This window comes from Bradysia coprophila (genome assembly GCF_014529535.1).
Source record: "Bradysia coprophila strain Holo2 chromosome X unlocalized genomic scaffold, BU_Bcop_v1 contig_182, whole genome shotgun sequence".
Classification (NCBI taxonomy): Eukaryota; Metazoa; Arthropoda; class Insecta; order Diptera; family Sciaridae; genus Bradysia; species Bradysia coprophila.
In genome coordinates, this window is record NW_023503304.1 from 34942 (window position 1) to 107030 (window position 72089).

General features: G+C 34.7%; 3 protein-coding genes across 6 annotated transcripts in view; 2 read left to right on the forward strand and 1 right to left on the reverse strand.

Annotated features, from left to right (window-relative positions):
• Window positions 1-1190: 1190 nt before the first annotated feature.
• Window positions 1191-58255, reverse strand: LOC119068404 (sca1 complex protein phr). 2 transcript variants are annotated; one of them, XM_037171967.1, is made up of 13 exons: window positions 57696-58255; window positions 29716-29855; window positions 29499-29643; window positions 22027-22304; window positions 21476-21615; window positions 17333-17471; window positions 11933-12054; window positions 11753-11827; window positions 10518-10590; window positions 10363-10456; window positions 10205-10296; window positions 8762-8954; window positions 1191-5109 (listed from the first exon to the last, which is right to left on the reverse strand). In XM_037171967.1, exons 2-13 carry the CDS (start codon window positions 29833-29835, stop codon window positions 4448-4450), a joined length of 2133 nt encoding a protein of 710 aa, XP_037027862.1. In that variant the 5' UTR covers window positions 29836-29855; window positions 57696-58255; the 3' UTR covers window positions 1191-4447. The 2 variants fall into 2 exon arrangements, with proteins under 2 accessions (XP_037027862.1, XP_037027861.1); XM_037171966.1 differs by having other exon boundaries at window positions 29331-29643.
• Window positions 58256-65659: 7404 nt separating this feature from the next.
• Window positions 65660-72089, forward strand: part of LOC119068402 (inhibitor of growth protein 3) — a 9007-nt gene continuing 2577 nt past the window's right edge. Inside the window, exon 1 of one of the 2 annotated variants that reach the window (XM_037171962.1) lies at window positions 65660-65672. The gene's annotated coding sequence lies outside the window, so the exon portion shown is untranslated. Of the gene's footprint in view, window positions 65673-72041 lie in introns of those variants that run through there. The other variant, XM_037171961.1, reaches the window with a different exon arrangement.
• LOC119068403 lies at window positions 67086-68250 on the forward strand. 2 transcript variants are annotated; one of them, XM_037171965.1, is made up of 2 exons: window positions 67086-68181; window positions 68214-68250. In XM_037171965.1, the coding sequence occupies exon 1, from the start codon at window positions 67187-67189 to the stop codon at window positions 68162-68164; it is 978 nt and encodes a 325-aa protein (XP_037027860.1). In that variant the 5' UTR covers window positions 67086-67186; the 3' UTR covers window positions 68165-68181; window positions 68214-68250. The 2 variants fall into 2 exon arrangements, with proteins under 2 accessions (XP_037027860.1, XP_037027859.1); XM_037171964.1 differs by having other exon boundaries at window positions 67086-68184; window positions 68217-68249.

Sequence of the window (72089 nt, forward strand, 5' to 3'; positions counted from 1 at the left end):
CAGTTTTTAAACATCAGCAAGCACTGAGTAGACAATAGTACATTACTATACCAGTGAAGTAATTTGATGTCTCGTATCCAGGCTGAAGCCCTCGGATACTTTTACTCATCGTGATACGAGATATAAAATTATTTCACGTGTAAAGTATGGCGTTTTACTTTACGAGCGAGGGAAAGGATTTTGACTTTCACTAGTGATAGAATGGTCACATTATCTCACTAGTAAAGTAAAGGTTTTTGATGGAACAGTGGGACTAGTTACGGTAATTGTAAAATTTGTTCTAGTAAAAATGTGAAGGCCCTTCACTGAAGGGTGCGAAGAAGACGCAATGATTGTAATTAGATCCAATGTCTCTTACACAAATTTCTTATTATTCCGTTCCACCATGGCAATGTTCCTAGCATTAACATAGAAAATATTTGAGGCAATTAAATGAGGCTGTTTCGTTGAAACAGGAGACATGTTTTGTGGTGTGAGTTAGAACACACAACACAATTGTGCACGCATTGCACGTATCACAATTTGGAGGTTTTTGAAGTCATGAAAAACGAGCGTTTATGTTAGGAGCAGTGTTTCCACACAAATTTGTCAAATTAGATATTCAATAAGTGATACAATTGTGACGTAAGAATTAAATTGAAGTGTACGTGCACAGAACAATACAAAGCGAAACACACCAAACCCTACAAAATACACAGTTTTCTTTAAAAAAAAATACCTCCCAAGTTGGCGATCGATATGCAATTAATGATTGTGACTCATTTTCTTGAAGAACAAGACGTTGTCTGGAAGATAAATGGAACGTAATAAAAACCACTTTTTTGTTGTTACTCTCACAGTTTTTCAAAAAGAAATATTTATTGTGTTTCTCGTTTGTAAATAAATTGGATCCATTGTTTTTGCTTACATGATGTAATTAATTAACCTTATCATCAAACTAAGTTTATTATACATCATGATGGTAGTTGTCTGTCTATACATTAATTCATCATTCAAATCGAGATAATAATCGTCATGTCCGAAAAATAGGTCAGGAAAATGTTATGTACATAAAGTTAAGTCTTCACACATTCAAGAAATTTTCTTTTTAATTAAACGTTGAATATAATACACAATGCTATTACTAGTACGTAAAGAGAAATTTCAAATTTTGATTCTTAAATATTGACTTTTTGGTTTGCTTTTTTTAGTTGTTTCTTTACACCACAGCTTTAGTTCAAATTTTAAATTAATTTTGAATTTTGCTTAGAATCTAGTTTACATTGTTAAAGTTACAGTAGTTGGTATTATCAGATGGGTATATGCAGGTTAGGAAACAGTACATTACATTATCCAAAACGAGGGCAAAAATTATATGGAGAGAGAGCTTCTTGTGTGCAATTTGTTGATCCGAGCCGAAGATGATAATCAATAATCACACAAGAAGCATTGTCCATCATTCGTCCCAGAGAATTTACATGTTTCGGCATGACTTTCTTTTGTCTAGCGCAACAATAAATTACAAAATGTCCAAACAAGTAATGTAATGTACTTTCACTCAAAAACGAAAGGCAAAGTTCTTCTAGATATGAAGTCAATTTACTTCGCATTATGAGTCACTTGCACTCCACGCAAATTAGTCATTACTCGCTAGCGTTAAAGTTCAGCACGGCAGAGTTAAATAAACCAGGCAAGAGTGGACGATTTGACGAGAGGCCTGAATTATCTATTAGCCTTTTATTTTGCGAATAAAATCAATTCAGTTTATGCCAGTGTTCATTTGCATACAGTCTATTAGGTCTCTTATTTGACATTCGAAAAACGAAGTGCTCCTGCCTGGTTTTTTACTATGTAGTGAATTGTATCCCACACGTCCTAGGATGATAATAAATTGAATTATTTAAAAAAAAATCAGTAATTTATCGAGATTAAGCGAAACTACGTAAATCCTTCTAAACTTTTACTTCGACTTGTATATGATAATACCATTTGCAGTCGGCTCGAGTTACAAACTTTGCACTTGCACTCGTTTAATTTAGAAAGATGCACGTAATTTACAATATTGCATCGTGTACATAAATAAACTTTCAACCGATAGCAGCACAATTAGATTGTCGGGTCATCATCATATTAAATGTCTCACTGGAATCCACAGAAATTATATAACTAAAGGGAAGAATGTGTATTGATGAACGGTTCAGTCGTAGGTAGATCGACATGTGTATTCGCCAGTTAACAACCAACGAGACAAGTGTAAAATGTATATGTGTGGTTTTTCCTAGTACATAATTTCTATGGTAGAATCCCACGGGAATGACGTCGTTTAGTATGCGGAGTTGATAATATACGACATTGCTGTGATGGCGATTTCGATACTCTGTAGACGGCTCAAGATGGATTACTCTGTATTATTGCTCTTAAATACACACATCAGGCATATTGTAGGGGAATGGGATTCGACAAAGACGAAGAAGAAGCGAAGGGAGTGTTTACAATAAGTATAAAGGCATTTATATTGGAATAAAGTATGCAAACTACAAAAAATGTGTTTTTTTATGGAAAAATATCTCGGATCTGCTTATTTTACGTTGTTATTGAAATCGGGGTTGGATGTTTATGTTTATTCTTTTATGATTTTTAAAGTAAACTGCAACTTTGTCAACGTTTGGAATATGTATGACATAGCATAGAACATACAAAGGAAATGGGAGAATGTCTGTAAAATTCACCAACTTTTGCAGGAATAGTGCAGCAGATATTTCTCTCAAGGTGAAGTATCAATATAAAACGTTGACAAAACTTACGGATGTACGTAAAAACTGTTATTTTATGCTCCGTTCGAAAGTAGTCAATTCACTCGTGCGTTTTTCAGCAACTTGCTTCGGTAACTGAAAAGAGTAAAAGAAAGTTACCGAAGCGTGTTGCTGATACACACTCGCTCCATTTTCAGTAATTGTAGACATATTCATTTCCAGGAATAGCTACCATACCGATTATCATTCCAATATCGATATTAATTTTCAATAGCGAACAAATACCCTGAATTACGAAAAATAAAACAAATTTCTAGTATAGATACCAATGAACCAAATTCAATTTCTGGCATAACTTTTTCTGCTTAAATTTTCGAAACGTAACTCACATAAAATCATGAAAAGTTAACTTAACGCTGTCTCACCATCCCATGCGATTAATTTTTATGCAAAACAATTTCCCCAAAAAAAAAAAACGATTTCATTGAAATACCCAATAGGCTCTCACTCACCCGTCTATTTTTTTTTCGCTTCCTCATCTTTTCCGAATTAATCGCCTTTCATAAAGTAAACTCGTTTCTACGTGATTTGCAAACGATTTGTTGAGCATTAATTTCTCGTATACTTACATTGGGAAAAAAAACTTTCATCAAAATTGCCGAAAATTGTTATACACAAACGGAGGTTTTTCCGAACGGATATAACGGTAAAAGCAATACTTATAAGGTTTAGCATAATAACAATGACAATTTCAAATTGAGCTTATTTTTGGAGTTTTTTTTTACCTTCTCTCACCTCAATTTTCTGTTCGAATGTAACAATTCTAAGATGAAAATCAAACAAACGAATTTGCAAACAAACGATGTATGCACCTACATACAACATTCCTTTTCATTAAGGTTTGTGTGACCAATGTATTTTAATGGACAGGACAAGAGGAAGGTGAGAGAAATTGGAGAAGACTTAATGTGTGCCTTCTATACACGCACGACAAGAATGTCTGTTTTAGTCAATTGCGGGAGACACAAAATTAGACTTTAGATGCTGTTGATGGTCGATCGTAACTATACGATTTAAATGAGGTGACATTCTAATAGACTGTGTTTGGATTCTCTGCGGCTGCTTTTGTGACAGAATTTGTTTTATCTTTGGGTTTTTGGATATCTCTATTTCAACTTTGACTTCTTACTGGACTTTCAAACGAAACATGATGAAAAATTTAAGTCAATCAAGTTTGGCGGTAATTTGCATACTCTCATTCATGATTTCATTGTAGTTCCTACAAGACGAGTGTATAAGTAAGTGACTTATGACAATATGAGTTTGGGTGTTTGGCAAGAATGTACACGTATCCGAGTGTTCGTGGAACGAATGGAGAGAAGTTGAGAGACTGGATTAATTTTTAAAGGAAGTCCGCGGTTTTTACGTGTTATTTAATTAGTCCTACCTCTGCAACATTGTGCCATTGGCAAACCTTCATTGACGGTTCATCATTGTTTAATAAAAATCTAATACTTCACATCGACGTCACGAAACCAATAAGAGTTTTTCGAGAGAAAAACATGTACCTCCATCGCCATTCCCGCGAAATTCCTTAAATTATTTCATTCAAAAATTCCTTCCATTTCTCCAAAATCTTAATCATATGTTTCTTATTGTTCACCTTCTTCTGCCTCTCTTCACTTTCAATTCATATACCGTGAGATCGACTACACTTAGATAACGAATAAATCGCTACAACTGTTTGAATGTCGTCTTTTTACTCGTAAGCTTCGCTTAAATTTTAAAATCGAAGTTAAAAAATATTTGGTTCGAAGGGATATTTTCGATACCGGTTTATCTGACTCTAAGCTGTTTTTCTTCGGTGATTGCGTTGGGCTGACATAAGACTTTTGTGTTTTTGTTGTTGTCGAACAACTTGGACCTTCTGATTTTGCTTCGAATTTATCGTAAAAACAATCGTTATTTTCATCGTCATCATCATCACCATCACTTTTATCAAACTTTTTCTCGCCATCATCATTGTCGTCTTCGCTATCGTTGTCATCAAAAACGCCGCAGCAGGAGTCCTTTTCGTTGCTCAGTTTGTCCAATTGTGTGCCAGCAGCATTCCCAGCACTATTTGGTCCCGAAACTTTTCGCGTGGTAATGTTGGGGTTCGGTTTACACACTTTCACAAACGGCCTATCGCTAGTTCGATGCTTTTGTATGTTGGTACTATAGCTTAGCCTCTGTCTCGCTGTGAGATTGCTTAAACGTTTCGGATTTAGTTTTACTTGAGCCACAATGCCAACTAGTAGTTCGTTTACATTATGATCTAGGCCGCTCGATGTTTCGATGAATTTACAGGCGACTTCTTTAGCAAGGCGGCGACCAGCTAGATGGTTCAGAAAAAAAATTAAATGAATCATTTGTTAGAGCAGGTGGTACTCTACTTTACTTATATCATGGCCCTATCCCATGCAAAATCTTATGTTTACAGTAAGAGTTAGAAAGAAAATATAGCAGTGTAACATGACCGCGATGACTAAATTTGTACATTTATATCAAAGTCCTGAAGATAATCTCATCCCCAGAATTTTATTTTATCAGGATGAGGGTGTATTGACACCATTGAACAGGCCTAGAAAATAAATAATGGTGGAAAATACAATCAGCGAACACATCGTCTTATCACCGGTCGATTAAAAATAGTTTGCCAAACGTGCCGTGGAATAAGTGGATAAAAACGAGATGTAAATTGCGTGTTGTGTTTATAGTTTTATCTATATGGAGCATACATAGATAGTAGGTAATCGTGTAGATTACAAGGTGAAAGCATTCAAACGTGGTGGTAACATTTCCTTTCAAATATCATTGAATGGAACAACATTAACCACAAATTGAAAATGTTTACATTGTTTTCACATTTCATATGTCATAACTAACATGTCTCTCGAAGGCAGGAATAGAATGAAAGTGTAAGTTTGCAAGGTACTAAGTTTTACACTTTGTCTCTATGTCAGATATCTCGAGCTGTGAGTTAGTTGCGAACACTCCCTAACTTTTTTAAATTTTATTGAGAGAAAATCAATCGATAAAAACATCCCAAAGTTCGAGAAAATCGAGCAAGAAAATCAGGAAAATTTTGAAAATTTGAGAAAACCTAGCATAACATAGGACGTTCGACCACTGTTTCGATCTGAGAGAAATTTAAATACGTCTTTCGACGTTTTGCATTAATATACAGTTCAAAAATACCATTCCTCATCAGTCCATGGCGATAGTGGTACTCGAGACAGTGCTCTAAGAACACTATACCGATTGGCACACGAACAAGTCTAGCGAATCATAGTCGAAATGAAATTTCAACTCATCACCAAATTTGCTAACTAGTGGCCAGTCCGTTCAGAACTTTCATTTGTTCACATTCAAACATATGTGCAAACTTTAGTTAGAAAACCTAGAAAATTTTAAAGTTTTTCTCTTTAGACTTATCATAACTAGACTTAGAGTAAAATAAATACGTAAAATTTGTGGTCCCGACATGAAATACGTAATATTTGTAGTGTAAGTTGGTATCGAGTAATCTGACACAAGATGCCAAAAGAACTCACTTTTAAACTACGTAAAAGGTGAACTCGCACACGCATGTTTATTGCTGCAAATGTTTTTTAGCCATGTCATCGACCTAATAACTCCTTTTACAAAATTTTGGTATCGAAAAATTGTGTGCGAGTTCACCTTTTACGTAGTTGAAAAATGCGCTATTTTAGCACCAAATTACCCCACGTACGTAAGTTTTTCCCTACTAAGGTGGGCAAATTAGGCCAAAAAAATTCAATGTAGCCACTAGAATGATCAAAATGTTCAACGCCTACATGTGTTAGTGAAAAACTCTTCGTCAAATTAAGGGAAACGTGTATCTTATACAAACTGGTGTCCGGACGAAATGTGTATCTTATACAAACTGGTGTCAGGACCACATTTTATCGTACGAAATACCAGACTATGTAATGATCAATCTAAAATTTTATCAAATTTTCTTGATTTCGAGAAATTAGCGTACAGTGAACGACATCTCAAATTTTTCTGAGAATTTTATTGTGTCATTGCAAATTCACAATGACATTCTCTGAAAAAATGACAGTGAGACATTTGAGATGTCGTTCACTGTAAGTAGAAAATATGAAGGAAATTTCGAGAAAATTAAAGATCGGCGGTGCAGAAGATAATTATACGGCACACGCCTTCGTATCGGAACCGTAAACACTTGTGCTTGAGAGCTCTAGAACCCGTCCCACTTGTAAGCAAAATTCATCATTTTTGTGAACAATTTGAATACAGTGTCACATCATGCCTTATTATACTTTCAATTCAGTTGTGGTCGTTCAACTCAATTTCGGAGTAGAATAAAACACAACCACCTCGGTCATGTATACTTTCAATATATAAATGTTCAAAGGCATCTGTTTTACACACCACAACTTGATAATGGTGTTAATGGACTGCACCTAAATTAATTACGCTACAACACAGCATTTAATGTGAAATCAAACGACCGGGAACGAGTATTTAAAAGTTGCTGAGGAGCTTTCTATTTCACTTTATTCGTAATATTAGCTGAGTCATGCAGAGAGCCAAAAGGAAGAAGTTCGTAAATTATAGAACAAAATAAACTCTACGTGTTTCACGTGAGTATGATTTCCGATGATTCTAAGCGGACGGAAGGCAATGAATTGAGCTTACTTTATTTAAAAGTTACAATTTTTGTCGACAACATGCATCATCTAATTAACTGATTTATGCATGTTTGGTCTATTTAAAGTATAAATGCATGACGAATGTAATTTAAATATGAATCAACGTAACTTCAAGCTTTAATGTTATTTGTAGGCGGTAGCCACGGGTTTTAAGAACGACACAAACTGGCAATAGGTTTAGTAGGGGGACTTCAGGTAAAAAAAAATCCATGGGTCAGCATCTGGTGCGATTTTACTGACTGATTAGAGATCCCATAGAGTCCAAACTCACTTTTTGGGTACATTTTTTGTTTTGTCCGTGTAGCCGACTCGATTTATGATACACGACCATTTGATGACACACGTGGTACTTTTGCATTTAGGTATCAGGTCGGTGTTAAGGAATCTCGCGCCGCGTCATTCACAATAATTCACAAAGTGACATCTTCCTTATACAAAATATGTCAAAATGTGAATTATTGTGAATGACGCGGCGCGAGATTCCCAGAGCAACCATCAGGTCTATTATGCTCATAATAATAATTCAGTAAAAGCAAACGTGTAAGATTCGATAAGACCTGTACCAATGTTTATAAAATTTGATTTGAACGAGCATGAAATAAATAATTGCGTAGAGCTAATCATGTCCCGTCTAGAATGTTGCTTGCATGACGCACTGTAAAATACATTAAATCGTAATGCAAATTGGAAATTAATGTCGCCACAATGAAATCTAAAAATGAAAACAAATCTCCAACAGTAACAGCGATTATACCGTTAGATTAGGTGAACTAAAAAAAATATATTTTAAAATAACAGAAATTCGATAACATATCGCATGCGTCCCATCCTACGCAAACATAACACATTCGTTTTAACAGGTGGTATGTAAACGAATGCCGATTGACACCCCCCATAGTGAAATGTACTGGGAAAAATAGCCCGTAATTTATGAACTCAAGCAATTATAGTATGGGTTTGCTTAGCTAGCAACGCAACGTCGCGGGTGAGTATTACTTCGTTGTAAAATTTATATTTTCCATCAAACTGCATTATGTGACATGTTCTCAGAAAAAGCATTAACTTTTAAATGAAATTTTATGTTTATGATGACATTTTTATGGTTTGTCAATAAAAGCGAATGGAGTGCTCGCTTACTGGGTATAATCTATGAACGCAAGGAAATGATCTAGATTTTCCATCATATGTGTAGTCTAACGCAAGAATTCCTGTCTGAGACGAGGATTTAAAACTTAAAAATGAAATTGCACTTCAATAATGCACATTAATAATATGTTTTTCGTTTACCTTGCCGTGGAACCTGACGCTGACGTTCCAAGTCTGTTTTATTTCCAACCAATATAGCGCCTCTTGTAAAAAGCATCTCACTATCGCGTAAATAGTGCAGAACTTTCTCAGCCGTTTTAAACGATTTTCTATCTACAACAGAATATACGACGACGAATATGTCAATGTTGTAAGTAGAGCAAAATGCTTCAGTCTGAAATTTAATGAGAAACAAGACGTTCTTTATATCCATTTACGTTATTTTTTTTAAATAAGAATATATAAAATGGTAAAACAGAGACAAGAAGCAGGGAATTTGTTACGGGTGTGTTGAGGTGTGCTCAGCACACCCTAGGAAAGTTTACGCTCCGACAAAAAAAATTATATTGAAGTCGTATACATCGTGTCGTTCGGTTTTATGTTTTAATTTATTTTATTTTTTCCGCAATTAATGGTTGGTTTCCTTAAAATCGAGATTTTAATGTTGTGAATTTTGAGAAGAAAATTTTATGGTACACTTAGGAAATGCTGAGGTTTAATTGGTTGAAATGATCTAAAAATTTTAAGATTGACATGGGTACAGTAGAGATGAGCAGGCAATATACAGTCCGGTCTGAAGCGTCAAAATTAATTACAAGAATTTCTCTGACACATAATTTTTTAATGATGTCCGATGCCTAAAATTTAATTCACGTCGACGACGAGTACATTACGATATTGCTGTGGTATTTGTTGTTGAGACGTCAAGGAAGTTTGTAGTTCGAGCAGAAGACGAGGACCATATCTAACACGTCTAATCAACAAATCTCCTGACGACAGTTTTTTGTTTGGCTGCAGCTAGAAAATCCGAAAATCCGGATTTGCACGAGACGGTAATGACGTATTTTCGGCCGCAGGCGAAGAGAATTTCTTTTCTTGTAACCAAATTCGTCATTACCATGGAAACAAAAACCAGTTTTTCGCATTTTCTGGACGCAGGACAACAAAGCATTTTTTTGTTTCGACGATTGGGCTTATTTAATTGGATTTTTTTAAATATAAATTTAAGAATTTTTTATAATTAATTCTAAAAAATTCTTGAATATCTCAAAAATTCCTTAATATTCTTAATTTATAAATATAAAAGAGTTATAAAATGAAAGCAAAATTGTCAAAAACCAGACTCGATCATTTTATTTTGCTGTTACCTTATGAATTTCAAGAATTTGAAGGATTTAAGAGTCTTAAAAAATTCTCCAAATTATTTTGAAGAAATTGAAAAAATTCCAAATAATAAGCACTCCCCTGAATCGACTGCATCTTTTAATATAATTAGTCACAAGCTGTGAAGTAGTTAAATTCTCTAAATGTCTGAACAATAGAAAAGCAACAGCTATAGCTGGAACAAATCTAAACTCCAAATTTTCCTCGGCTGAAGAGGGGGATTTATTACAAGATTCAAATAGCTTTTAAACTGTCACTTACCGACATTTCGCAGGCCGGATGATCCACTATTTCTAAATCAGTCTCCTTACCATCCAACAGCACTGAAACCGTTTTTTGTCCGTAATCATCATCTAGAAACCAATCACAAACATTATCAGACGATCACACAATGTTCATAATGCATCATGGTCTTATACCTAAACTTAAATCGTAGGCACAAATGTAATCGGAAGTTGTAAACTGATGCGTAAGCGTTGTTTTGCCCACACCCGTGTCACCAAGCATGGCCACCTAAACGAAATTGTATTAAAATATGAAAATCATTAATTATTATTATAGCTTCAAATTGCACCTTGTAAGATAAGATCACGGAGGTGTTATCTGTACATCCATCAACTTCATTAGCTGATATCTGAGACGCATTACTGCAAGAGAAACAATTAATTAAATTTCATTCGTTATACTTGTTATAGAGAGAGGAATCCAATTTACATGTAAAAATGCGTCGTGTAATAACCACACCACTGGTTATTAACCAGGAATTTATGCCTAATTATTACGGCTAGAGAATAATTCTTATCTTAAATATTAAGGAGTCTACCAGACCAGCACAAAATGTAACGAAATATGTACGAAGAAATTGTAAGACACTTAGCGACGACGGTGTTATATACTATTCTGTGAACGATGAAGTTGAATTTCCACGTCTAGTGTACCGAAATTCAATTTTTCTCTCACATATTTGAATTTAATCTCTGGCAATTTGAAGGAATTCATGGACAAGCACAAGAAGTTCTGATTGTTACAATTTTTTCTTCTTCTTGTAACTCGAAACTTAAAAGTCATTTGCTATAGATGAATAGTTGAATATTCGGGTGAATTTAATTTTCTTGGGAGGACGAGGTCAATAAACACATGAAGACGTGGCTTGCCATCTTGTTTTTTCAAACACGCTACTTAATATCAGGGGGACTAGATAGCAATTTTCTTCATAATTATTTAATACGTTGTCAAATGATGATGTATTCTTTTGAGCTACTAATATTCTGGTAGCCGGAACGTATGATACTTGGTAATATTCGACTTCAGAGTGTGTCCGTACAAACTTTTCTGCATTTTTAGTATTTTATTTCCGGCTACTAGTTGTTTGGAGAATTTTATGGGCTCGGTGAACTTTAAGTAGTACTTGGAAAACTTAGGTAAAGTACACAAAGTACAGACCATTCGTATCATCAAAGAAAAAGATCTATTGGGGCTGTTCATAAAATACCTCCTGCGTTTTAATCTGATTTTTTACCTCTTGTTCGTATGTGTCCAGAATTTTCTCACACCTTCAACATATGTTATCGGATTTTGCCAATCCAATGTCGGACGTCTTCTATGAACAGCCCCTTTGCTTCTATATTTAATAGAATATTTATGTAATTCCGGAGCACACAATTACGACAATTTATTCAAATCAGACAGTGATCTATTTTTTACGTTCTTATAAGCCGATTTCAAACAAAAATGTGAATTGGGTCTTTTAACAAGTAATCACACGAGTAAATTTTATTAAATTATCTTTGCCACACTAGCGACAATTACCTATTGTTTCTATCCTTCCCGCTATTCGAAGTACCAGTAGAAGTCACTGAATTAATCGAGCGAGACCTCCTACTCCTGTAAGCAAAATATATTTGTCAATAATCAGGCATTCATTTCGTCTTCATCGGTTTTTCTGGACCAAAAACAATAAAAGCCACAAAATACAATTTCAGATCTAACCTCATCGAATCACCCAAATTGCAAACGCCATGCGATGTTATGCTAAAACTTCGCAGACGATAATATTCCAAATCCATGTCGGCACAATGAATTGCTGCTCTACGAGTATCAGCTAATCTAGGCTAAAATAAAAGGAAAATCACATTTCTCATACAAATGAAAAGCAAGAGAAAAAAAAAATCTCATTAAAGTCTAAGATTTGAATCTTTAAATTTTCTCCTTTATTTTCGCATAAAGCGTGTGTGTTGTAATGTATTTTGTCAGCAGTGATTTGGTATGAGTAATTGAACATTAGATACATTCCAAGTGAAATAAAAACGAAGAAGTTCATCGAGGCATCAGCATGACTAATGTCGCAATAAATATTAACTTTTTTTGTAAACAATTTGGTATAAAATTAATAAAATTAAAAATGGAAAAGTCTACATATTGCTCCGTTGCTTGTATTGCGAAGCTGTTTCATGTAAATATTTACGAAGCCAATTTTGCAAATTCCATACAATCTCATTTTATGTTGAAGAATTTTAGGGTGTCAAAAAGGTAGAACCAACCGTACTCGTGTTCAAAAGAAGCGTTGGTTTATAAAATTTTCGACTAATCATGACTATAGTTTCAGTTATCATTTCATAATTTTACTAACACAATTTACACTTTCTACCCTCACGTGTACCCGTATCAGATATATAATTCATCCGTGGTTCACTCAAGGATTAACTTATACTCGGTCTACACTAAACTCGCGCAAGCTACGGTGCGTGGTACGAATTGGCTAATTTGTCCATTCATAGACATTTTATGGTCTTTGGGAAAATTTTCTTTAGCCATCGCTAAAACAAACAAAACCATATTTAGATAATCAAATTAGTAAATCTGTTAAGAGGGGGTTCTTTTGAAAAACAGCCTACCGAAATCGGACGCATTTTCCAGTGGACTTTTTTATATGTGCCTAGAAAGGTATTCGACCCTAGAAGCCAAAACCACTTTCAAAAAAATTCTGCGAAGTTTGTGTGGCTAATGAAAGGTGATCAAAAACCGAAAACTTGCACTTTTCTTACAAAAATTTCTCCAGTTACGCGAGCCGTACAGAGTCGTGTGGGGCGTCATTAGAAACGTAATCACATGTACTATTGAGCCGAATAGGGACTGATTGGGTTTAAAATTCATTGACACTGAAATATGTGCAGTTGAAGTTTACAACAGAAGACTTTTTGTTCTTACTGAAATTTCTCGAGGTACACAAAACGTACATGGTCGTGTGGGGTATCATTTGAAAGGTAATTTAATGTGCTTTTGGGCTAAATAGGGTCTTATGAAGTTTGGACGCATCTATGATGAAATATGTACACCTAAACATTTCAACTTCTATTTCATCGCATATGCATGCAAACTCCTTCAAGACGAAGTCGAGCGAGTGAAAGTTCACTTGCTCTATCTTAACGTGGACTTTACAGTAGAGATTTCTCTATATGAAGGTTTAATAATATTTTTCCGTTAAAATTTATTTCTACCATAAAATTTGAACAATTAAGATGTTAAAATAAGCAACATATGCAACATGATAGAAATATAAAATTTGATGAAACAATGGAAATTCTCCTTTATCGTATTTATAACAGAGAAAGTGGAACACAAATTCATACATTTTTTGCTGTAGATAATATTTTGGTTTTTAAATTCGCTGTAAGCAGCTCACTCGACCTTAATGTTCGATTTAAAATCCAACCGATTAGCATTTAGTATGTGCTAGGCGATTTCTTCTATGTTTGTTTTTATAGAAATAAGAAATCACAGAAAAGTCAACTGAAAAATCCATACTTTAAAACTTGGTACACCCAATCCCAATCCTATCCTCGTTAAACATTTTGACAGATATACAGGATGAGAACATGTGTGTCACATAAATACTATTCATTTTTTAAATTACATATAAATTCGCTTTAATGCTTTAGAAATGCGCCCTTTTCTGAAGAAACTTCGCCCTTTTATTCAAAACCCCTTGTCAATAGAAAAACCTTGCATTTGGCATTGGCACAGAACCCAGAAAGATAGAAATCCTGATAGAAATTCAAGTGAAAACACTAGTGATGTTGGTATTTTTCAACAACAATTAACTTGAAATTAGCTTGAAACCCAATAGTAGATTACATTGGATGCGGCAGAAGTGATTCATTACACTCGGTATCGATTTCGTTGGCTGTGAGTTGAACTCACAAGAGTGATTTGAGCACAAACTTTGGCAAGACGTGTCACGTCATCCATTTCTTTTTTAATTAAACACATGAGTGACAACCACCAACATACTAAAAAAGCGCCAAAATTTCCAAGTCGCCATATATGGCCAGTCCGGGCCTGCTTGTTACGCACGAGTTACAAAATAAGAAATACCTTACATCTCTAGGGTCGTAATATAAGATTATATTACACTTTTTTATCTGCCGAGAACATTATACACCGAGATAAACAAAAATGCTCTACAGTGATAAGTGGAAAATTATTGTTCTAGGCAGATAAAATAGTGTACATTATACATTACGCATCTATGAGAAATTACATGTGGGTCTGCTCAAATTTACTATTGCATGCTAGCGGGCGGTAAAATACACTTTAAGCGCGAACTTTGCGTCACTGTTTGTGACTGTGAAAATTCACTTACCACTAGCATGTAATAGTTATTTATACTACAAGAACTGTAAATGGTATTTTATACATAAAATACCCATACAGTTCTTGTAGAATAAAAAATGTTATATATTGAGCGCTTAAACGCACTTTATTTGACATACATTCTGTGTGTATATAAACGCGTCATATATGTACATACCTTTACAGTTCAACTATAAAACTTATATACGCGACTACTTTATACGCGAATCGCAAAGCCTAAAGTCAGATAAAGTGCGTTTTTTAAGCGAGAAATATATAAAATGTGTTTTTTTATAATTAAATTTATTATCATCCCTTAACCTATGGCACAGTGTTACGCCACTGTGTGTTAATACTTGTTTTGGCTCGTGTGATTACGTAACATACTATTGTCTATCTGCTAGACGCCAACTGCTTTGAGGAAATGCATCATGCATTCATCGTCATCAACTTAATTATTTCTCTTTGCAAATGAAAAAAAAACTGCGCAATTTTTTCCCCTTGAAATTAGTCATTCAATTCAATTTACTTCTGTTGAAAATCTGATGTGTAAATAGTCCAACCGTAATTAATAAATTCTGAATAAAATAACAAAATAGTGAAAAAAAAAAACGAAATGCAATCAATGCACAAAGAGTTGTGGGTCAAGGATTATGATCGTAGATCCGTGCTTGAAGAATGCAAAAGGAGTGCCTAACACCGAATGGAATTACAAATTAGTTCGCTAAACTGAAAGTACATGTAGAACATATACCAAGTGTTCGTTCAATACATTTTTTCTACTAATAAAATTTATTCGGTACGGGAACACAGGGACTCTTTCAGTGGATCTACCCTGTCAGTGACCGAAGTTATATCAGTAACTTTGAGAGCTTCTGAAAGTCTTGCCTGGGTACTAGGCCTGTTCATTTTTGACAAATAGTCTCAAATTCATCTGGCATGGTGTCTATCTGGTCCGGAAGGCTAAAATATTTGACCCGTATTTTTTTTTAGAATTTTAAAAAATAGTTTAGATCTGGGGAGCGAAGCATTTGTTCAAATGTACGAAAGCGTTGGTTAGAAGAGAGGAGAATGATGGTGTATATCTTTTTTACTCTTCTAACCAACGCATTCGTACATATGAACAAATGCTTCGCTCCCCAGATCTAAACTATTTTTTAAAATTCTAAAAAAAAATACGGGTCCAATATTTTAGCCTTCCGGACCAGATAGACACCATGCCAGATGAATTTGAAACTATTTGTCAAAAATGAACAGGCCTAGATCAGACAAATAAAGGCATTTTATCAAATGATATTCCGGGGGCCCGTATATTAATAATAGTTGAAATAAAATTTACTGCCCCTAATGGGTACCAGTGTATATACCCTGTATACAACATGGTATAACTCAAATTAAAAAGTAGAAAATGAATGGTGATGGTGATACTACCATTCAGGGAAAAAAGTTCATCAACTCCTATCTTTATCCAATTTAAATGCAATTTATTCCACATGTGTTGTCAATGCTAACATACGCACGAATCGGAATAAAGCGGTAGAAGTTATTCGGCTGAATGGTAAACGATTTTCAACAATTTTTTTTATTTTGTTTTACATTTGAATTGGGAGAGCGTAAAGCGATAATTTTTGTGTGAAAGCGTAGCAGGTGGGAACGAAAATATGAAAGCGTTTATGAATTAATGTCTAACGGGAATCTTAACAAACACGGTAAAACATTAATGTAAATATGAAAGCGTTATTTGGTATCGACAGCTGCGACACAAGTAACATGTAATAACTGGCTTTCGATATCTTACATAAGCAAAATGTATGATAAAACAAGTTAAGTAAGAGATTATCTATCAATCTGTTGAAATTACTGAGTTCAAAAGACGAAATGCACACGCCATACTTATGAAATGCTTTCCGTCTGTGGATGGTATCAGTTTAGGTATTCAACTTAAGAGCAATGTACAGTTTGCAGATTTGTAGCCTACATTTAAGTGTCCATTCCACTCAACAAAAAGTACTCCGTGAGAGAGTCGTAAGAGAGCAAACTGTCAAATAAACAAAGAAAAAATTGAAAAAATTCAATTTTGTCTCTCACACAGAGTACTTTTTTGGTAAGAGGAAACTAAGCATTAGGCGGAAAAATATTCGTTTTTTGATGATTTCTCTCAACCAAAATCTGTTAAATTAAAGCACGCAAAAACGTGAAGTTCAAGGAAAAATTGTCTTAATACATTAAGCTTAAATGTCAAATTATAAAAAGATATAGTTTCCTGGTAAATAATGGTAGATAGTTGTCACCGAAGCTAAATTTAATTTTTATTTCAAGTTCCATTTGAGGGGTTCAGTTGTTGCTCGTTTTGTTTACCTACCGCTAACAGATAAAATAAAGTAACTGAATACGAATTGTTGTTCTGCCTTGACTTATTCAATCGTAAATCTTGCCCCAGCTATAGCGAGCTTCCGATTCATCGAAACAAAAATGTAGCATTTACGTACAATTAACCATTTTCAGACAAAACGCTTCTCAAAGAAATTGCTTTTGAAAATATTTCTAAACAAGCTTTCACTTTGCCCCATGCTGCATAACTGTTACGTAATTTATATAATACCCTGTTCTTGAACAGAGCGTACTATAAATTGACTAAGGCATATAAAGAGACAATTCAAACCGTACAACAATGATAGAATTTAAATTACATGTAAAATGACTTTCAAGAAATCATTTATTTGATGCTTAAACTATTAAAGTTTATAAACGACGTACCTTTCTGTTCTCTCCCGGCATACTTGAAGTTCTTTGTCTTTGTTTTTGTTTTACTGGCATATTCACCGTATTATTGCTTCCGACATCCTCCACCGTTTTATTGTACGCCGTAGATGCTGGTGATTTCGAATGCAAAAATCTGCAAACGTTATAGAATATAAGAAAAATAATCATTATTCGTATATGCATAATGAAGGCAGAAAACTCGTTAAATATTTTAATTACAAAGTACTTTATCCTGCAATTAGTGAATGGTATTTATAGTAGGAGTAGGCTTAAAAACTATTTCCGAATTTAAACTGTAACTGTGACGGTCAAATTTCAAAATGAAAGAGAGAGAGAGAGATAGAGAGAAGAAAGACAAACAACGCAGCGTCAAAGCCGAATGGATTTAATTTTTTGCAGAGCTTGCGCAAATTCATCAGAGTTTCGACTATTTGGGAGAAACTTTGATTTTTTATGAATCAAAGAGGACATCCATATGTCCGAAGTGTTTTTGTACGACGACCTTACTGTTAAGGAAACTTCTGCCAACAGATGGAAAAAGTAACGTAATTACGAAGATATGACCAAAAAACTGTTTTTTTCCCACTACAAGAAAATACAATAGTTCAAGAAAATTGGAACACATTCTGAGTTTTCTTGTAGTAGGCTACATCACCACAAACATTAATCATTGTCACTCAACGCTAACACTTCTTGACACAATGGTCCCACTTTTTCTAGGAAGGACGCGGATACGAAGTTATCATCGAAAATATATTATTTTTTCGCAGAAATTGAGGCTACAATTTAGTGTTGTGTTAATTCGACTTACCGAAAATTGCTTCTACCGCCCAAATGTAAACTATATTTGATCAAAGCAGAAAGGAACGTTCGTCCTTGGGGGAACGAGTGTTGATGGAAGTGTGAGTGAGATAATTTCTTATAAACGATTTTGATCATTTCTTTTCACCTTATGCCGAAAATTCATAGCGTGGCGACCTCTATGCAGTACCTCTAATGTTATATGAAAGAATGTTCTTTGTGACTTTTTGTGAAAAAATAATCTGGGCTAGTGTCTTTGAGTCTGTGGCATACATACGAAATATTTCCACACAATACCATCAGTTATCTCATCTGTAATCCCGAATAGTAAATCTGTTATAGCTCTAATTAATCAACATGGATTTCTCCCTTTTGTTTGTGACCCACTAAAATTGCTAACTACAACTAAACTAAAATGAAATTGATGTAAGTGTCTTCTATGCGATGTGATACAAACATACATTTTAATGGAATATCAACGGATCTTTAAACCCAAATTTACATAAAACATAACACATCACAATCATATCAGGTACATACATTGCATATGACAACCATTTCAATTTAATCCCAATTTTAACTTAGGAAAGCCACTAAGGTTCCACAAGTTTGTAAAAAAAATAAATTACACAACGAAACAAGTGGCGGATGATACATTGAAAGGCCGGAAAATTAATTTAAAAAGCCGAAAATAAACAAAGTTAACGATCCCTCATCAGGGTGTTAAGACAAGTTCAATTATACTCGTAATATCCATCAGAAAAGTTGCTAAATTTTTGTTCTACTTTAAATTGAACCGACGTATAGTCCTTTTTCTTAGGGGGCTCGTTGAAATGGTGTCTGGCAAAACCGTAAAGGTTGTAGATGTATAGACCGGTAGATATTGTCGTCAAAACAAGACAGGAATTCAGTTAATATTTGTACAAAAGAGTATGAGGTAATCACATAGCCGTCGGGTTTCTGTCATTTATTGTAAAAATGACCAATATATTTTGTGCAGTGTGCAGTTGATAGTAGTATTCGGCACTCACGAGATGATTTAGATTTTAGAAACTACGTACACAAAAGCTACATATAATTATAACCTCTTCTTTGTTTTATACGGGGAACAATTGTATTGCTACGAAACCATCGATATAATATACTGTAGATAATGAGACACGCAGAATGGAATTTCGGAAATATAGCACACATACAAGTGCAAAAAATACGAATCACAACACAAAACGAAGAGAAATAGTTATTTATCTACCAAGGTAGGTATGAAGGTATTTTTTCGAGGCGAAGCCGAGGTCGACAAGACGTCGTGTGCGAAAAAATACCGGCATACCTACCGTGGTAGATACAACGTTTTTCGCAATTTCGGGCCATAATCACCTTTCCAATGCAAAACATCGCCTACATTTTGTTCCAAAATTCTTGTGTATACAGAAATTCATTTGAACGATCAAGAAGGCTGCATTATAATACACATTTCAATGTGATGTAAAGAGACGCGTTGAATGAAATCGAGTAGTCAATGCTTAGTATATACACTTCAACAATACGTTCAGTATAATTGTGTGACTCTATAGGAGAATGAAGTTTAGAAACTAAGGGTAAAATCTATTACAATTTAGTACTTTTCTTCATCAAAAGTCTGCTGTCACTGAATTATTTTTTCATGAACAAACTTCACTGCAATGACATTTCATGGGAATGAACGACTGTGATGTTGTTACACAAAAAAATAGTACAGTGAGATTGAAGTACTATAAAAAAATGTGGCGCCTCTACAGGCCAACCGACTAGGCGAATAGCCGAATGGCTATAGTCGCTGCTTTGTGTTCAAAAACGTTTTGGTGTCGGCGGTTCGATTTCTGGTCAATGCAAGATTTTTATTTATAAAAATTTAGCCTTCGTTGAAGGTAATAGGTTCTTTAGCGTGCGAAAAAAAAGTTGATATCGCACTGTGTCCAGAAATACAGTGAAATAAATACCTTCAAAACGACATTAAATGGATGCATGGAAAGGTGATGATTATGGACCGGAATTGCGAAAAAGGAAATTGAGAAATGCTGAGCTTCAATTATTTTCAAATATTTGTATGACATTATTTCGCGCGCTTTCTCAAAACATAAGTTACTTTACATATACATCAATGTAATCTTTCTGCATAAAGTTGCTTTGACATTACTTATCTACACTTTATATTATATTTTTTTTTTTTTTTTTTTTTTTTTTTTTTTATTATATCGATGTACGAAACCAATCGCAATGGTCAATTAACTAAGGAATGATTCGCGGATCCAGCATTTCTTCGCTCATCGGGCGATGCTCTCGGTTTAATTTGATTTCGCATTTTGGCGCAATTCTCAACTAGAAAACATTAATCCCATTCTGACACATATATCATGTCGTACCAGTATTCGTGTAATGTATGACAAATTTAAATTTGTGGAACTTCGAAGTAATTAAAAACTTATGGACAAAAGTATTGAATTTATCGAAGTGACGTAAAAAGTCTAAGAGTTTCAAAGCTCGAAATAGTCATACACTGGGCAGGGCTTAGTACTGGCAATTTTAATTCTGTAAGAATTTTTCGGAACTTTTTCAGAACTAAAATTGCCAATTGTCCTGCAACCAGGTCAACCTGAATCTTAGGTCAATTTACAAAAAAAGAACCAGGCCTGACTTGAACCTGCTTTCATCCAAACCACTCATATTTAACCTGATTCATTGGATTGCGTGACCAAAACCAATTATAAACTCAATGCCTAGAGTTCGGTATGAACATTGCACTGAGCTTATGCATAACTTATGAGATAGCAATGAAGGCTATAAATCAAAAATGTGGTTGAAGTGATGTCACTTTTTTCCGTCCCACTTCATTTTGTCATTTTTCTTTCTATCATAAATATATCTCCAGCAATTCGCTAGTAGCTAAGTAAACACGGAACTTTCAAGAAAGTAAAAATTGCCATATGGATTTCGTCCGTATTTGTCCGTATTTGTATTGTGTGTTGATATATCTTTGTGAAATGAACTTGATTTCAATAATGTAAAGTAACTTTAAATAGAAGATACCGAACAAATGACGAGATTATTGAAGAAAAAACGTTTAATCACAGAACAAGGGAACGAAACATTTTCCCATCAATTGTATTTATATACGTGAGTGGGAGGAAATAAAACACGGTTACAATTTTAAGTAGATTTTCAACACCCAGGTTGTCAACATCTTACATTACCCATATTAAATAGGCGGTAAAAGTGTGAAATCGAAATCGAAAGTCTTCATACAACAAAAGACATTGTAGTCATTAAAACAATACTTAAAATACTTAATTGAAATACCGTGTTTGCAGCTCGTTATTTCCCCAAGGCATCGATTCTCCATCCTTTTGATATGTCTGTTCCGATGTTATGTACGTAGCCGCAATAGATGAGGCACGTCGACGGCGAAATGCTGGCGACTTCGACACTTTGATTCGGTCCTAATTGGAAGAGAAATGAATTTATAATTATTATTTTTTTGGGGGAAATTAAATGAAGCTCATTTCGGTTGTTTATTCATACTCAAAAATCGAGTTAATTGAAGTTATTTTGTTCAGGTTGATGTTTACTACTAATGAATAATTTATCCCGAAAATATATCTCTGCTTTGCCATAGCAATACATTATCCATATAATGCTGAATAGAGTTATGCTATATCATATGAAAAGCATGTTTTGTATGAACAAGAGGGTGAGTACATATATGGTATTTATACTACGACTACCTGTGTACATGTTCTACAAGAAACAACATATATTACATCGAAAGAGCTCAGTGTGTAACTAGAACAAACATTCATGCGATGTATTTTATTTGATATATAAGAATATCCTAGCAAAATTGTACGCACCGTTGGTTTGGAGATGCCAATATTGTTTTTGTCGTTTAAGCATTTATTCATAGAAGTCGGCGTTGATGATGATGACGGAGCATTTTGGTGTTCTGAATATTTGGTACATGGAGCGTTAATAGCATTAGAGCAAGTGCTTACGCTCGCTACATATCCTGGCGCTCCAACATCTCCTCCTCTACAGCCGTGTATGCCTTTGTTACGCCGTAATAGGCAACTGTAAGATGTGGCATTATTTGATGAACAAGTACTTGTGGTATCGCTGTCATCACAATTTTCTGTATTGAATGGGACAGGAAAAAAGAGAAAATTTTCATTAGGCAAAATTTAAAATGTGAATCAAGATTGATAGACGATAGAAAAGAAGAAAAAAAATATGGGGAGACGTATTTTGGTACTTCAACATTAGCATCCAGCGCGAAATAGCAAGTAAGTCACAGTTTCTATATCAGCTTTTTATTATATTATATTGGGTTTAGCGGCCGTAACTAATTTGTGAGCGGAAAATGTTCTATGTCACACAGATTGTTAATTGAGATTGATTGTGCACGTATACCTACTTCTTTGCTTTGAAATCTGATTTTTAGACCCGTACGAAGTACTGGGGTCTTATAGGTTTACGCATACGTTTGTAACACGTCGAATTGGACTCCCTGAGTAAGGGGAAACCTATTGTGGTTGTCTAGAGATGCCAAATCCGCGAAAAAAAAAATGTCCGTCTGTCCGTCTGTCTGTCTGCACGATAACTTGAGTAAAACGCATCCGATTTTGAAAATTCTTTTTTTCCCGTTTGGTAATGTCAAAAGACAGGCTAAGTTCGAAGATGAGTGATTTTGGATCGACCCCTCCCGAGCTGTGGCCCAATAAGTGCTTTACGGTTTTTCGAAGATATCTCCGGACATTTAAACGTTAAACTTGTAAGTGATACGTCAAATAAAAGGTATTTACAATACCGATCGACAAAAAAAAAGTTTATGGAAATCGGATGACCGACTCGTGAGTTAGACCCCTTGGTGTGGAACAGGCACAGGGCGGCAAGCAGTTTTTGCTTGTAGGTCGGCCACATTTGAACATATTTCGTCTGTTTTAGCTTTATTAGATAGGTATTGACCTTACCAATCATATCAGGGAATTTTTTTTTTATGAAATTATGTTCTCCGGAGCGTGAGCTAGGTCTCTTGGAGTGAGCTCTTATCTGGCTACTCGGAAGTACAGTGAACGTGGTGTATTTTGACAATATCTCGAGTAAATTTTGACCGAATTTCATGATTTTTTTTTTGTTTGAAAGGTATTAACGAATGTAAAGCGTCGGTACTATTTCCGGTTTCCTAACAAAATGGCTGCCGGCGGCCATATTGGATTTTAGTAAAATAGAAATATCTTGGGAAAAATGATACTTAGAGAGTTTCTGTTAACATGGAAATAATTTGTTATGTGTGTGGGGTTTCAGGGATTCCATATACGGACATCTATATATACCTATATACAGCTATATTGAGCTATATACAGGCATATAGAGCTATATAATAGCATAAATTTATCTGTGAAATGTTTATTTATAGTGAAATATAGTTAAATATAGCGGTATATAGCTGTTTAAATAGGAATTTATGAAATTTGTCTTCGTACGGGGCTGTCTATATTGCCTCCGGCAATTTAGTTGTATATGATAACAAGGCAAAGAGTGGATAATGTAAGTGATTTTAAAGGGAGAATAGTTTTTCAGCAGAGAAGAAAATGAAGTAAGAGAAATGAAGAGTTTCACATTAAAGGCTTTTGATACGAATAGGTGTTTCGTACGGGTCGGCGTTAGCTATGTTTTTTTTTACAAATGTAAGGTTTGCAGGAAAAAGACAGTGGCGACAGATCACAACTCACAACAAGAGTTAGTACAAGTTATTTTCGGTTTATTGTGTTATTAGATTGATAACACCAGGCAACTTTTTTAAACTTTTCTCCGATAGCTATATGACTATGAAGCACTACTTTGTTAGTCCCAATGAACCCTGGATTCCGCTTCAACTTTTTAAACAAAAAAATGTAAAAAAACCGTTATGGAATCGGTACGGTTGTCGGAGTCGGAGCATTAGGTCAATCGGGTGGCAAGAGTTTAAAACACAGACTCGTTGGACTCTCCATCATCTATTTGAGGAAAATGAGTCTTTTCTCATGCATATTGGAACACTTTTTATCAAAAGTTACTGAAATATCCAGAGCTGATTGGGACCAACGGAGGAGAAATATTTTGTTCTCAGAGCATCAAAAACCTGTTGACTCACTTTTTGAATTTAGGATAACTGACGTCATACTACTAGCTTCCAGGTATAGAAAAGAAAAGGGTCTAGAAATCTCTCTAGAACGAGCTTCCGATTGGTGTCATAAACTACTCACGCCCAAAAATGAAACGTTTCCATACAAAAATCCAAAATGCCCGAATTCACAGTATGATTATACGTGATCAGAAGCTTCGAAAAAAATTGCATTGGGCTGCTGCTAGTGCCAACTTTTTGACTTGAGATGCTTTTAATACCCTGAGCTGCTTCCTAATCAAATTTGACTTCATTTTGTCATTGCTACACTACAAGGTCAAATTCCTGTTTATAAATACAAAATTTCCAACTATTTACCAGAGGATTAACTTAATTGCTTTCAAAGTTACAACACCATAGAAGTGTACACCCTTTGGTTTCTACCCAAGAAGTCAACCACGTAAAAATTGTTCAATATAAATGCCATAAACAAGATTATTTGTTATTAAATTTAAAAAAATATATTTCTCCGTCCATCATTTACGTTTGCCACTAAAAGTTATTAACTTTTTTTTTTAATTGGATTAAAACATTGAAACAATGAAAAAAAGTAATGTTCAGACGTTCGTTAACTGTTCAATGACCAACCGAGGGGAAAAAGATGAAAAAAAAATGGATTTCATAAAATAAAAAAAAATTCTCCGAAAAGCCAATGCTATACCTGTGTACCCTGCAAAATCCCTGTGGTTATTATTACATAACGGATAATTACAATACAGATCATTGCATGCTTTTTGAGATGTAATATTGACTGGAAAGCATTGAGGCTAAATAATATAAATTGTCGTTGATTGTCGAATTGATATACTTAATGAACATTGTTCATTGAACAACAATCGTTGGACTGTGCCGTTTTTGTGTGTGAGTTCTTTTATGACGAAATTTATGCTGTATATGATTGCAGTGACCGTAAATAAATTAATGCGGACCAATTAAACAACTTGTACTTCAATCTCCATCTTCAATGTCCATTGACTGTCTTTGAAGATATTGTCACAAACTTTTCAAATTGTCACGAGTACTTAAATATTTTTTTTGAGCTATGAATATTCGCGGAAAACCACTCCAGGGGAGATAGAGTGTCTGACAAAAGCGTACGCTTCATATATTTTTGAAATATTTCGCCATTTAGGCGTACTCCATACTCTGTGAAAGTCTACTATTATCTTCAAATGAAGTTGTCATACTCCGTTGAAAATAAACTGGGTGTAGGCGAGTCATTCTAAAGTGCCCATTCCACTTAAAAAAAGTACGCCGTGAGAGAGCCGTTAGAGCGCCGTGAGAGAGCAAACTGTCAAATAAACAAAGAAAAATAGAAAAAATTCAATTTTGTCTCTCACACGGAGTACTTTTTTTGGTAAGAGGAAACTAAGCATAAAGTGCCCATTCCACTTAAAAAAAGTACGCCGTGAGAGAGCCGTTAGAGCGCCGTGAGAGAGCAAACTGTCAAATAAACAAAGAAAAATTGAAAAAATTCAATTTTGTCTCTCACACGGAGTACTTTTTTTGGTAAGAGGAAACTAAGCATAACACATCTAATTAAAACTAATCGAGACAGAAGAAAAATCACTTAATCAACTAGATTTGCATGGAGCTTTCGAATTTGGACGAATCAGTCGATGAACAAGTGATCTAATCCACGCCATTAGTCGTATAAATTTATACGTCAGAGAGAGCTTTTTTCTCCTTTGTTACGATCTGTCAGTTTTTCTATTTTGCGATTTAGTATGGAATGAAAACTTAAATCGAGATATCTTTGCTGTTTTAAGTGGTTTTTCATATTTTTTTGGACCAAAATGTTTAAAGTGTGTTTGGAATCGATTGACATTAACAAAATAATAAAATAGAAAAAATATTTTCACACAATCTGTTAATGCCAATCGATTCCAAACACACTTTAAAACATTTTGGTCCAAAAAAATATGAAAAACCACTTAAAACAGCAAAGATATCTCAATCCACGCCATTAGTCGTATAAATTTATACGTCAGAGAGAGCTTTTTTCTCCTTTGTTACGATCTGTCAGTTTTTCTATTTTGTGATTTAGTATGGAAATGAAAACTAAAATTGAGATATCTTTGCTGTTTTAAGTAGTTTTTCATATTTTTTTGGACCAAAATGTTTTAAAATGTGCTTGGAATCGATTGGCATTAACATATTGTGTGAAAATATTTTTTCTATTTTATTATTTTGTTAATGCCAATCGATTCCAAACACACTTTAAAACATTTTGGTCCAAAAAAATATGAAAAACCACTTAAAACAGCAAAGATATCTCAATTGTAGTTTTCATTTCCATACTAAATCGCAAAATAGAAAAACTGACAGATCGTAACAAAGGAGAAAAAAGCTCTCTCTGACGTACAAATTTATACGACTAATGGCGTGGATTTTATAACGACAACACTGTCAACTGAAAAATTATTAAATTTCGATTCGACGGATTTTGGTCAAACAAACTGCTAGTGTGTAGCGAACAATATCAGAACCCGGCAACGTAATTCGTTTTTCAATTGGACCAATATCCACCAAGCCCAAGCGATAAGACTTTGGAAAAATGTTATCATTTGCATGTTCTTCACATCACGTTTTCAAAGTCTTATCGCTTGGCAGGTATTGGTCAGATTGAAAAACTAATTACGTTGCCCCCATTGCCGAGTTCCTGAGATTGTTCGCTACACACAGACAGTTGGTCTGACCAAAATCCGTCGACTCGGAATTTAATTGTTTTTCAGTTGACAGTTGTCGTTATACTGGATATACCACGGAAGAGTAAAGTAACCTAGGCAGGAGCACTTGTTTGACTAGGGACCTGAATTATCTAGTAGCCTTATTTATTTTGCGAATTAAATTTTACAACTTATGTCACTGTTCATCTGAGTTCATTTTCATACGGTGTATTAGGTCGCTTATTTGACGGTTCAAAAATGAACCGCTCCTGCCAGGTTTATTTTACTCTGCCGTGGGTATACTCGATATACTGGATGTACTCAAATATACTGGATATACTCGAGTATAAGTCCAAACCGCCGATACTCTTACTGTTAGATTGTGATGCTTATAATGGACTAATAAACCAACTAATTTCTTTTTCACTTAATGATCGTCGAACGATATATGAATCGAGTCGGGATTTGTTTCATAAAAAACAGTAATTCTAAAACAAACTTCGGGAATGACATACTCCAGAAAATCACCTTCAATAATGCTAATTTAAAAAATTACTACTTGCGCTTTTCTATTCTAAATTTGAAGACGTACTTCTTGGTAGCAAAAACTCAAAAAGAAACGTTCTCTACGAAACCACAGCTTCAAAGTTAAAGCTTAAATTGAAAACATTTTTCGAAATAATTCTTTTTGATGCAATTACCATCGGCTTTCATATAACCCTTTGAAATAAAAGAAACAATAGAAATCCAGAAAAGCTTTCAAAAACCATTGAATTAATGTGACGACAATGTTTTTGCAACTACTTGACCGATTTTTCCTCTACGTCGAACTTACGTATATACAATTTCAATTACCTTTCAGAGGAAAATTTGATATTTACATAGATGTCACAAAAAACATTTTTCTAAATTGGATGGGTATACCTGGACATACCCAGAAAAAAAAAGGTTTCTCTCACCCCTAAATGCGAATCCTTAGTATTACAGATAACAATTCAAATAGTAGACTGATTGTACTTCGTTGGAAGTTAATTAATTACTGTTACAGTTCTTAAAGATTTGTATGCGACTGCTATGGAGCTACGTAAAAGATAATTTTATATAAAAAAATTGGAGAATTCGGTCGAGATTGCTTTTAACATCTTTATGTGTTATTTCTGCTGAGAAAAAAAAACGGGATATGAGCGCTGTCTAATCTCGTCCATGAATAACAGGCATTCTTTAACACACTTCCCTCATCATCTAAAATTGACCAAATTATTGAACCGAACTTCTATTTTCTTTCGAAAGACGCGTTCTCCATTTAGAATTACTTTTGAAAAATTGCCTTTTTTCGAAGAAGGCTAAGTGTAGCTACAGTGTGGAAAAGTAAAGAAATCACGTTTGCAACGATCACAATCCAATTCGTGTTATTTATTCCACATGCGATATCCGAATTCCACATTAATATGCATTATACATCGCAGGTGATATTCATAAGTAAATATATTAACACTGGTAATGCATGCGGATTGATGAACGAGAATCAGGTTATGCCTTTTAATTTTTCGCTGCTTCTAAATAATGACTTATTGGGAAGTTCATTCGACGGTTCATAGAGGCAACTGTTATTTTTATTCGGATAATCATAAATTTTCAATGGGTTAAAATGTTAGATTTTAGTTCTTTTTTCTCTGTGCTTACAAGCTCTTGATTAGCAATTAATGTATGAAAGTCTGCAATCTTTTACAAACATGAGTTTGTAACGGGAACCGACGGGTCGTAATACAGTCGACGCTAGGGAAATTTAGACATCAGTTTGCTTCAGCTGGTCCACTCATTCAAACAAAATTGTTATATGTCTTCATACGGTAGAACAGTTACACGCACGCTCAGGGTAGTGGTAAGACTGTATAGTATGAGCAATTTTGTTTGTATCAGAGGAGGACCAGCTGAAAAACAGTAAATTCATGTCTAAATTTCATTGACGTTTCCTGTAAGTAACTGTAATAAGAATTATGCAGTTTGAACCATTTGTCAATAGAATGCGGCTTACGCTGTTAAAGTGATAAGTTTCAGACCATTGATTTGATTGAGAGTAGCGTAAAAACTTTGTGCAAATTTTAAACTCTGAGCGAACTCGAACTCGAACTCGGGTTTGAACTCGCTTCTAGTTGTAGACTCACAACAAAAGACGGATGGAAGTAGAAGCAAAGCTTGTCACCCACATACAGCCGACCAACTTTTATTGTTTATTTAAGTGGATAACTATGCTTCAAATTTCGACCAGCCTCCACATTTATGATCAACTTTCTACACAACATAGAAACTTTGCATTAATGCTTACCACAGCTACTCTCATTTTCATGATCATTTTCCGTTAATTTTCCAAAATGTTTTCGACGTTTTTCATCATCGCTAATATTATGTAATCCGCGGTCGTCGTGTTTTAGGAAATAAGTTTTTTGATTTTGATGAAGGCAACAGTATTTCATATGTTTGCAATAGTCATTACCCGATCGTGGCATACGAAACGAATTCGATCGACCAAAATTCGTGGTATTTGACAAATTTCGACATCCATGGCCACCACGGCTAACGGATGATATGTTCGTTGTGGCAGTTCCGCGAAATTTGCATTTATTGGAACGAGGTATTATCTGATCAGAAAAGAGAAAATTTTATGTCGGGAAGGTGAACTTTTACGGTAAAATGTTTCGAATCGCTGTTACCTTGTCCTCCAATAAATTGGAAAATAGTTCAACATGGTCTTCTTCTTCATTTAACATTGAGAAAAAGTTTTTAAATGTGTCCGGAAAAGTTGCTGGAAATTGTCCTTGACGAGATTCCATGATACGAAAATGTGAACGAACTGGAAGAGAAAATACAATTTTATTTTATTGAATTTATAGAAGTTTTAACATCTATAAGTGGTACACTTGTTATCACTTCACGGTAAAAAAAAAAATTCTAAGTATCTGTGTAAATTCGCAAAGTTTCTTCGGCAATAAACTTAATCTAAATGAGTAATTAAGTTACGTACATAAAAAAAAATTATGCACCCAACCGCCTGTAAGTTTGATGAAAGCACAGACAATAATAATTAAAAGTGGATTGGATAGACGCAACAGTTGTTTATGATTGGATGAGTTCGTTTTTTATCTCTAAACTTTTCTTTTCTTTATTGTTTTTAATTACCAATTAAAGTCGAATAAGAAAATTAGAATAAACCGAACTGTACAGTGGCTAACTGTTAAAAACCGGCCAGTATTTTAAGAATTGTAAATTAACCTATCGACAACTTTAAAAAATATAATTAACTTAAAGTTTCTTAAAGTTGTCGAAAGTCATAGGTAAATATTCTAGCGACACCTTCTCAAACACCAAACACATTCCCTTCAAGTCAAATCCGATTTTTGTATTGAACGTATTGGTGTTTATTTTATTGATCATTAAGCACTACAAAAGAATAGAGCTGAGCTCTTTAAGCTATACTTGACACACACATTTAATTGTTGTTTTCGTTATATATTTAATGTACGAGACTTATACCACACATCTTCACTCTGCCAACGTACATAATCTATCGTTATTGAAGTGGCAGTTAGCAAAATGATGTCGAGACCATAGATATCGGCAAGAAGGTAATGTTGCAAAAGTATCTCATTATTATTCGTGTAATCGATGATTTTCTGAGGAGGAAACTGCTATTTAATGGTCAATCTTCGCATGGGACAAGCAATAAAATCGTTTTCCGCTGTTTTACTTTTTGTAAAAAAGGAAAATAGCGAAAAAACAACGTTATCTTCTCTGCCATTTCAATAGAAAATGCAACTTTGGATTTGTGGAATTAGTTTCGTACATCAAATAAATTACGGAAACAGCAATTAAATGTATGTCAAGTAGAGTGAGTGTGTTGTGCGTTACAACTACTAATAATAAAAACATCAGAACTTTTGTTCAATACAAAAACTGAGCTTGACTTGGAGGGATCTTTTTTAATTTGAAAGGTTGCTTATGCCGCTAACGCCTAGCTAATTTATTCAGAGTTAAGAGTAAAGAATTAAGATTCATTTATAAATTCTTACTGATTGCTGGTTTTTAAAAGTTAGCTACTGTAGCTATTAAAGAATCATAAGAGGCTGTGCTGTCAATGATTATGGTGATGAGAGTAGGTACCAATCTAAAATATATTCTAAACACATCGCCAGACATAATTAAATTTGTAAGAATCCATTTCGAATTCTCTGGTGAGATAGAGCATACAATGTTAAGATGAAAAAGTTTTCTTGTAGCAACTAGTTGATCCAATATAAAGGTTGATTTTATTGCTTATATTATAATCGAGAAAGAGCAAAGAAGTGATGGTATTATAATATTGATCCAGCCGTTCGATTTGAGAGCAACAGACTTCTACCACACCACTCATATCAAAGAGAAGCGAAGAATCTATGCATATTGGATAGCCAGCAACGATGTAAACATATACCAAAAAATATTGGATTGTTTGCATAAAAGTATGCTTCGAAACATAAATATAAAGAAAGAAAAAATCAATCAGAAACTTATTTAAATCCTTTGCGGATAACGGATAATAACTATATTAGGAAGCTTATGAAGTGCGAAGAAAGGTCGAAAAGAAGAAACCGATCATCGAACCAGTCCAATTTCAAGATCCGAAATTTACCCGATTAAATTATTGTTTTCAAGATATTAGATCTTATTGACGTTTTCACCAGCTGTCAGCAAATTTTCTTTAGCTGAATATGGCGATGCTGTAGTTTTCAGGGTACATCTTCACGAAAAAATTGTATTCAGCTATGAGAGCAATGATGGTGCTTTTGTAGTTTTCAGGGTATTATATTATAAGTCGACGTAAAACTCATGATTTGAAAGTCGGCTCTCCTTTCTTTTAATTGTAATTTCTAAGTTTTACGTCATCAAATTAAATCGCAATCTCCCTAACATTTTCTCAACTATCTCTCAATATTCAAATAAATTTTAACTTATTGCTGCATCCTAAGTCTAGATCGGAAACTGTTAAAGTACAATGGAGGTGGGACTTCTGAAAAAAAGGAAAGGAAAGAAATGCCTGCGGTGCCTTTTGTATTCCTCGTATCAGAAGTTCACCAACGATCTGTGTAACCGAAATACTTTAAACTTTTCGAATTTGGTTCTTATACTAGAGTGTGGCACGATGCAGACAATAACGATATATTCGTCTTAAATTAACCGCAAGTGGATTCTGGTGCTGTGTGCTTGCAATGAGATAAAGAAAATTGTGTTTTTTTACAGATAAAAACATTTTTATTTAATTATTGATATTTCTGAGAGGGTAGTGTAGGGTAGAGGAAAACTTTGAAACGTTTCCAATCCACGCCATTCGTCGTATAAATTTATAAGTCAGAGAGAGCTTTTTTCTCCTTTGTTACGATCTGTCTGTTTTTCTATTTTGCGATTTAGTATGGAAATGAAAACTAAAATTGAGATATCTTTGCTGTTTTAAGTGGTTTTTCATATTTTTGTGGACCAAAATGTTTTAAAATGTGTTTGGAATCGATTGGCATCTATAGTTACAAAAGGAACATAGAGTCTACTTTATAAGGCCCGTCATTGGGAAATGACAGGACAGTTTACCAAAAATGTATGGAAAATTTTATCACAAAAATTCACCGAAAAAATTCAAAGTAACTCACCTCTTTTGCCACAGTTGTGTCGAAATATTTACTGTGTTTTTGTCGCGACAAACCAAAAAAATTTTTTTTTTTTTGCATCGAGTAAAAAGTGTTTAGTGTTCAAATATGCCTTGGCGACCTAAAGAGACTATGCCCGAATACAATGGAAAGCATAAGAGGTGAGTTTCATTGAATTTTTCCGGTGAATTTTTGTGATAAAATTTTCCATTCATTTTCGGGAAACTGTCCTGTCATTTCCCAATGACGGGCCTTATAATAAAGAAAATAATCTTAAAGTGATTAGACAGGTAATAAGAATCTTGCACTGTAATCTGAGAGCAAAAGAATGACGGATCTAACAAAATTCCTAAAAATCCGTGATTGAAGCTAATGTCATATCTAAAGCTCTTTCTTGGACTATTATGATTTTTTACATTACGATTGTCTGAGTTGAATACCGTTTTGTAACCATTCGCTAAAGATAATGGGCATAATTCACAATATAATCCCGAATACATGTCATAACCTTCAAACCCTGAAAATATAAACAAACTTAATCGATCCAAATTAGACTATGTTCGTGTTAATAATCATCACTAATACTTTCATTTTCGACTGTCTAAAGACCTGTTTAAGATTCAATTTTTACTCGGGAACGCGTTTACAACCCTATAGCTAAAATTTTTTTACAATTTGTATGTATCCTTTATGTATTCACAGGCAAGATGCCCTTGGGTTTTTTCACATGTATAATGAACGTGCGTATAGAGTTTCAACATAAGGGAATTGAAAAAAAAAATGAATTCGATCTTACAGTTATAACACGTATTATACGTCAAAATCTTACACGAATTTCACACATTACTAATTAATTAAAACCAATTTATTTAAGGAAAATTCTCTGTTTTAGATAATTCTGCGTTTATACGCTCATCATAAGCCTGAAAGCTTTATCTATTCTGACTTTTTCGCCCTTCACAAAGTCGAACTACATGCTGAGTTGTTGAATTTGTCGAATAATATTATATAATGATATCGTCGAACTTGTGGTAACGTTTAACAAATTTTCAGAGTTTATTTGATTAAAATGTTTCTGGGAATATTGCTGTCGAAGAGAGTCTAAATTTAACATTGAAATGTTGCCATAATTTGAAAATTTATGATGGCGAGATTGGATGTTAATCAATTGTTTGCTTTGTTTTCGTTTATCTCGTTTTCCGTGTGAATGCATGCAACATTTTCAGGATGTCTGTTATCGATCTTGTCTACGCATAAAGGAGAAATATGGTACGCAATGTTGGGAGAAGAGACTGACGTCTTGAAATAGAATGGTACTCAGCTTTAACTTTCGTCAGGTTGAAATAAGGAAGAAATCATTGCACTGCTCCTAGCATTACCTTCGCACTTTATTTCGTTGTGTGAGATAAAACATCCAAGACAAAACTGAAAACTGATTTAATACATTTAGATCTGACTTGAAGTGACCTGAAACCTGTAATATAGTAGTATCTTTCAGGTCCGGTTTCATATTTTTCCCAGATTTGTATGAAAATTTCTAAAAAATTTCAGGTCAGCCTGAAACCTCACCTGATAGGTTTCAAAAATTCAGGTCATAGCCTTATAATTCCGTTCGACCTTTTCCGAGCCTTAGCTTTAAGCATAACACCAATTCAATTTTATCTTTACCACTGAATGTGGGGAGAGTTTAAATTGGATAGTTGGATACCAGGGGCTATTTTTGAGTGTTCGATACTGCGAATGACATTAAACCAACTCTATGAGAATCTTACAGAATGTTTTAGAATCTTACTTAAAGAATCTCGAAACTAAGAATTATTAGATTCAAATTTCCCACTTTTATTAAGAATACATTTTCGATAAAAATCATATGTACGGTCCAGATCATCAAAGACCAATGTCGTAAATTTCTTTGTCCATGCAACACGCCAGCCAAATGCTTTGATCGAAACTCAAAATATTCGACAATACAGTGAGTTAAGGACTGTATGCCTCTCAACCTAAAATCATTCAAAATACGCCTAATAATTTATATTGTAAGAGCATGATTCGACCCTCCATCCTAATCTAATTAAATCGAGTCTCTACGTCAATATCCGTCCCAATTTGCAACGCTTTACAAAATGCTGTTATGACGGAAATTTTTCCTCCCTCCAGTGTGATAGCAAATGATGATTCCCATATGGCGGGCCCCATATAGCATAAAACTGCATTTCAATATAACCTTTTAAACCGATAAATTTCTTCAACCACACCGACATTTATACTAAACAAAGAAACGTTTCTTTTGATTTTTCCTCTCGACTTTTTTACGTTTTGTTATATATTCAATTTAGTTCCTTTCATGTTTCTTCTTCTTGTGTACGGGAGGGTTTGCATACAACACAGGAATATAAAAAAGACTTTGCCGAGAAAAATCACAGACAAACATATAACAATAATAAAAAATCGATAAATGTTACTGAGGTAAGGTGAAAACCGCTCTGGTATTTGTAAATACTTGTCTCTTGAGGGACTTTTTCTTGTTTGTCATCTATCAACTTTTACAGTGTTGTTGTTGGTATATTGATTTTTTTTTGTGTATGAGAGCTAAAATCATAAATTCTTTATGCTTAAATATCATCAAAAAACATGACATACGGGATAGGGATATCTTACATTAAATTATTTTAAGCAGACACGTAGTTTCATTGGGGACCATCACACTCATTGGGCCCTCTGGTATATCTTATTTTTCCCAAAGGGAACCAACGTTAGTTTTGAAGATTGACTCACTGTTGCACTTTTATTAAGCGTAAGTTAAGCTTTTATTAAGCGTAAGTTAAGCTTTTATTAAGCTTAATGGCGCTTTTATTAAGCTTAAGTTACGTTTTTATCAGGTCTAAAGAAAGAATGACTTAATTATTTGCCATAATTGTTTAAGGAAAATTAAGTTAATCGAAACAAGAAGATAAAGATAAGACATAAGAATCCTCGGAACTACGACCACCATAACTTTCCGATGAAAATCAGTAATCGTGTAAAATGATTTGAAGTACAAACTCATAATAAATTGTTATAACCTCTGTATAATTACTTTTACGCAATCGACAAACATCAGAATTGAGCCGTCAAGCATCCTCGTTGCGGAACTGATTTTATAATTCACCCTATCTACAGATGAATCAATCAACAAAATTGTAGGGAGTAACCGAACAAATAAGCTTTGGTGTAAGTAAAATTGGAAATGATTGGGACTAATGAACCTTGTGCTGTTCGGAACTTTTATCAAACATATTTTATTTAAAAAAAAATACTTCATATGAATTCTGAAAACGCAACTAGAATTCCTTACGATCCAACGTATAAGCGTGTGGCTGGTCGATGATCCATCATTATATCTACGCAATAAATTTTCTCAATATATTAGCCCCTTTGAATTTCCCGCTGGCAATGCCATGAAGATGAAGGTCTGATCGAATATCCTTACAATTTGGTTTTTTATGTTTCTCGTTCCGCTCCAGTTGCTTGTATGGCACAATTTCTGTTCTTTTAATATAGACGATTATCGGATTCGTTCGAGGATGCTCCAAGACTATCATGAACGATTGAAATCTATATGAACCGTTTTTAACAATCACTTCTTATTCAATTGAAAGAATTTTCCCATTTTTTCCCATATGCGCTTTTTGAATTGATATTTAGCGGAAAACGACGCTAGACAAGATCAACAATATCAAGTTTTCCACTCAATCAATCAATAACATCGTCAGGCAAATCGCATCGATATAAAAAGTTAACCTTAAGATTTGATTTCTCCCATAATTCAATATTCGTGCAACTAGACATCAGTACAATAAATTTCTGGAAACATGAAACCTACAAGGTAAATGTAGGTAATTTCTACTTCCTCTATATTTATTTCCTATGCGACATCAGATCAGTGTCACCGGCAAGATTTTGCTTATATTCAGACATGTGTGTGTGTGTGTGTGTGTGTGGGCGAACAGAATTCGAGAAGGGAACGGGTTTGGTTTGATCAAGTCCTAACCAGAATCGAACCTGAGCCACTTCGTTGTTCTGCCGTGTCAAGCCAAAGCATCGTATTTGTGTCCTTGCCTTTTAAGATGTTTGGATAGCTTTAAGCTCCTTTCGTATTCCACCGAAATATTTCACTTTTCCAATGGAATCGAAAAAAGGTTACAGCTTTCGAAAGCTCTCCATAGCACAAAATCAATTCGATACAGTGTTTTGGCTAAACACGCATTGTAACAGCTTGTATTTTAAGTCGTCTGTAGTGATATAATAGTTATTTTCCTAACACATAAGTTAGCATAAGTTAGGAACAACGTTGGAAATAAGCGACGAAGTCGGGATATTTCAACACTAGTTAGGGAAAGTCTTGTATAAAGTCCATTGTAGGCCTGAATGAAATAGCCGGCAAATTCAAAGAGTTAATTGAAAAATGAATTCGAAACGCATTTCTATTCAACTCGCTGATTTTATAATTACAAATATATATACAACTTGTCGAAGGTCGATGCTATTTGCCGATAAACTTTTCCTCGTAAACAAATGTTTGTTTAACGACACATTTCACTAAAATGTTATCCCAAATGCAAATGCCTTTTACGAAACAAATTCATCATTTAATATGAAATTCAATTTGTTTTCCCTTTAGTTTACGATTTTCTCAACTTCAAATGAGATTTTCCACTGACTAACAGTATAAACAGTCGTATTTCCGTAATTTTGGTTCTGATTCTATACAACCATTCGGGGGTTTGACTGTATATAACGGGAAAGTGTATATTACAGGCAAATAATAGATTGCGGATTTTGTTTCTGTATTTTCCGTGTCCAAGTGGGTACCCACACCACACGCCACCGACAGAGGATGTAGATTTGTATTTTTACAAATGCATTCTGTAATATGGAAAACTGAATCTGTCGGTGGTGAAACCTACGATTTATTACACAAATGTAACAAGCTCTCCATAAATTTGACTTTAATTCTAGAGATAAAATTTATAAGAATTTTAGGACTGTTATTGCACAACCACATAGACCACCTCTGAAAAAAAAATCTGTTGAAGACTGCCGCAGATGACAATTCATCTTTCACTTTCTATAAATAATAAAAAAGTGTATGAACCCTCTTCCCAGTAAAAAATGAAATTTTGTAAAATAAAATGTTTTAAGACTTTCATGATAACATATAATCAGGCTTAATAACATACACTCGTACACGACTATGTATCATAGGAGCTAAAAAAAACTTGACTTTATCTACGGTTAATTTAAGACAATTTTGCCTTAAATCAATCGTCCACGTCGTAAATCAGTTGACCACAATTTACTCAACGTTGAAATGTTTATTTTCAATTAAAACTTTTCATCGTTATTATGCAGGCACTGGTCAATCGTTAATTTATTATTCAAATAACGGTGTGAACAAGGATTGATCCGATTTTCACCATAGCCACAACACAGAATCAGTGCAGTGAATCACCCTTCACCATATTTTTTTAAACATCTGAATATATGCATGAAAGGTCAGTATTTCGCTCGAAATATTTTTCCCATGTTTTTCTCTGTAATTTTGATCAAAATATGCAAATAGATTTATGAATTCTTGCTATAATCCCAAGCTTATGTTGATGCAGACATAGATGTGTGATATAATCCGAATTGTAAGTTTCTACATATAAATCTTCTCGGGTGTTAACAAACACAGTACACAGGCACAGTGTTCTAAAAAAAAAACGAAATTGAATTATGGCTTTGATATGAAAATTAAATCATAAGACCCGCACGGAGCACAGGAGGTAATTGGTTCGCAACAGTTTCAAATCATAACTAGATGGTGTTGGTGGAGATCTCACGATATCATAACGAAATTTCGTATACGACATTTGTGCTGCATCTGTGCTATCGTTTCAGAAATGGTAAAAAACACCAACGCAAAAACCATTCGTACTACTACAGTAAGCGTAATTATGTTATCGACAACAATAAGAGAAATAAGCAATGACCTGGGGTTACATTAGGTCTAATGTAGTGAAATGAATGTTACAACAAACGAAGAAAAATATGTTGTACCAAACACTGAGCGATACTTTGAACAATAGAAGTAACAGATTCAATGATTTAATCATTATGATTATACAGCGGCGCGTTTCTTTTTTAAAGGGTGTAAACTGAATCGTTATTTCTTTATTTAAGTGTGAATTTCGCAATAATGACTAGACGCCTTTTCGTCTCATTTCGTAAACGGATGAATTCTCTAGAATTGAACTGAACGCTCCGATAAATATGATGAATGTAATATCGAGCATTGGTTATTTTGGAAGAGATGACAAAAGAACAACATGCAACAATGGCATCATGTACGTATATGACTCGAAAAATTGCACGATATAAAACGGAAACCAGTGGTATCGGAGGACATAGGCAAGTGTAATCGTAAAAAGAAGAAGGAGAAGAAGTATATTGGGAACCAACTGTGCTCGGACGCATTGTCACTGTTCACAATTCTGCCAAAAATTAATTATCGACCAAAATGTAAGGAGTCATCGGCAATGTTAAGCTTGGGAATTTATCAGCATTTCAGTGACGAGCTTCCAAAAAACAAAACAACGGATGATGGAATAGTTACACTGAGCTACGCTTCGCGTATAAAATATTTCCGTAAAACATTTGTATTAACGTTTCACAGACTCACAGTTTTACTGTCGGATCTTTTACTTCAATTGATCTAAGTATTTTCAACAGATCTGAAATCTTTTACCTAATTTTTTTTTAAAACTTTTTTTTCACTATATCTAAAAAGCCGAGGGGTAATCACTGATTTACTAGCTCAGTAAATCACGGTAAATCACGGTAAATCACAGTAAATCAAGTAAATCAAAAATGAAGTTTCTACTAAATTTGAATCTATTTACTTCAATTTGTATTAGTTCATGAAATTTATCCTATATGTTTACGGCCACGATACTTCGAAATGTAATCCAGTGACAATTAAAAAATTTTCAAAAATTTTTCAAAATTTTTTGTGATTTACCGTGATTTACTTGATTTACTGATTTACTAGTGATTACCCCCTTGTAAAAAGCCGTATTACTGGGAGCTTGTCGTTCATTCCTCTGGTCGATCATCTGTAATCAATAGCAGATGATAGCCGTCCGTAACTACTTAATACTCACAAATTTTTACAAGGATATAACATACAATATTTACGATTTTCGCCGAGATAATTGGGGTCATGACATGCATACATTGAAAAAATGAAACCCATCACAGTTTCTCGCAAAATTCGTGGCATCAACATTTTCGCATCGATTCACATCCCATAAATTTTCCGCGAAACAGAAATTGTGAGAATTTAACTGATATGGGACCGTAAATAAAACTTTCTTGAGCCGACTTGAGTCGAACAAAACAAAGTGTTTTCGTCGAGCCCCTTTCCACTGAAGGACTGAAGATTTGTCGTTGTGTTCACGAAACATGTTTCAATTTAATGCATAAGTGATTTATGTTCGGATCGAATATAAATGCTCAAATTATTATGAGCAGACAGTCCAGATATTCAGACATTTTATTGGCAAAAAGGCATAAATATTTTCCGATAGAAAATCAACCGTTTATCGTAAACGAAACATTGACAGTATAGCGATGGAAAAAGAAGTGTGAAAACTACCATTTACGAAAAGAAAAAGAGAGAGAGAGAGTCTCATCGCCGTCAAACGAATTACACGACCTATACCGTCATAACTCAGACAGTCACTAACTGGAATAAATTACGAGATCCATTTCGATTTGCAATGTTGTGGCGGTATATTTTTCTTTTGCCTTTTTTTCTTCTTTCTACTCACACTGTGGAGCTATTATATGTGCTGTGCCGCCAGCGAAATAAATAGGGACGATTATCAACCATATTACATAGATCTTTTTCACCACCGCCTATCAATATTCAAGTAACATCCAGGCAAGAAACGAGAAATGTATCTCTTTCTTATTTTAGGATTCAAGAATGATAATGTACACATTTATATTAAATACGCAACATTAGGATGTGCATAATAGATGACTCCACATCATGTTTGATAGAGTAGTTATGTATACACCACACTACTTGTTGATAGACATTAATTACTTTTGAATGTATCCCATCCTATTAGTATGTGCTTTTATGTCTTGAATTCAATTTTGGAATAACTAACGCACCTGAATACAAATTAAAGTTAAGTGTTCTCATTCATTATGCATGCTCGTTAAGGGACGTGTATAAATATATACGCAACATGATGGTTTGGAACGAAGACGTAGAACAGAATCCAATCTTAATAAATCACAATGTATATAGTCCATTTACAAGGCAATATTAAACTGCCTCTTCAACAAGTTAACATAAATTACAGACGTTTCAAATTTACTTGTTGCTGTTAATTCCCCGTTGGACTCTTATACCAATGATTTTTGTGATGAATGCTTTGAATTTTAGATTGTTATGTTCCATAAAACAAAAGTTTATATCTAATTGGCTTTTCATTAAAATTACGGCAGCCAGTTCGACGCTAATAAAAAAAAGGTTTTCGGTACACCTACTTCTTGAGGATAATTGCAGTGTTTTTGCGTCTGTCTTTATGTTATACCTTCTCATGCGATATAGCAATAGTCATATAGCGAAATTTTCGATCTTCGCTCTATGGAAAGAAGTCATTTTGCAAGACAGCCTTAAGTAAACATTCTGTCAACATGTCTTGTCAAATTGTACATTTCAGTATGAAGATTTTTAATGTTCGAATTATGCTGAAGCAAATGGCGCGGAAACAGAAATTGTCGTCTAAATCACAAGGTTACAGACACAAGGGAAGATACGGCTGTGAGTGTCGAAAGAAAAGGAGATAAGGCATTCAACCACTGTTTCGATTTGAGAGAGAATTAAATACGTCTCCCGGTGTTTTGTATCAATATGCAGTTCAAAAAAACCATTTCTCATCTGGACTACTAGCTCTATCGAACACTATACTGATTTTCACATGAAGAAAAAGTTAAGTGAATCATAGTTGAAATGTAATTCAAGTCATCACTAAACTTCCCAACTCACCACTGACTGAAAGTTCCACGGGTGTGTGGCTCTTGAAGGTTTGAAAAAGCTTTCATAGGTTCTTGTATGTACAAACTCCTTGCTGTCGAAAGAAAAGCATCATCGGATGTACTAAGGACTGGCCAAAGCCTGGGATGTTTTTATCTCGAAGTGCTACGTGCTACGTGGGCACTGCGTTCAAAAATGATGTCACAAGTACATTAAAACTGCTTTAAGCCAATGTATTATGTGATTTTTGTAAAATTAACGTTGTAAGGTTCGCGTGCGCATTATGTGTTCACTAAGTCGAAAAATTAATTAAGAATTTGCAGTGTTTACTTCACTATATTCAACAGACAATGTTGATACTCCAATACACTGAACGGACCTCTCCTATCCCCTCCAATTTTCCTTCAAAATTTCATTGACAGACAGGAGTCTTTAAAATAAAAATGAAATGTTGCCCTTTTTCAGCACACTCGCTACCTTACTGAAATTCTATGTTTATCTTCTATTTATCGTAGGTCAACCAAATAACTGCTAAATGACAAACACACAAGGAACTGACCCTCAATTGGCGTACAATCGTCGGACTACAATACACGTACTCGGTGACATTCAGCAGATCTCTTTACAAAATTTTGTGATTTTATTGCTATACATCTATTGCCTTGATTTATTTGTGAGATTTTCGTATTGTACGATTTCGTGTTATTTTTTTATTTATTTATTTTATATTCCACTCTTTCCTCGAAATCTTGAATTTCGCTTTCTCTTCTATTATTCTTTTAAGTATTTTTATGTTTCTTTGATTACACGATGTGATATTTATCCTCAATTGTGTAACTTCAGTACGTGTGGGATGTATTAGCGAACAGATATCAATGATTCAGTGTGTATGTTCATTGTTCACTCACAAGGCAGGACGCTGGAAATTTTTTGGTAAAGTTACGTGTAGAAGCAATTTATATGTTACTTGCAGCAGGCTGGAGCTGAAAAACCAACTAATGTATTAATCGTATTAATACTTCTAATTGACAGTCGGTAGAGACCCCTTCAGTATTAAATAGCTTAGAGTTAATATCCTAAACTGGAGAATGCGAAGTTCCGATGATTCATTTCAATTTATTTAGCAAGGATAGCAATTTGAATTTATTCTTCTTAAAACGTAGAAAATCTTCTACATCCAACTTTTTCTGTCAGGAAAATTTCCCAGTTTTTAATAAGAAGTCGTTAACGAACTTGCCATCGAAAGATGGTTGATTCCCATCTCGGAACATACAATACATAACGGTGCAAAACTTTAGGTTGGACACGTCCTAAGGAAATGTACATTGTACATCAGTCAGAGGTGCCAGACGAGAAGAACAGATTGGGTCGATCTCTTCTGTGGAGATAATCGTTGAGTTTACAGTGGTTCGTAATCGCACCAATTACTCGCCTTAATTGCGGTCTCGTAAATTTTAGGAGTGTATGACTACAGGATTTCGACACAAATCATTGGAAGGGTTTCGTATGCATTCTTTTTGGTTGGCCATCCATAGTTGTTGACTAGGTGACTTAGGTAGCATTAACTGTTCTACTTTCTACCAGCTACAGATAATCATTTTTTGTCAGTGTTTATAAGTCATAAATCTTGTACTTTAAGTCATAATCACTGAAGAAGAACATACATAAACAATAAAATGAACAATAAAATTTAAAATAAAACTTCTCTTTATTTCGAAGCTCCTTGCTTAACTTTACTTTATTTTGAGATCCTCTTTTCCGCTACGAAAATAAATGATAAAAATCAGCATTTATACGAGCTTCAACGTATACGATACACCATTAAAACGGTGTAGAGTTTTGTTGAGAATAAATATTAAATCAATTTGTTTTGAAAAGCGAAGATGTTTAACTGAATCTAACGAATGCATTAAGCATATCGTGTCTCTAATATTTCAACGGTATAAGTACGTATTTGAACAAAGAAATGAAATATCTAAAAAGAAGTGTGAACCAAAACAATTTCTCGGTTGATTAAGATTTAATTTTGTTTTCTTTGGTTTTCGTTATATAAAAAAGAAAAACTTTGAACAGTCTGATTTCTATAAAAGAATCTGAAAACTTTGAAATAAATTTACTTACCGTAAATGTGTCTAACAATAATCATTGAACTGCAATTTTGATTTAAAAATGTATTTTAACTTTCGTTTCTTTATCATTGGCATCATGCTGTTTACGTTAAATTGTGCAGGTATGGAAATCTTTTGAGCAATTAAATTGAAAACCAAGTTTTGTGTTCTACTATAAGTTGAATATCAAAGTATATCTTTGAATCAGACAAAAATTATTTTATTTAACCGATTGATTCAATACAACCGTTTCATTGGTGTAATTTTCGAACGCTACGTTGAGGAAACTTGGGTTTGAAATATTATTTTCTAGCGTCAAGTTTTAAGATTGTTAAGTGCAAAAGTTTTAAGAAAATCGATGGTGAGACAATAATTATATTTTCAGCGCAACAACAGTCACGAACGTCAAAAACGACCGGACCGCTATTTACCATCATCAAAACCGATAAAAACGCAAACTTTAAGTGGCTCGTCAGGCACTACGTGGGGAAAAAATATCAATAAGGAAATTCGGAAATTACTAAAATTACGAAAAGTCGAAAAGTTTAGAAAGGAAAAAGTTTGCTAATAAAAAACGTTGATAAAAATGTTGGACGTTTTTCCCATAAAGTTTCACAGGAAATGTATTCTACTTAATATACATCGACGATGTGCACCGACGGAGACAACGCACGCACTACCGAAAAAAAGCTAGCCTCCGTCTGCCGTTTGGATATAATAGAAAATATTCGGTGAATTATAGTGCTGAGATGAGAGTCTTGTTAACCCGTTAACCTGTTATGGGATATGTGGTCTTATAAAATGAATGTTAACGAAAAGTGAAGTAAAAGATTTCAAATCAATCTGTTGAAAATTCTTAGATCAAATGATACGAAGTAATAGATAGTAAAAGTGGTGATATGCTTGCTGCCGCCGATGGAAGTTTGATGTACTTATGTCAGAAATGAGCGTTCAAAACAAAATCTGAAACGGGGCGTAACAGTGAAAAATTACAGTACAGCGTATAATAGCAAAAGTTTAAGATGGATTTTTTTCGAAAGTGGACCAGGCTCCGTCGGAGCTATTTTTTGGCGACAAATTTGTTTACATGTCCAGATAACCCTTGGCCCAATAGTCTAAACCGCAGTCGTTTAATTTTAATATTCTTTTATTGGCTGGGGAACTTCCACCAAAAGTCGAAAATTGGTGTATTTTGTACGTGATTTACTGCTCATTGCGCAAGCGCAGATATCTTCCATGTCCTGTAACATTGTTCGAAAATAACAAAAAAAAATTTTCAATCAAGGGTCGGAAATTTTGATGAGCTTCAAGAGGTGATACTTATATCGTACTGGCGAATATTTATCTTTCGATCAGTGGACGCAGACATCAAAAACAGCATAATTCGAGTATTTTTCTAAAATTAATATTTTGTTTTTGTGTACCCTACAGTAACGCCATTCACTTTGTTCCTAAAAAGTTGTCACTACTACGGCAATTGGGGTATCATTGTGAAGCTAGGTTAAGTCTGTATCAGGTCATCCACTGATCTAAAAATAAACATTCGCCAGGTGCGAGATATCACCTTTTGAAGCTCATCAAAATTTCCGTCCTTTGACTGAAATATTTTTAGCCCCGTACGAAGTACTGGGGGCTTATAAGATTAATATGCCGTTTGTAACACGTCGAATTGGAAGCAGAGAGTAAGGGCAAAGCTTTTGGTTATGTTCATAGATGACGAATCCGCAATAAAAAAAATGTCCGTCCGTCCGTCCGTCCGTCCGTCCGTCCGTGACCCCTCTAGCTTGAGCAAATCACAACCTTTTTTCAAAATTCTTTTTTTCCCCGATTGGTATCGACAAAAGTAAGGTCAAGTTCGAAAATGGGCATGGTAGGGTCGGCCCTTCCAGAGCTAGGGCCCTATAGGTGTTTTTCAGTCTTTCGACGATATCTACCGAAATACGCACGTAATAGCTGCTTGTGATATATCAAATGAAAGGTATTGACGAGTAGAACAAAGTTGCTGAACATTGTTTTTGTGTAGGACGCGAGCTTGTTGGGAGGGCTCAAAGGTCGTTACTCGGCCCTAAGTGTTTTTTCCACATAAATCGAGTAAATCTCATCCGATTTTGCCAGATTTAGTTTTTTATGGAAGGTAATTGAATACCGAAAAGAACGTGGCGAAAAAAGTTTAAAATTTGGGCCCTTGGACTAAGGCCGCTACTCGGCCCTAAGTGTTTTTTGCACATAAATCGAGTAAATCTCATCCGATTTTGCTAGATTTAGTTTTTTATGGAAGGTAATTGAATACCGAAAAGAACGTGGCGAAAAATTTTTCAAATTTGGGCCCTTGGACTAAGGCCGCTACTCGGCCCTAAGTGTTTTTTGCACATAAATCGAGTAAATCTCATCCGATTTTGCTAGTTTTTGTTTCATTTGAGAGATAATTGAATGCCGAATAGAATGATGGCAAAAAAAGTTTCAAATTTGCGCCCTTGGACTAAGGCCGCTACTCGGCCCTAAGTGCTTTTTGCACATAAATCGAGTAAATCTCAACCGATTTTGCTAGTTTTTGTTTTATTTGAGAGGGAATTGAATACCCAATGGAAAGTTGGCAAAAAAATTTGGGTTTATAAAATAATGTCGTAAATTGTTGGTTTTATTTGAGAGGTACTTCGTACGGGCTTTCGTAATTGCGCTATGCGCAATTTTAAAAATGAACACTTTCAGTAAATTTGACCATGCCCAACTTGACTTGCATTTTGGTAACAGACGCATTAGAGGGTTGTAGACGTATTAGGGTTCCGGGCGTATTACGGCTACGGACGTATTATGGTTACGGACGAAATAGGATTACGGATCGTACGGGGCTAAGTCGTAGCAAACGCTCCGACTGTTCTGATGCCTTGTTTGCACATAAATCGAGTAAATCTCATACGATTTTGCTAGATTTTGTTTTATTTGAGAGATAATTGAATACCGAATAGAATGATGGCAAAAAATGTTTCAAATTTGGGCCCTTGGACTAAGGCCGCTACTCGGCCCTAAGTGTTTTTTGCACATAAATCGAGTAAATCTCATCCGATTTTCCTAGATTTTGTTTCATTTGAGAGATAGTTGAATGCCGAATAGAATGATGGCAAAAAAAGTTTCAAATTTGGGCCCTTGGACTAAGGCCGCTACTCGGCCCTAAGTGTTTTTTGCACATAAATCGAGTAAATCTCATCCGATTTTGCTAGATTTAGTTTTTTATGGAAGGTAATTGAATACCGAAAAGAACGTGACGAAAAAAGTTTAAAATTTGGGCCCTTGGACTAAGGCCGCTACTCGGCCCTAAGTGTTTTTTGCACATAAATCGAGTAAATCTCATCCGATTTTGCTAGATTTAGTTTTTTATGGAAGGTAATTGAATACCGAAAAGAACGTGGCGAAAAATTTTTCAAATTTGGGCCCTTGGACTAAGGCCGCTACTCGGCCCTAAGTGTTTTTTGCACATAAATCGAGTAAATCTCATCCGATTTTGCTAGTTTTTGTTTCATTTGAGAGATAATTGAATGCCGAATAGAATGATGGCAAAAAAAGTTTCAAATTTGCGCCCTTGGACTAAGGCCGCTACTCGGCCCTAAGTGCTTTTTGCACATAAATCGAGTAAATCTCAACCGATTTTGCTAGTTTTTGTTTTATTTGAGAGGTAATTGAATACCCAATGGAAAGTTGGCAAAAAAAGTTGGTTTATAAAATAATGTCGTAAATTGTTGGTTTTATTTGAAAGGTACTTCGTACGGGCTTTCGTAATTGCGCTATGCGCAATTTAAAAAATGAACACTTTCAGTAAATTTGACCATGTCCAACTTGACTTGCATTTTGGTAACAGACGCATTAGAGGGTTGTAGACGTATTAGGGTTCCGGGCGTATTACGGCTACGGACGTATTATGGTTACGGCCGAAATAGTATTACGGGTCGTACGGGGCTAAGTCGCAGCAAACGCTCCGACTGTTCTGATGCCTTGTTTTTTGTTATTTTCGAATAATGGTACATGACATGGAAGATATATGTGCTTGCCCCATATTTACTGGACAATACCTATCCAATGAACCCCCACACATGTATGTCCATAGCCTGTAGCGGCAGTAAATTACATACAAAAAACACCAATTTTCGACTTTTGGTGGAAGTTCCCCAGCCAGTGAAAGAATATTAAAATTAAACGACTGCGGTTTTAGACTATCTGGCTATCTGGGAATGCAAACAAAGTGTCGCCAAAAAATAGCTCCGACGGAGCCTGGTCCACTTTCAAAAAAATCCCTCTAAGTCAAAGAAAAGAAAAAGGGCATCAACTGGCCATACTAGGAATTTGGCATCTTTATATAAAAAAGAGTCTTTTTCCAATTTTACGGACAATTTGCCGATTTCCCCGAAGGGCCTCTTGGTAGCCGGTTTGGCACTGATCAATTTATTTAATAGACAACACTGACAACAGTCTTACAGTACAGCATTACAATAGAAAACTTTGATCATAGAAGACGAGTAGCGATGAACGAATTTTTCGACCATACTTTGTGTTTATCAATACGTAGAAACAAAAATGCTTAGGATTCTGCCTGAGTTATATTGAATTGCTGCATAACTCAGCCAGAATCCTGAGCTTTTTTTTGTAGTGGTAACATAGATCAGCACTCAAAGTTCATACAGTGCAAAAAACAATACAACAATCAGCTTGGCTTTCAAAATTTTACCCACAATGTTGTTTACATTGCGTTTCAATTATTTATCGTGCTATCTTCCAAAATCAACAACAACTTTTTTTTTTCACTGTTATCGTCTTTAATGCAAATATGTTTATGGAAATCGTAAACAGTATTCTTATAGGTTAATTGATAATTCCACTATCTCCCGTCATGGGTGGGATTAGTTCCTAGATGTACTCTTCCTTTCTGATATCGAAACAATTTATGCAAAACCCAATATAATTTTTCCAGTATCGTGTAAAGTATTGTGAATACTCACACAACGCCATAGCACTGCTCCTAGCATTAACATAGAACATTTTTGGGGACATGTTTTCTTGGTGTGAGTTGAACACGTACACAACACATGTAAGTTTATTAAAATACACTATCAACATTCGGAAGCTTTTTAACGTCTGGCATACGAGTCATAACGATAGGAGAAGTGCTACGCCACCGCACATAAAATAGTTGCACCTTGTTCGTTTTGTGGTATTGTTTCTTCGAATATTGGAAATCCAATTTTTAGTTTATTTTAAATGAAACGAACAAACACCAAAATGAATAATTTATGAAAATGAGAGAAAAACCCTTAAATGTATCCCAAAACGATTCCGAAGGGTACATAACTTTCTCGATTTTACTACTGCAGAAATAAAATAATGAATAGAACTTTACGACCTGAATCATAGTGGTCATACACAAACGAGTCGAAATAATTCACATCCAAACACCCACATTTGCAACCATAAATTCTGTCTTTTTTGCTGTTCCCTCTGGCTTTGTATACGTTACATTTTTATCAGTATTTATGGAGTAACTTTAATACAGAGCTGCTACCCAAGAATTACATTAAAATCATTCTTTATTATTTTTGTCAGGGTTTGTTTTTAATTCGAACACGGCCATACCATTCGGGGAAAGCAACATCGACATATGTCTCCTAAATTTGTGTAGTTTTTTTTTCTGTGTTCCTAGCGATAAGATAAGCTAACTTATATGTGAAACATTTTATTAAATTTGTTTTCACAACATGGTGCTTCTATTCATCATACATATACTGAAATGTAATGATTAATGAGAAATGACGTGTTGGTGCACAGTTTACGGATTATCCACTTTGTTTCTGTATGTTTATTATGCCTAAATTCGTATAATCATATCTGGGTTTCGGAGCCGCAATATAATGTTATAACGTGGTTTTTAATTAGAAATTCAACTTGTTGATGCATTTTGCATATACAGTGTAGCTATGGTTATATACCACAATATTAAGGATCAGTTCACATAGAATGAAATATGCTCGTGGCGAGATTAATGGTAACTGATGGTAACACTCGCATAGTAACGTAATTATCGTCGTGATATTGGCACAGAATCGAAAACTGAAAAGATTGGACCTTGTTTGGCACGGTTTGTCGTTCTATCTCTCTGTCTGACATAAAATACAAAACTACATAGAAATAGTGTAAGCTGAACTTCCTTTTGGAAAACTTTTAAATATTTGACATATTCAACCGTATCTCAAATAAATCGTAAAAACGATGGCGTATGTGAGGAATTATGAACAACAAAAGTGAAGTATTGATGTTAGAGCAAAACGAGTGTGCCACTAGAAAATTTCTGTTTTCCACCCAAGGAAGAGAAAAAGACGAAAAATTAGAAACTTACTCAACCTGGCAATCCTCCGACAAAACGTCAAAAAAATTCATTTTTGTCAAGGCATTGTCAATGGAGAAAATGAGGTCATTCACATCGCATACATGAAAAATCTTATGTTCAAAGTATCGCAGAAAGTCTGATACAATAGTGGAAATTTTTATTTTACTCACGAAATCACGGGGAAATGAGCTTTAACGTTCATGTCGTAATGAAGTAATGAAACATTTCCCGGAGTATTAGTGAGTAAAATCTTTTACTTCCTTCGTTTATACATTCAACTAACTAACGGACTGGAGTTCAATCTCACTCTCAGTTAACACTGTTAATAACACAACTTTTATGACTGGTCGGGAATCGACAAATCACGGTTTTTATTTAGAATCTATAACTGTGCAGGGTCTGGCTTTCAATTGTAAAGGAGTAGGAGCGTAGTGCTTTGGCAATTAAGAGCAATGGACCCTACGATATGAAATTGTAGTCTACATTTGAGCGTATCTTTTTACATTTCGATGATATGTTCTTCAAAAACTCCTTACTGAAAAATGAAAAACCACAATCCCAACCACAGATGTGTTAGCTTTGCATAAAAAATGAATTTGTCTGTGAAATTTGCATAAATTGCTCTATTTTTCTGAAGCTAGTCAAAAGAAACTACCACAAAAAATTTCACTTCAATTCATTTGAGGTTCTTGTTGCGGTTTTATATTTTTCAGAAAAGATTTCACCGCAAATACAATAAAATAAACGCACGAATGTAGGCCACAATTTCAGCGTACTGTACCTTAATTGCTCTTAATAGTGAAAACTTCTGTGCGAAGAGGAAAACAGATATTTTACCTTAAAGAGTATTCCAGCTAAAAACAATACAGTGTAAACGATATACAATCGGGTTTTCTACTTAACTTGTATTTCATGTCTCGTACAACGGTTGCCATGAACTTCTCAATATTACATCCCCTATCCTACATTTTCGAAGAAATTAGGATAAAATTCGGTGAATTTTAAGAAACTTCAAGAACTTTTTCTTACATAAAAAGAGAAATTATTACAGAACTGGGTGCTAAGCGTTCAAAGATATGACAATTTCCATTGATAACAAACATGACATGAACAGAAAAAGGAACTAGACCCAAATGACAAAATAAAAATCGTCTTGAGAAATTGGTTGTCAGTTTTATTTTCGATTTTACCATCCCAATTCTGAAACATATGTAAGACATAGGCTCAAAATTTAAATATAAAAGTTATTTTATGTATGCCTGAAGCGGATGAAAATCACAAAGTAAACGGTTCACATTTTTCGTTCACATTTGCATCACCAGAAGTCACACACATGAGAAAAAAAAACGCCGAACCTAAAAACAGACAATATAACATATGGGAGTTGGGCGTCGAACATATATTTTCTAAATATACCCGAACGTACCCGTAATATATAAACACGAATTTTACGTGCTCCGGCACCGAAAATAGTTTATTACAACAAAGCTTGAGATGAGGGTTTTCTTTCGACTAAAATAACTAGTACGATTGTGACACTGGAAATAATCTTCAAATATGTAAGGGAAATGTCGCTATGTCGTTCGTTGCATGTCACGAGTCACAAGTCATTTTTAAGACAACTGTCATGAAAAAAGTTATCTCTTGCGTGGGATGCAGCCGGTGAAGTTGAACGCGTCGGAGAGTGGAAAGAACTCTTATCTTCAATAAAGAAAGCTCAGACTCCGAAGTTCACACACGTCAACACAACGATTTCGATGTAGCTATACGTAAATAACTATTTCTTTCGTTCGCCACACATCAGACATGTTCTTAGTAAAGTCAACGGAAAGTGTGGTGTTTTAAGAGTTTTAGTATACGGAGTTTTTTTGGTTTCATTTTTATTTGCTGTAGGTAAGATTGATGGCTTCTGTGGGATGTTATCATATATCTTATGCGATGCATGATACGTAACTTATGCGAATTTTATTCTTTATTTATTTTTCCTTAGATATACAAGGCACGTGTGTGTAAAAGGTAAAGTTGTTAGAATTTTTTTCTGCTTCCTTTTTTGAATAAACATAATAGACTTATCATTCCGCGTTTATTATACTGAAATGTCAGTCAAGTCAAAAGCATTGTCATTTTTCATTAAAAATTGCCTCGTTAAACATATCTTTTTTGGTAGGTATACAAGGTAAAAAAAATTGTTTCTCTTACATTTTGGAGGAATATGAAGCTTTATCGAAAATGTACTTAATGTGCTTTCAAAGTCTAGAATACATTACAAAGTGAAGTTTATTTATTAAACAATGTAATTGATGAGCCATATGAAATGGTCCCGTCCCTGGCTTATAGGGTTGGTCGAATTAAAGTTGAAATTTCATGGAAACTGAAAAGTTACAAAAGTAATAGTTGGATGACGTTTAGCTTATTCTCAGTTTTTCTGTCAGTTTTGTAGCATTAGAATATACTTGCAGCACATTACCGTCTTGCTGGGACATTTTTTTGAGGTGTGTGAAAAAATTCCCAGCGAGACAGTACGGTATTTTGATGTCTTCCGGCTAGAAAATGGAACAAACTGGTTTTGAGCGAGACGGCAATGAGTCGTTTACCAGCAAGACAACCAATAACTAACATGAATTAATGCTTTTTTAAATGTTTAAAGTAGCTTGTCAGTTTTATCTTCAATTGTCCAGGATAGAGTTAAAACGTTTAAAATGTCTTTCTGTATTGCTGGTTGGATTTTTAAATGTTGAACAAGTGGCATGGCAGATATTTGTAAATTTGAGAATTTTCAATGATTTCTGAGATTTTACGAGGATTATCTTCACCGATTTGGCTTCAAGAATTTCCATAAATTTTTAAGTGGAGTCATACATTACAGTGAACGACATCTCAAATGTCTCACTGTCATTTTTTTTAGAGAATGTCATTGTGAATTTGCAATGACACAATAAAATTCTCAGAAAAATTTGACAGTGAGACATTTGAGATGTCGTTCACTGTAGTGAAACTTTTAATTGCAGAGAAAGCGGCGATATTAGAACGTAATCATTATAGAAAACTCAAAGAAAATTATTTATTCAACCCGCTTGCTTTTGAATCATTTTAGGCTGTATGGGTGCAGAAGCAAAGCAATTTGTCACGAAATTACCATCATTGATGAAAAAAGCACCAGGGAAAAGCGTTCAAAAGAATTTCAATTGCCATTAAAAGGGGAAACGCAGCATGCATTCTCGGAACATTGGGAAGGAATAGAGTGGACGATTTTTATTTATTGTAATTTCTGTCTTTGAAAAGATCGATTTTTTACTGGCTGTGCAATTTGGACAGTCTTTTTTTTCGCTTATCTTAAAATAATTTTTTTTAAAGGATTTGCTTTTTAAGTTTTGAGGCTTTTTTTGTAGGATTTTTTTAGGACTTTCTTCGATTTTGACGATTTCCAAGTTTTCAAAAATGTTCAAGGATTTTGTTTCGGTTGACAGAGGATTTTAACCTCTGGTGTCAGTGAGTGAAAATAAATTTCAAGCTGTTGGCAAACTACATTCTCGCTTCGATACACTTCAAGAGTACGTAAGAGGTTCAATGCGACTTATATGCGAAATCCGATGTTTATCTCATCACAGCTATTGCTCAGGAATGGCAGAAACCACGAAGCAAATTATTACCGTTAAATCAACAATGTAATCAATTTATGCGTTTTGGAAAATTGTTTATAATTAGTCAAAGTCTTTAGCTCCAGTTGTGCACTTCGATAATTTAGGTGAAGGCTCGATTGAAGGTTTTCGTCTATTTATCTTGATTCGTCTGTTAATGTTTCTTCTTCAAATAATGAAATCGTTTGCTGAAAAGTTTCTTTAAGGAGGAAACTATGAGCTGAAATATTTTTATTACCAATGTGAAACGATGATGGTAACTTTGGACAAATAAATGAAGAGAACTTCCATGAATCACGTTAACATTTTTCTTGAATAAAATTCCTGCAGGGACTTATATAAGTCACATCAAAACTATAGTGTAAAAAGTTATTTTCATTTTATTGTAGAGGGGACGTTTCAAACCCATCCCCACTACAATAAAATAAAATTAAATTTTTTACACTAGTTCTGGCGTGACTTATGTAAGTCCCTACAGGAATTTTATATCTCAAAAGTTAGATAAGTAAATTCAAAAGGACAATTGCTCTTTTACTGTCTATCTCGTATAACGATTGGGGATGCTAAGTACGCAATCATCTGCAGCAGTGTATGTACTGCTTGAAATCCACATCATTGATTTTATATACGTAAGAGTCCTGTATTGCACACAAGCAGATAGAAAGTCATTACTACTCAAACATAAAGCTTTTTTTACAAACAGAAAGATTTGTTCTCTTTATGCAGTCGCTGATGCGTTTTTGTAAGTCATATTAAATTTCTCAGTGCTATTAACGATACGTAATGTGTATATCACGTGCATAAGGATAGGAATAATAGAACACCAGTCCAGTGGTCACTGCTCTTGTCTCCTGCAATATGGTATATCATTCCCAGCTGTCTATATCGTTGAATTGCACCACGTACACATTTCTATGAATAAATATACTCTCGCGCGTAAGAATAAAATGTTAGGATGATGTTGCCCATACCCATTTCTTAAGTGGTAGAAAATCTTTTTGCATTTTTCTGTTGTGGAAATGTGTCGTAAGATTGCGGCATGAGTTAGAATATTCCACTTGTCAATATAAAAATTTAGAAAGTTTTATTTACTTAATCTACAGTTCGGTTTATAGCTGAGCGAAGAAAATAAGACCCTCGATACGATACGCAATATTGGTCTGAAACAGCAGCAATCTCATTTTATCTCCCGAAATTAAACGATCCAATTGTAATGTTTGTTCCGTTTGTTGTAAACGCTTCAAAGTATAAGCGATATAAACACATATAATATAGGCCGAGAGCCTACCTACACATCAATCTTTCGTATAGTCATGACTAGAAAACCATGCTGCATTTCAATAGTTATTTATGACATTGATTGCGAAGAACTTTATTAGGCTCTAGATGTGTAATTATGACACAAAGACGCAGGGCGTGTGACATAATACATATCGTGAGCCGAATCAAGTACTTTGCACCGAGATTCATACAACGTTTTATGCAACAAAGGGATCTAAACTCGAGTTGCATGAAAGATGAAAAATGTTTGTTTTCGAGCTCTTAGGCATGATCGCTTGCATCGTTCGAATGTTAGGGTGAAACTTTGAAATAACATTGTACTGAAAGGCCGCTTGTGTCTGACTAGTCAAATTTACAATGTTTCCGGCACGATATGCCTTTGAATAAAAATTCCACTTTCAAATTGAAATGTGGCACCAATACCCTATATTTAGATACCAATTTGGTTTCTCTACGATTCAAGCTGACTGACATATATACGCTACCTCGCTAATGAGAAACATGCACGTGGGCTCTCGGTCTGTAATTTGGTTTGGGTATGCCGATAGAGTTGAGAGTAATAAATGAAGTTATGTGGATAAATTGGCTTCATCGGTTTTAATTTTCAATATTTGCTGAAATTGTTCAAGTACGAATTTTACCCAACAAAACGATCGAAAAATTTTATGTTTTCAATTATATGTTGTGGTGTTAACCCAAATTGTTTTTTTTTTTCATCCAAAAGAGGTCAATTAATTTATCGTTCCATCTAAATTGATGTTGCTCAGAATATCATAGAAATTCTATTAATCAAATTGAGCTGACTGAATTGGTGGCGAATGAGTATAGTTGTTCGTTTAGTTTACAATGTTTACTGTTCAGGAAGAATTCAACATTATGTTCGTTTGAAAGTCGATTTTTGTATTACATGAAATGAACCGGAACGAATTTTCGGATAATGTAAAAACCACAAAAAGGTTGCAAAGGTTATAAAATCGACATTTTCAGATTTTCGTAAGAGTCTTTTGGCACCGTTTGCTTAAGAACAATGCGCAGTCTTGGTGACAAATATTTTGTTGCCTTGCGGACAGAAAATGTGTCATTTCTGTCTTGCTCAAAACCGGTTTTTCACATTTTCTGGTCACAAGACAACAAAGAATCGTACTGTCTTGGTGGAAAATTTTTTGGTGAGAATGTGTGGGATGAATTCCCCGCCTTCGGCGCGAAATACAACCTCTCCACACCCCTTAAGAAAAAATGTCCCAGCAAGACAGTAATGTAATATTACCCACTGCGATCAAATGGATTTGCACATCGAAAGAATTAAACCTCTTGGAACCGGAAACAAAATCAATAACTCTGTTACTTCATTTGTACAAAGTATCTCCTAATAATTGATGTAAAATCTATTACTTCAACATTTTCATCACATATTCGCTATATAAGAAAACACTAGTCAGAGCTAATTGATTGCTTTTTCTTGTTGATGTTGTCGACAGAAGAAGACTAGCCGTTTCTATAACGTCGAAACAAACTTATCGAATTAAATAGAAATTGCTGCTATTGTCCTCTTTGCGTTTCTTGTGGAAAGCTAACACGGAACAAGCTATTTTGTTTGAAAAATGAAACACAAAATGCAAAGTTTTATGGTAGAACTGGAGTGAATTCACGTTTATGCCAGCGGCAAAAATTCTTTCGACTTTTTGTTTAAGTTCCTGCAGTTTACACATGAGTTGGTGTTTGTCAACATCAAATAATATTACTGGTATATTCCGTTATTGTGTACCGACATACAAATCAGGACATCGGTTTTTTCAACGAATCCAGCTTGTCATAAATATTGCAATTAAAGTTCAATCTATTTTGAACCAAAAGTACTTTTGATCAATTGTGACCGCTAGCTGAAACTTTCGGAGTGTCTTTGGTAACACAAAAGTCTTGATATCTTGATAAAGGAACAGAGATGTCTACGAACGACGACTAACAGTTCAGGCTTATCTGAACCCAGGTAGTCTACCTCTATGTCTGAACCTGACCTAAAAATGTCGGAACTAGTTTTGACCTGAGTATGATATGAATAATTTTGACTTATAGCTTGAAGAGAGTCATCAGGTTAAGCCCGTCAGTTACATTCATCCGAAAAATTGTATGTTTGAAATTACTGATTTACTGATCTTTCAGGTCGAGCTGTTTTTATCGCAAACCACCTCGTTCGACCTATTGCGCGCTTAAAAGATGTTGATTATGTCTGGGTAATGTGGTCTTGTACAATAAAATGCATCGTCAAATCAGTGAAGCAAAAAATTTTGAACAACCGAAGAAGTCCCAGACCTAAACCAAAAAAAAAGTCATTTAATGATGATGTGATTGTCATCTCTTAACGGACAATTGACAAAAAATATTTTAATGAAACTGTCTGATTCCATGCTAAAAGTTACAAATGTAAATATGAAAGACAGGAGATTGTAAATGTAAATTTCAATTATATCGCTGTTAAATACCCGACTAGATGTTTAAAAATCAGAAGGTAAAAAAAGGAATTTTAATTGAATAAATTTTCAACTCACCGAGAAATGTTTTAATTCTTTGTCATCAGCTCTACCGAATGCAAATTGAATATATTAAATCAAACAAAGAATCTTTGTTTGTCCTCTCTCTGTATACATAAATTATCCACAAATTGTATCAAATACAGAAAGTCCATCTCCTCTACCCGAAACACCCTCAAACAATTTCAACTTTAAAACGTTTTCCACATTAATGTGTATAACTACACCGTTCAATTAATTGATAAATTTCAGTAAAATTATATCCAAAGAGACAATAAATTTCCGATCCAACAAATATAGAAAAGTTAAACTTTTAATTAATTCTTCTGACGAAATATTTTAAGATCCACCACTTCATGAGCCACTTTTCATTCATTAACGCAGAAATCATACAAAAAATGCGAACTTTTCGTCACAGTTGAGTTTTCCTTTTTTTCTTTTATTTTCAAAAGAGAATGAAAATTAAATAAATATACAAAGAGTCTTGGTTGTAAATTCGTTACATTTAGGATGTGTGTATACGCGAATACAAATATACGTCCCCCAGCATAAATTGCCGCTTTGTGAAACCGCTGAAGTCTAATCTCAAACTAACCTTAACGATATTGGTTCAGAGCTTTTTATGTTTTCTAGACAAAAGTTCTGATGACAGTTTCTACAGTTGACATGCGCCTTATACCACCTACGATGAGCAATTTTGAATTTCAGTTCCAGCAAGTTGTACATATAGTACGAATATCAAATCGAAAATATGTTCTCTCGAGGAAAGCATCAGAGATGTTTAAAGTTATAAATAATGTTGAATTGCATCGTTTTTATGTTCTTCGTAAATGTGCATTAGACGAGACATATTAGTCTAAACTTTGACATTGATCAATCGTCCTAGTGGATTTACTTTACAGATCTGACATATTACCAGATACCAGTCGGATAAAACATTTTCACGTATTCGTAACTCCTGTTTTCTTGTGGCCAGAAAACGACTCATTACCGTATCGCTCAAAAGCAGTTCCATTTGTCGTTTTGACATTGAAAGTAACCTAAGATGTTTTATCAGCACAACGTTACAGATATCTTAGGAGTGATATCGCCAAAACTTGAACCAATTATGGAGAAAATAAATACAATGGTTTGGCCATCCAAGCTATAGCGCGTCTTTCAATTCTAAGAAATAGGTATCTTTTGTTTTTTCTGTTAGTTTCCCATTTTCGGAGTGAACACGTAGCATTTCAAAGGGTAGGGAAAACCCTTTTATAGGATTAACTCGAGATAGACGAATTACTAAAAGTTGAAATGTTGTGCGAGTGTGCGTCTCTATCATTAGAGTATAGGCACGGGTTGGAACCACTACACGTTCGGGAGTAAACAATGAAAGTATGGTCAATTTTTTTTGGTCAATTATCTGGCCTGCAACAGAATTGATCCGTGAAACCGACTATGGGTTGTTGTAGCTGGACACACTCACTATCATCCCATGTAAACAAAACCCCAGATAAATTGCGTTGCATGCCAGGAAGTGGCACGAAGTAAAAAGTTCACCAAATGGACCAAATTTTTTTTCATAATTTCGAGTTCAAGCATGAGTGGTATTCTAAATAGAGTACTGAAACGGGACAAATTTTGACACTGTAAAAAAATCTGGAGAAATTTTTCATACAAAAGAGTACTCTATTTGGCAGCTGTCACTCGAAAAACTTTTGCTGGAAGTGCGTTGAATACATACAAAATTTGGAACATTCCGAGCCGACAGCGAGGCCGACAGTGAAAGCAAAACGTATTGCGCTAGAAGTCTTTGTAGAGCTGAAATAAAACAGTTAAAATAATTCGGCACTAAGGTATCACTAAAAGTTTCATTAAGTTTCGCATTAATTCGATTTCATTATTAGTAAAACAGTCTGAGTCACACAACTAAATCGACATTCATTCGTCCATCATACAATTAAACGGATAATTTCCTTAAGTAAATATGAAAAGTTTAGTGTAACGAGTTCATTCATTAGGTTTCACAAAAGCAAGCAATAAAGCATTGCCAATTTTCGCAACCTAAACGTAAAATTACTTTTTTGTTCCAAAACCCTGCTGTTCTTTTGCCTGCCAGAGACCTTTTTTGCCATTGTCTCTCCGTTCGAAATTGTGGGAAAAACAAACACTTTCAGGCATGAGTTTGCTTAAATGATGTTTTTCGTTGAAAGTTTCGTATTTCGGTGCTTTTTTTTATTCGAGCTGTTATGCATCAAATTATGTACCTATATTGTTGCGTGACCATATGAACGTGTATGTTTGTTACATATAATTGTGTATGAAAGTTGGAACCACTCTCTATATTATCTCAACAAAATATGGGCTTAGAGTTCAGAAATCCACTAAAACACATTGTGTCGTTGCCTGTGAAAAGTTAGTTGACAATTTTTTTTATTCTCGTAAGAGTAAGACGTCGAGGATGCAGTGCTACACAATTCATCCCTAAGTTCGATGTTTTTCTGCACTTAGTGTACAACGTATTTCACGCTTGCCTGACATCACCTTCATTCCCTAGAACGTCAGTAACATTCGAGTTTTAAAACGAAAGTGCTTTTACGAGCTTGAGACGTTTTGAATTTTATCGGATATTCAAAATTTACTATGTGCCTTCATAGTAGCGCATAGAGTATAAAATCTAATAAAAGCGAGTTTCTTCCCATTCTCTTGGACTCCAATCTTGGAGTTCAGTATATGAACACATTGCCACCTTATACGTTTGTATTAGGGTGGGTCGTATTTTCATTTTGTTTTTATTTTAAAAGGCCTGGCCCCAGGCTGTACTCAGAATTGACCAAGGAATCCGAAACAGCAAAAAAAAATTTTAAAAATTCATTTTTCCCTTGCCTCTAGGCTGATTTTTGATTTTTGGGGTAGTAGCATGAAACTGCACACAATGTTGCCAGATATCTCGGGCAGTTGGGAACAGAAGACATTACTGCTAACTGTAGTGAATAGCTGAGGAGTCCAGCTATAAAATACCATAAGAACGTTGTTGTTCTTCGCCTTCACTCGGGCAGGGTAACTCTGTCAGTGTTCCCAACTAAGACTTTTCAACCAAAAATTTCAAAAATGAAAAAGTTAAATGAAAAAAAATCGACGAATTTACGTTTATTTGCTCAGAAAATTGTTATTTTGGGTGAATAGGTATAAAACTATCAATTTCACCAGATTAGAACCTTTTTTGTTCCTTTAACTTTTTCATTCTAACAAAAAATTGCCAACTTTGGGCTTCAAAAACAAAGCTCCTGTGAGTTTTTTCAACTTGTTTTCAAAAAACGTCTCTGCAATGGATTCTCTATGAGATTACCTGTTCAGACATACCTCACACGATGTATTATGTCGTGATTCGCCGATTTTGTTTGCAAATAAAGTTGAAATTTTTGGTTGAAAAGTCTTAGTTGGGAACACTGACAGAGTTACCCTGCCCTAGTGAAGGCGAAGAACAACAACATTCTTATGGTATTTCATAGCTGGACTCCTCAGCTATTCAGTACAGTTAGCAGCAATGTCTTCTGTTCCCAACTGCCCGAGATATCTGGCAACATTGTGTGCAATTTCATGCTACTACCCCAAAAATCAAAAATCAGCCAAGAGGCAAGGGAAAAATGAATTTTTAAATTATTTTTTTTGCTGTTTCGGATTCCTTGGTCAATTCTGAGTACAGCCTGGGGCCAGACCTTTTAAAATAAAAACAAAATGAAAATACGACCCAACCTAGTTTGTATACTGATTTCTGGTAGTGTAAAATAGCAAACCGGCCGCCTCGTGTCATAATACACATACGTGAGCCTAATAAAGTACATCGAGATTCATGCAAGCTTTATGCAACTCGCCTTCGACTCTTTCTGGAATCGAATGCTCTAAAAAAGACTTTTAGTCCGTGGTACGAATAATATTTTTCATATCTGACAGAAAAAGTAATCCGTGTGAGAATTCTTAAAATTCGCTTGCTCTACCGTAAAGTGCACTTTACAGTAGAGAGATATATAAATTTAAAAAAAAAACCGCTCACTATACGCGATGCTAACAATCAAACTACAGTAGTTAGTTGTGATTAGCTAAGCCTTTCAAGAGTTTGTTGAAATTAACATCCACCACGATTTGAACAACGCAAAATTTCGATTGTACTCACAGCTACTAAGCTATCTATGTTAAGAACCAACCACATCGTATATTTTTGATGATTCGACACGATTGGTATTGAAACATTGTCATTTTTTCTTTCATATATAGATAACATCTCAGATTGAAGTATTTGCAGACTCACAAATTGGTGTTAAGGTTGAATAGGGATTATGAACTGTAATTGGATGACTTATTGGTGCTCACAGAGACCAGACATTGAAGTGTGTGGTGTAGCGATGTCAGCAGGAAACATATCAATGATAAAGACGGCACTACATACACGAACCTTAAGAAGCACAATGTTCAAGAAAAACGTAGTATATGGAATGTGGATGGTATGGTGTCGATACATGCTACAAGAGGCTATTGAAATTGTGGTGCACGAGGGGTTTCTTTCTCAAGTTAGCTCTGTCACAATTCCTAATATTGTAACAATGAAAAATATTGAAAAAGATAAAAATCTAGAGGAACAAATGGCTAAATGCTGCCACACTCTGTAACCTCTGTAACCTAGTGAGCAACCCCTCGTATTGGTGTTATATTATTGCGTTTTTATGATTTTTTGTTTGCTTTGAATAACTTATTGATTGAATAATTGCGACGACATACATATTAAATTGAAGATGAAACGATTCTTGATTGGCGCATCACTTTATTTCGGATATAATTTAGTGCGGCATGGTATGTATAATTCCCTTGACTGAAAGTCAGGGTCTTACACCAGAAAATACCGAAAAGTGAAATTTGGATGATTTTTTTTTTTAAATCCAAAGATCTGGAAGCTATCCGAGAAAAACGGGATTTTATACTGTTGATCATCAATGAAAGTTTAGAACAGGTATGGTCGATCGGCGAATTCTTCTTAAACGCACTCACATTTTATGTCAAAATAATATGAAAATGAGTGCGTTTAAGTACGAAAATCAAATTTTTATGTCCTCCGGGCGGACAATAGACCATACCTGGTTTACACTTTCATTGTTGATCATAGCCTCAATTAAAAAAGATTACTTTGATGAAATTTGAGTTTGTTTGGTGTGTAAATCATATAAGTTTGTTTACGATGTACATGAAACTAGTAGGAAGAATAATTTCATCATTCGATATCCATCTTTCAACGTCTAAACAAAAACATCTCTTGCTAGTTAACTACTAACAACTTGATAGTTGAGTGTAAGAAATTTTAATAAAAAAGTTACATTTTTGCAGACATAAGATGAATTCAACTAATTTCTGAAGATTTTTTTAAATGAATCAAAGAGAAAATGCAATGAAATTGATCAAAAATACATTTAGAAAAGTGTCAGTCAAGGGACCTGACCCAACCAAAAGGTGAGACCTAATATAGTCAAAACTGGTAAAAACTGACCTCAAGTCGGCTTTTATTTATCATTTTATATTCTACGACATTGAAAAGAAGAAAATACAAAGTGAGGATGGTGTTGATAAGCATCTGATATCAGTGTCTTCCAAAAAAAGACTAGGCATCACCTTTTGGGTGCGTCGGGTCCCTTGACTGCTCCAAGATTATTTTAAATATTACGTCCAATCAATTCTACTATAATTTTTGATGAGTCCAAACCTATCATTTTTGGATGTTCGCACACTTCCTACGGTGTTGTCTCCTATTCTATGTCTTTAACTGTATTGTTGCGTTTTACAGGCGTTTCAACTCCTAATCTATGTCTTCGATTGTATTGTTTCGTTTTATAGCATGGTTTTTACTGTCGTTTCAATACGTTTGGGCTCAGGGTTGGACAAACCGAAAAAACAGGTTCGAAGAGACTGAAAACTAAAAAAAAAGAATGAAAAAAGGCTTACCGCTCGGTTCGGGCTGAACGTCGTTTTAAGCATATTGTAACGCGTGTTTGGCAAGGTGGGGAGTATCGATATACCAAAATAAATCTTCCTTTTAAAATACTGATTTTGGATGTCATATCTCTATGTCGTCTCAGCTGTTTTTAGCAGTTTTTTTAGAATGACGAATTTAATTACGAACATTTGCTGGGATTGCTACACGTTACCTTTTTTACAATTTCAATCTTAGATAGGTCCCTATCCAATCGATTTATAGCGGAAAAATAGTAAGTCAAAAGCAAATTCATATTTTTAATAAAACTGAACCAGTTCTTACGGTAAAGATGCAAGAAAATGAGTCCCATTTTGTATCACATTTCAGTTGAAATTATCCTAATATCATGTAGAAGCATACAATTCACGAACAATGAAAGAAAAGAAGAATTTTGTGCTACATGCTCGCTTTTACGATAAAATCTTTTCGTTCATTTTGAGTTAACTCTAGTTACTAACCAGTAGTATAATCAAGGAACTTTAAGCGAACTGCGTTGTCATAATACATTTCCTTTATGTCGACTGATAAATGTTTTAGCACAATAAATTTTGGTTGTAATGTTTCTTCTCGATTGACTTTAATTACGAATTTTTCGTTATGAGAAAACCAATTATTTTTTTTAAATATTGATGGTCTCAACATACTATGTAATGTTCGCTTCCGTGTGCGAACATTCATGTGCTATTCGCCCCCGAACAAAGAGAATAAAATTTTTGTACGTGCGGCGTGAATAGCCATATTTTCTGCACTCAAATGCGGTGATAAAATGGCGTTTTGTTGACGCTCTTTCTGATGACAGTTCAGGAAAGAAAATTTTGATTTTTTCTCAACTCTTGTTTTACCCATTGGGTGCACAAGAGATTTCTATTTTTCGTTTTGCAACTATCAATTGGTTTTGATTTTGAAAAATTGTGAAACAAATTGATGTGTTGGTTTCGTGTATGAAAACAACGCTACGCACGGATGAAAAATTATTTATGTGTTTCCCTCTGTTCACATACATGGAGCGAATTTTTTTTTATGATAACAATTCTATTTTAATTTAATCTTAATTGGATGTTATTGTTAGTCAAATAAATAGATCGAAATCAAATAAACTGAAATATTCAACTGCCTCCAAGAATCTGATGTTTTAGGATCATGAAGCATTTACAATAGGGTGTAGCGGTTTTACAAAATGTGTTAGTTCTGTTAAGACTCAGCCGGAAATCCACTCAGCTGGTCCATCTGATCATTTTATGGAAGAAAATTTTTTTTCAAACTTTGATTTTGTGCTGCCGCCAGATCGATTTTTGAAAATTTCGTCGTTTTCGGTCCACGTCACATATATCGATTTTTTACGGTGGGCTCGGTGTACATAAAAAGTTGAGTCAACATGGTAATCTAATCTCCAGGCTTCACAGATTATTTTATAAAAAAGATCAAGTCTAAAAAATATTTTTTGAGTTCCTGACTGATCGTCAAAGTTCCCCGATGGTGATTTTGAGACTTTAATCTCGCAACAAAATTTGATAAAAATGTGCAAAAATGTAAATTAAACTTTAAATATGCTAAATGGACCGCGGTGAGTCAAAAAAACATCTGATTTGAATTGGGACACCTAAATTTGATATTTATCTGACAAAAAGTTGTGTTTTTGGTACATGGAATATTGGTGGCGAAAGTCGAATTACCTCAAATCAATAATTTTTTAGCTTATAATGTATTCCCAGGTTGTGACAATGCGAAACCTTCAATTTTAAGCGTTTTCTAAGCTAATTTACGTACTGTTGACAAGTTCTAGAGCCAGTGGCTACGTCTCTTTACATTTTCAAATTTTGATGTATTTAATGTTGTAAATTAGCTTAGAAAACGCTTAAAATTGAAGGTTTCGCATTGTCAGAACCTGGGAATACATTTTAAGCTAAAAAATTATTGATTTGAGGTTATTCGACTTTCGCCAACAATATTCCATGTACCAAAAACACAACTTTTTGTCAGATAAATATCAAATTTAGGTGTCCCAAATCAAATCAGATGTTGTATTTGACTCACCGCGGTCCATTTAGCATATTTAAAGTTTAATTTACATTTTTGCACATTTTCATCAAATTTCGAGGCGAGATTAAAGTCTCAAAATCACCATCGGGGAACTTTGACGATCAGTCATGAACTCAAAAAATATTTTTTAGACTTGATCTTTTTTATAAAATAATCTGTGAAGCCTGGAGATTAGATTACCATGGTGACTCAACTTTTTATGTACACTGAGCCCACCGTAAAAAATCGATATATGTGATGTGGACCGAAAACGACGAAATTTTCAAAAATCGATCTGGCGGCAGCACAAAATCAAAGTTTGAAAATTTTTTTTCTTCCATAAAATGATCAGATGGACCAGCTGAGTGGATTTCCGGCTGAGCCTTAAAAAAACTAACACATTTTGTAAAAACCGCTACACCCTAATTTACAAACGAAGAAAAGCATTGTACTGTTGGCCTTATTGAGAGGGACTACATTTAACTAAAATGTCTACCATATTACTTAATGTTCGTTTCTTTATCAGTTTTGTCATGACAATTACCTGAACGCAAATAGCGCAAATACCACAATCGGACATTTTACATTCGACTTACACCAACGCACTTCAAGCAAAAGTGTTTCGAGTGACAGCTGCGAAATAAAGCACTATTTAATATGAAAAATGTTTACAGATATTTTTACAGTGCAAAAATTTGTTTGATACACTGTCCAGTTTTATTACTCTCTTTAAAGTGCCACTCATGCTTGAAGTGCTTACACGTATAAAAACAGGTCACGAATTCATTCGAGCCATAGAATTCGCGGTTCAAAAAATTTGAATATCGCACTTAAGTTCGATTTATTTCTGCTACGTGCCGCACCCTTCGTTGCAAATCGCCAATAACTTGTTTCAATCGTTTCTTCTGCAAAGATTAAAAAAACACTCGAACTAAAGTGCCCATTCCACTTAAAAAAAAGTACTCCGTGAGAGAGCCGTTAGAGCGCCGTGAGAGAGCAAGCTGTCAAATAAACAAAGAAAAATTGAAAAAATTCAATTTTGTCTCTCACACGGAGTACTTTTTTTGGTAAGAGGAAACTAAGCATAAACTTTAGTTTCCTCTTACCAAAAAAGTACTCCGTGTGAGAGACAAAATTGAATTTTTTCAATTTTTCTTTGTTTATTTGACAGTTTGCTCTCTCACGGCGCTCTAACGGCTCTCTCACGGCGCTCTAACGGCTCTCTCACGGCGTACTTTTTTTAAGTGGAATGGGCACTTAACACACAGCTAAATTCAAATCAAAGTCTCTTGGTGTTGCATGATTCAACTACACTTAGTCTTTCTTTGCACTTGTAATGATCATGCGTACTGTATTTTATTATACTGATGAAATTGTATACTTGTTTCGTAATTACAAATTACAGATGGTTGTTGATTTGAACGTGTTGTGCGGTTCTTTGTTTTTTTTTTCTCCGTCCGTTTCATTTTGATAATAACTAAAAGGACAATAAATGGGGAACTGTGTGTACATACTAACACTATTAGTGGCAGTCGTTGCCCTTGCCCTGCTATGGCTCCCCTCGCTATGGTTCATGAACAGCTCAGTTCGAACCGAGACCGCTTACCAGGACTATGTGAAACGTAACGTTCTGAAGCAATTGCATGACCGGTGTTCCGATGGTGAATTGACTTGGGTACTTCGTCACTTGAAGTCGACTGAAGATGTTCAGAAATTAAATCGGTCAGAAATACGGGCAAAAATTGTCGATATTCAATCGCATCGGATATCACAATGGGAATTTGGAAGTGACGAAGAAAGGATTATCACTCCGATTATCAATGAAATCTGTACACAAAACTACGATGTACTCATCAGTGAATTGGAAGAGAATTGTACCATTCAAGAATTGCATAACATTTGCAATTACATCAGTGTGGACAAATGTGATGAATCGAATTCCAACAGTAAATCGGATTGGATCGAAGAAATAATGAATGTGCAACGAATAAAAATTTACACAAATGTGACGAAATCAATAGATAAATTTTGCATTGAACGACACATCGAATTGCTGGCAAAGGAACTGATAGTAAGCTGTACAGGTGGACGTATCAAGAAAATATTCGATAAACTCAGTGGCAAACAAGGTGATGTCATGTGTGGTGACTGCGTCGAGAAAATGGAATTCGTAGAAGCTGTTATCGAAGTCAAGAGGCGAGATTATTACCAAGTGAATGTCGAACCATTGTTAGACGAATTTTGTGTACGACCGGAGTTAGACACACTGAAGCAAAAATTAATGGAAAATTGTTCAGGAATTCAGATCAAACAGATTTTCGAGGAAATAGATGACAAATCAACTTGTGATTATTGTGTTGAAAAGACCGATTTTGTTACTGAGATCATCAATGCTAAACGACGTCAATTTTCTGCAATCAATGTTAACACTTTGATCCAAGAATACTGTTTCAAATCAGTCGAGGATTAACTTTATTTATTTATTTAGATTTTTCGGCAGATACTTAAAAAGACTTAGGGAAAAGACATTTTCAATTTTACTTTGACTGATTTTTTTTTTAATTTGCAGTTTTTGACGATAATTTAGTGAAATATTTTGACGAGCCATTTCGCGTTTATGTGATCAACAAAAGCACCTAGCAGGGTAATAGAGGTTTTTACACGTCAAATAGAGTAGTTTTTTGATACCAATAATACCATTAGCAGCCTTAATGGTAATTTTGCAATGACATTATGAAAAAAAGGTATGGAAATATTCGCATACTTGAATTAAAGTACTACTCTACTTTTTTCTATTACCCTGCTAGGTGCTTTGGATCAACAATCCACGCCATTAGTCGTATAAATTTATAAGTCAGAGAGAGCTTTTTTCTCCTTTGTTACGATCTGTCAGTTTTTCTATTTTGTGATTTAGTATGGAAATGAAAACTAAAATTGAGATATCTTTGCTGTTTTAAGTGGTTTTTCATATTTTTTTGGACCAAAATGTTTTAAAATGTGTTCGGAATCGATTGGCATTAACAGATTGTGTGAAAATATTTTTTCCTATTTTATTATTTTGTTAATGTCAATCGATTCCAAACACACTTTAAAACATTTTGGTCGAAAAAAATATGAAAAACCACTTAAAACAGCAAAGATATCTCAATTTTAGTTTTCATTGCAAGCGCAGCGCGCAGCGCTGCGCCTTAATTCATAACTGTCCCGGCATCTATTACACGATGCCCGCAGGGCATCGTACTTTCTAAAAATCTAAAAAGTAGATAGGAGCGTTTCTTAGGGTGGCGAGATGGGAAAAAGTCGACTTCGGACCTGGGTTAGGACTGAGGCCGTACCTCGGACCTAATGATTTTACGGTTGATTTCGGTAGAGCTTTTGATGCTGATTCAGGAAATGTGGGTCACAAAATTTTTTTATGCGTCGCTTGGCCGCTAGGTGGCTTCAAAGTCGGAATTTTTGAAACGAAAACTGGCTGCCATTTCGCGTAAAATTAATGGATTGGCGTGAAATTTGTGTCTAAAGGGTTTTCGAGGTCGGCGCTTCCGAATAAAAACATTTGAGAGCGGCCACATGCATGTGAGCCACCGCAAATTACCAAAAAGTGGTTTTTTGGGTGGTTTTTCTCAATTTTCTCGAAAACGTGTCCATAGGATTAGATGAAACTGAAATCGTAGATAGCCACTGAAAATACCTATCGATTAAGGTGCATATCAATAGATTCCATGGTTTAGTTTCCGAGAAAAGTGAAAGAAAGTGCCAAAAAAGGGGACCAACTTTGATGTAGGTACGCCCACAAGATGGCGTCGTAGAGCTTTGGTCTCTTCGGAACAAATGTTCAAAAATGAAAGTTGAGGGGTGTCCTAGAACAAAATTTTTATGCATGAGGTCAGCAAACCGATTTAAGATTTTGAGTCACACGATGTTCCAAGAGCCTTGAGGGGCGGAGTTGAGATCTTTGTGTCGCTTAAATTTCGTGTTTACGCAGACAATATCATCATCGGCCCCATCATCAGCATCGATTCAAAGAAAAAGAATCTGTTTTCTAAAGTTCCAAGTTCGGACCGGCAATAATCTAATCTAATGTAAGCAGTTGCTGCTGGATCATTTTCCTAAAACAATTTTTCGAAAATAAAAATTTGAATCAGTACATGTTTATGAATTAAATTACCTGCGAAAAGATAAGGCCTATCGATTGTACAACATTTGGTCATCAAACACTAAACATTTATATTAAAATATTCGAGTTTCGTTTCAAACTTTACAAAATTCTAATTGCATCAAAGAACCATTTTGTAGTTTGTAAACATCAACAATGTTTCTGATTGATATACGTCAAAATGGTAGTGCTAAACGTACTAGATCAAAAGGTGTCAAAAATGGTACGCTTTTTGTGAACGCTGAAATTTTTAAAAGTTCATGTTCGTAACTTCACGTGTAAAGGGAAACTAATTGTTATATTTTGTCATTGAACCAATAAATTTAAGTTGCAGTAACAACTGTTGTACGCACTATTTGGATTTTTCGAACGTTGCAAACTTTGATATGTAAAAAATATAATTTTTTTCGCTAATTTGCTGAACATCGATGTGGTGGGATTATTGTCACGTGACGATTGTGATTGTTTTTTTCCTTGCGAAAAGTGAGTTCATCCTTTTACAAATTGTTTCACCGAATTTGTTTAATTTACGCCTTTAAAAATCTTTTGCTACTTTCGAACGGATCTTAAATAAATGAGTACCAAATAAACGTTTCCCGTTATTCATTGAAAATTTAAATAGGCTAATAGTGTAAAACTTCTTCCGAAGAAAGAGCTATGATCTTTGTAATTCTTTGTCCATTTTCGTTAGAGGTGTAAATTATGGAGAGGTTATCCAATGAAAGATACGCGAGTGACACACAACATCTGATGATAATTATTGCTTATTCTAATACAAATAATTCACCTACCGAGATGATCGTCGTCGGGATGAATTTTGTTATTATGTAGAATCATTAAAGGTCCTATACAAAAATTAGATTATATAGGAGGATTAATTTTGAATAAATGTTCAAAGTCAATCTTTGATTCCAACAGATTATACAGACTGCAGTTTTTGCACTGAGTGAGTAAGAGTAATACAAGAATATCTGTAGTCTGAATAAAGTTTTCACAAGCCATTTATCTGTCCCATAAAGAAAACCTAGGAGGGTGGTTAAGCAGCTTTAGCTGCTTCGGATGTATCTCCTTTTGAGTTTACCACAGTGTTTTGATCATGAGCAGCGAGTAAGATATATAAGAGACTAGTTTCCATACTAAATCGCAAAATAGAAAAACTGACAGATCGTAACAAAGGAGAAAAAAGCTCTCTCTGACGTATAAACTTATACGACTAATGGCGTGGATAGTAACGCTACATTTTCTCATTGTTTAGTTTATGGTGAAGGTGGAATAATAATGGAAAACGTATTGCCAGAACACATTACGTAAATAAATGTTCGCTCAGTCGAAATGAAAGTCTAAGAATTGTCATTGCCTTTGTATGAGTTTCATGTGAGGACCATGTCAGATAACGAAAGAAGTAAACAGTAAAGGCATCGAAGGACACAAACCTTTCGTGGAATTAAATTTTATTTCTTGTTCTCTTACTTCTACAATCGCAATCACACAAATCATATTGAGCTCAATCCAATTCTTTCCCGAATCTCTTTCTGGCTTTTCGGACCAAATTTGACAATCGGCGCAGTCTGGGTCATGGATGATTCGGAAGTGGTTTTGTCAGTGTACTTCGTTTCCAGTCGCTCATGTCGCACGGCCTCGTATTCCTTCAAATCGCTCAATTTGACCACAAAGCTTTGTAGCTCACGTTTACGCATTCTGGAAATGGAAAAATACTATGAACCAGGGCCCATATTCGTCAAAATATTTTCGTGAATGTTATTCCAACAAATTTTTCTATTTCTTAATGGATAAACGATTCATTTTATGTATACGATTGCCAGGTGCTTTTTGCGTTATCTGAGTATTATCACAAAAAAAAATTGTTTCTTCACTGATGTCTACGAGGGCTTATCTACGACATCAGTACATTTATTGTACATGTACTGCACATCTAAACAGCAGCCCACTAAACAGCAGCAGCTCCTATACGAGAAATGTTTCTGACCTTATTCAGTAACCATTTCTTCAGATGATTGTTCGCAGTCAAATTCAAATTATGTTTCGAAATAACGACGTACACGAAAAAAAAACCTGATTTGGAGTGAGAGCGGTTACTATACAATTCTGTTCATTTTTTCACGAGAACGTGTAACCTGTGGTGGATTTTGAAAATGAATTGTTTGGAATGTATTCATTCATCTGGAAATTTACAATATGAAAGAAATGAACACAGTCGTAAAATAATGCCCATTGACAG

Excerpts from the sequence above, each read along its gene's own strand:
- LOC119068404 (XM_037171966.1), bottom strand. The coding sequence starts at position 29,835 with ATGGAATCTCGTCAAGGACAATTTCCAGCAACTTTTCCGGACACATTT. Across the intron at positions 29,644-29,715 it reads CCAATTTATTGGAGGACAAG|ATAATACCTCGTTCCAATAA; the intron begins GTAACAGCGATT and ends TTTTCTGATCAG. Across the intron at positions 12,055-17,332 it reads TGCCGGGAGAGAACAGAAAG|CCTAGATTAGCTGATACTCG; the intron begins GTACGTCGTTTA and ends CTTTTATTTTAG.
- LOC119068403 (XM_037171965.1), top strand. The coding sequence starts at position 67,187 with ATGGGGAACTGTGTGTACATACTAACACTATTAGTGGCAGTCGTTGCC.